This window comes from Schistocerca gregaria, chromosome 6 (assembly GCF_023897955.1).
Source record: "Schistocerca gregaria isolate iqSchGreg1 chromosome 6, iqSchGreg1.2, whole genome shotgun sequence".
In the NCBI taxonomy this organism is placed as follows: domain Eukaryota; kingdom Metazoa; phylum Arthropoda; class Insecta; order Orthoptera; family Acrididae; genus Schistocerca; species Schistocerca gregaria.
Window position 1 is genome coordinate 398,209,971 of NC_064925.1, and position 72,089 is coordinate 398,282,059.

At 43.7% G+C, this 72,089-nt stretch overlaps 1 non-coding gene across 1 annotated transcript; it reads left to right on the forward strand.

Annotated features, from left to right (window-relative positions):
• Nucleotides 1-18,454: 18,454 nt before the first annotated feature.
• Nucleotides 18,455-18,529, forward strand: Trnas-cga (transfer RNA serine (anticodon CGA)). The gene has a single exon. It is a non-coding gene; the product is annotated as a tRNA-Ser (tRNA).
• Nucleotides 18,530-72,089: the final 53,560 nt, after the last annotated feature.

Consider the following 72,089-nt stretch of genomic DNA (forward strand, 5'->3'; position numbering starts at 1 on the left):
GAGAAATCGGTTGGAAACTTTCCTCATGTCAGCACGTTGTAGGTGTCGCCACCAGCACCAATTTTGTGTGAATGGTCTAAAAAGCTAATCATTTGTATATCATAGCATCTTCTTCGTGTCGGTTAAATTTCGCGACTGTAGCACGTCATCTTCGTGGTGTAGCAATTTTAATGACCAGCAGTACATTTTTCCTCATCTCTCCTAAAGTCATTCATGGGACATGAAGTAGGAAAATTTAAATTTTCAACAAATTTTTTTCGCTTTCCAAGAATATACAAATCTTGTGTACACGGGTTACTACTATTGAAGTATTTAAAGTAAATTTTAATAACAGAAGCAAGATACTGTAACTCCAAGTTGAAGTTTATGAGAATAGGGTTTTTGTATAAGAACATCACAAACATCTTGAAGTTGTGTTTGACTGAAATATTTCAAATAATTGATGTTTACCTGAAAAGGAGTTCATTAAAAGATAACAGAAAAATCAGTTAAACCTGATCGATATGAAACCACTACATATTGAGCAACGTTTTCAGAACGAACGGAGCCGAAATCGATTAGGGCAGCAACGATACACCGCTACCACACTCCTTTCGTAAGCTACCAGTGGGAACACGTCCCAAGGCACAAACATACTTTGATAGCCTGATGAACAGAGAAGCAATTTTTAAGCAAAACTATTAAAACTTAAGTCACTAATTTACATGCTGGCAGCATGGAACGTTTATGAAAAACCTCTAAAAGGTAATAAGACAACTGACCAAGGCAACAACTTCCATTTGCACCTGATAGCTCCAAACCACCCCACGAGGAGGAAACGGTGAATACATAACCGTCGCTGGGGGCTGAAAACATAGGTAAAATAAAGACCCGAACAGTTAACTCATGAACCTCACCCACCAAAATACGAGCAACAAGGTATGCCCCAGTGAAGTACATAAGCTTGCAGGCTCCAAATAACTACAGAAAGCGACTTGGCTATTTAGTACACAAGGTACTTGGCAAGAAAACTGTTTTCGACGGCACAATCAATGAAATTGAACATACAGGGAATTTGCAATATTCCAATAGTTTAAAACATACTATCAAATTATATTTCTGTGACAATTACGAAATTGATGACATTATGTTTTGATACGAGAAACACGGTCCTCATATGGTCTGGCCGGGGAAAGGAGCAAGGGCAACAACAACAGGAGACTGAACTGGGTCCAATATAGAAACAGCAGGACAAAAACATGCGCAGGAAGCAAACCAGTCGCAATTATCTCTCTCACATCGGTTTGGAATTTCAGTCTGTACCAATGCCGCGTGGTCTCGGCATTGAAGTAACGAAATAAAATAGCTCACCGAGCATACAAAGCCGATGTGGGATGCGAAAAGTGGAAAAATTCAAATCCGCCCATAGACTTGTAAATGACGACAACCCACCCCTTACATCCAGATCTAGTCTGCAAAGGAATACTATGTCCGTTCCCGTTTCCGGTGCACGTCCATCGTTTTCGAAAGACGCTCACTCAGATAAACATGGAAGGTAGAACAAACAGCCGGCCCGTTACTCTGTAGACATGATCTGCCCGTGCTGCTTCAATGACTGCCTCTCCCCGGAAACCAGCCTCAACGGCTCCCGCAGCAAACGTGCCAAAGATTGCGTTCCAGGAGACGAGACTCGAGCTATCGATCGCGCAACGGTTCACAAGTTCTTGAGGAAATCAGACTGTAATATATCAAACACTGCCCTGATGACTTGCAGGTTGTCGCTAACTTCCTCAATTACTTTTTATCTTTTGTCTTTGTTGTTACATCGCAAGGAGTTATATGTTTCTTAGCATGGTAGTAAAAAAGACAGGTTGCCAATGAGCTACATTACTTCCACACATATCTGAAGCACCTGAGTAATGTTTGTGAGCTCGACCAGCTAAAATAATAATTGTTAATTACGCAGGCACTTGAAACAGATTTATATCCACCGCTCCCTTTCACGTTTTCTTCTTTTTTTCTTACGGATCAGTTGCATTCCATATAGACCTTACTGTTTTATTCCCTCTTCGTTTCGTGGTCATAATGGACCTCTGCTTCTGGTGAAATAACAAGACTGACTCAGTTGTTGTTCTGAATATTTTCTCAAAATTCCTGGACCAAAAATTCTTGTTGTGCAGCAGGCGTCAAGCAACTCTTCAGTTACCTATAATTTTCTGATATTTCATATTCAACTTCTTCTAGTGATGTGAAATGGCTTTGGTCGAAAGTTTCCATACATTCTATCAATTAATTGTCAATGTCTGACTCATTTTCAATGTCACTAACATCAGGGTGGTCTACAACTTCCAGTATCTCCTTTCTAGATATTCTTTGGGCATCCTTACTTACAGTTGATATCTGAACTCTTCTTCTTTCAGTTCAACACTGAACGTTTAATTCAATTTACAAAAGTATCAAAATACAATTGAGAGCAGTATGTGTTATTTGAGCTGAATATTGGTCGTGAGTCTAAAATCAACAAAGCAAAATTTAAATAACGTATATAAATGAGAGAAATATTTTGTAAAATCTTTACTTCTGTCAAAAAAGACGAAACAAAGCCCCCTGAGAGTGGACAACTTTTTTTTAGAACTACTGACCTTAAGGTTACCGAACTATTGGTTTAATAAGTCGCAGTGACAAAATTCTAACACGAATTGCTTACAGAAGAATGGAAAGCTGGAGGTTGCCGATCTCGAGTAAGATCAGTTCGGATTCCTTCTCATACAAGAACGGTTAAGGAAAGACAAACCTTCTTTTATAGCAGTTGTAGACTTAGAGAAACGTCTGCCATTGTTTACTGGAATACACTCTTTCAGATTCTAAAGATGACAGTGATAATAGTAGAGGGGCTAACAATGATTGAGAAGGGGGTGAAACAGGGTGTAGCATATCCCAGGTGCTATTCAATCTGTGTACTGAGTAAGCAGTAACGAAAACAAAGAAAATGTTGTTGTAGGAATTAACGCCCAAAGAGGGGAAATAAAACTTTGTGGTTTGCCGATGACATTATAATTTTGTCAGGGACAGCAAAAGACTTGAAGAGCAGCTGAACGGAATGGATATTGTTTTGAAAAGAAGGACACAAGATGAACATCGACAAATGCAAAACGAGGATTATGAATTGTAGTCAAATTAAATCAGGTGATGCTGGGGGGATTTACATTAGGAAATGAGACACAGTAGAAGAAGAGTTTCGCTCTGTGCGTGCAAAATAACTGACGATGGTTGAATTAGAGAGGATGTAAAATATAGACTGGCAATGGCAAGAAAGGCGTTTCTAAAGGAGAGAAATTTGTTGACATCAAGTACAGATGTGTCAGAAAGCTTTTTCTGGTTGTATTTATATGCAATTTGGCCATGTATGGAAGTGAAACAAAGACGATAAAACCTTTAGGCAAGAAGAGAATCGAAGCTTTTGAATTGTGGTGCTACAGAAGAATGCTGAATATTAGATGGGTAGATCACGTAACTAATGAGAACGTACTGAAAAGGCTTCGGAAGAAAGATTTTGTGACACAACCTGGCTAGAAGAGGGGTCGGTTGGTAGGATACAGTCTGAGACATGAAGGGACCACCAATTTGGTACTGGAGGAAAGAAAGTGTTTGTGTGTGTGTGTGTGTGTGTGTGTGTGTGTAGGGGGGGGGGGGGGTCAAAATTTTAAGGTAGACCAAGAGATGAAAATAGTAAAGAGAATCAGAAGGGTGTAGGCTGTAGTACTTACAAGGACAGCGTAGCATGGAGAGCTGTACCAAAAAAGTCTTCGGAATGAAGACCACAACAGCACAACAAGAAAATATTTCGTGCCAATTTCGATAGTCTCACATCCGCTGCAACGTATCTCGTTAATAATTACAATATAATCAAGGAAAATGGGCCGTTCAAGAGTATGAATACAATTTCTGGACAAAATAAAGAAAAGCAATAAGTATGTATCCCTTCAGATAAAATTGCTGTAGGGAGAAAATGAACCAGTCTTAGTCAGAGTACCCAGTATGGTAATGGGAGGATTAAAGGTGTAAAATACTTTCACGTGTTATCTTGAGAATGCTTTTTGTACGCACTCTGTTTCTATTTTACAGCTGTTTTATGTTACACATTTGCAGTAGAAATGTTCATCTGCTTATTTTTCTCTTCTTTCTTCATGCTTTTTACTTCCTTGCTTGTTTTTACGTAGCTACGCAAACAGCCAAGACTATGCATTCTTTGGTGCAGTTGATTAGTCACCTACAAGTAGAAAAAAGCGAATTTAACATAGCAGTATGTCCGCATAATAAGTACATCCCATTTGAATGAAAAGTGGTTTTACGAGCAGCGGAATGAATGCTAACGTCAGAAAAGGAATGAATCATAATGACATTCATCACCAACGGCACAGATTTCAATTGCGTTTTTATTTTCAGAAACGTCGTTTCCGCCGGAGACAATAAGATTATCGCGCTATAGAGTGGTTATTGCTGGACGCGGTAATGTGCGCAGCTGCCGCCGGCGTTATTGTGCCTTGCAAAGTGCAGAGGGGTCTTCTGCAGCGCTTTATCTTGCAGCTCCGGGTGCGAGATGTATATTCCGGCCGCAGTCCACGCCAACTTTGCGAGATCAGGCCGCGACTTAATGGACTTGAGTGCAGTATTGGAATTAATTATCGCTAAGTGCAGCTAAGGGCCAGTCCGCCGCGGTGCGCCAGGAATATATATAGCGCGCATGAATCGTGGGGACCGCCTCCGAGGGAGACAGAAGATGGCGGCCCCGCAGTATGGACGACTCTGCAGAGGGACCTCTGCTCTGAAGAGCTGTGTGGCTCCTGGCTTTGCGAGGCAGCGGTATCTCTTACAATTACGACAAAGGTCAGGGCTTACCAGGATTTAACTGTTTTATTGTGGAATTAGATTACCGTCAACTTTTCCTCTCTCCCTCTTTCACCTTCTCGCCCCCCCCCCCCAAAAAAAAAAATTAAGCTCACGATCTTCCACAAACACAAGAACAGTGTTGCGCAAATCTTATTTTTGGTGGCAGTCCTTTCGTAACTGCCCTATTTTCTGCACTTATATTTGACGTAGACGCTGTTGAAAGGTAGTGGTTTTCTGAGTGGACGTTGAGATAGTTTAGTGCAATATGGGGTCACTGTCTTGTGTATTGGGCGACACAGTATCCCTTTTCGGGCTTTTATCCTATCGTGCAAGGTTCGCTGCTTTCATTGTTAGCCGAATTTATTACCTCACTGGGCCTGCCTAAATGGCCGTGCGGTTCTAGGTGCTGCAGTCTGGAACCGCGAGACCGCTACGGTCGCAGGTTCCAATCCTGCCTCGGGCATGGCTGTGTGTGATGTCCTTAGGTTAGTTAGGTTTAACTAGCTCTAAGTTCTAGGGGAACTATTCCACTCCGTAATTGAAAACGGAAACCACGTGTGTACGTGTACCTCACCCCTCATGGTAATTTACATGTGCGTCAGTGAAAAAAGCCAATAGAAAGGTGTTAGCATGTGGACGTAACGTACTGTTCCAGTCTCTTCTGTACCTAAGGTCCATCACCGCTCCCTTTCGGTGCTCTTGGATACACACAATCGAACAGTTGAGGAGTGGTACTCAAACGTCAACTTTAGGTTACAATATCTCCGGATGTAATTAACATTTTACAATGCAACAAACGGAACTGATTAAATATTTGTTTATATGTTCACATGTGCTAACAAAACTAATGGGTTTCCATTTTAAAAAAAACATAGGTTTGTGTTAAAAATCATACTTACGTGCATTTTTTTATGGTTTGTATTAACCAATTACGACTAGCCCCTCTCCTCACGTTCGGTCTGTGGAATCGATTCGTCAGTATTTGATGTGGTTTACGAAATATATCCAGCGGTAATGTTAGGTGACTCACCCTTTATTATGCCATCGGCTGGACTCCTGCGACCACAGAAATGATTTCGGATCCGTCGACAGTTCGTTTCGTTGCCAGGACAACGGAAACGGCATCCTCCGGTGAGATTTTCCTCCATCCCGATTTTTCTTTCCCACAACGAAGAACTATACAGCTATGTTCTTTGTCGGGTACTATGTTTATTAATCAATGACCAGCGCGTATAACTCGGATGCTTTTGCATTTTAGCAGAGTGTGGTTAAAGCCTATTTGACAGGGCAAAGGATGCCACGCTGTCGTGGGCTTTTTGAGAATATCCTGTATCTCGTACTTAATCTTCAAGGAGTTCTATGACGTGTAGAATACGTTGTTTTGTCGAAAGATTCATTCTTGTTACTTCACTTCTGGTAAAACTGCAAAGAAAGATGATTAGGGCATGGTCTTTAGTGCAGAAGGTCGTGGATACCACTCTCGTCGCGTACTAGAAATTTCTTTTTTTTCCTATAAAAATTTATCGCAATAACTTTCATGATTTGGTTCAGATGAAAAATGGAGAAAGAAGCGGTAGAACATGTCGCTGGAAAAAAGAAAAAAAAGCGTGAGTACAATGTTACAAAAGATTAGGCCCAGTGCATTGATATACTATTCGTCAACTTGGGTTCGATCTCCGCTTTTACCATTGCTTTTCTCTCTTTATTCCTCACAATGTTATACTATTAATTATGAAATTGAAACATATTGAAACAGTTCAATTTTTACCTGTAAAATTAATGAAAATGGTGTAGGCGATGTAAAGCCGCTTCCTTTGGACGCAAAATTGAAAATAGAAAATAGTACCCAACACCCAATAAAAGTCCAAAATGCAAGATCCTAATTTAAAGTGCCACTGGAATAACATCACTTGAATAGTAGCAAGTATATACAGAAAAGAAATCCAGTATAAAGTGACTTAATGTTCTGAAATGGGAAAGAAAATTAACAGAATCCAGTAGTTACATATTAATATAATAGTAGATCGCAAAGTAGATCACAGAATAGAACGAGTGAGTTCAAAGACTACTCCTTGCGAGTACTTTTTGAGGACACAGCGGATTACAGAAGAAAAAAGTCATACATAGTTAATGTCCTGCTAGCACTTGCTGTATCAGGTCGTATCTCAACATATACTCTTGTACGTAGGCGCGACAAGATTGTTTTTGAGCATTTTTGAAAATTTTGCGATCTGCTAAGAATCATTAAACTTGAAATAGGTAGATCAGCAACCTTGATTATATCACTACGTAAAGCCAAGAGAGGGAAAAATCCGGACTTTTTTTAAATTGATTATCATACAGGGTAGACTGTTAGCAATTTATCGACATAGGAAGTGAAGATTGGTATTTAATTGTGAAAATGTACTTAAGTTTCTTTAAAGTAGCATGTGAAATCTGGATCTTGTTACAACCCCTTTGACTGAAACGTACGTAACCAATTCCCCCACAGCTTAGGGAAAAGTTACTTCGTTAATACAATGATAGGACGTGAATAGTATAGAATAAACCGGCACAAAGTGGATTCATTGTGTGATATTTATTTCAAACCATTTCATATTGTGTTTTTATGAAATATTTATTTGGGCGACATCATAGATTAATAGCAGAGAGCAGAATGCATGAATATTCTTTGCAGCGTTAGACAGTTATTGTACCAATTCGAACTATTAAGCTTTCATAAACTGAAGACTTTAGGGAAGAAACTATTGCCGTACATGGACTGTAGCCATAATTGGTACAAGGACAGCCATTGGTGTGCAACTACGTGTAGCTGCGCTCGTACGCGTCGGGTAGTATATAATTATTTGAACTGATCGGTAACGCTGATACGCACTCGGCGTGAATACAGTGCAGCAGGACAGATTTTTTTAAATTTAATGTTCCTCATAAGACTATATTCCCGCTAGTTAATAGGAGCAATATATATATATATATATATATATATATATATATATATATATATATATATATATATAAAATCAGTTCACAACATCCAATCTTACCAATTTCCTTTTTTCTGACGGACATACGTCCAGATCGTCCGCTCTCAAAACTCTGGCATTTGTATCCCCACATACACCACTGCTGGCGGCTCATCTCCAACTGCCGAACGCTATGCGCTGTTCACGTCCAACTGCCCAACACTACAATAGCTAATACTCCAAGAGTGCCATCCAGCCACAGACTGCCCACAGCACAGTCAGTGATTTTCATACAGAGCGCTACGCGTCCTTACCAACATAAAAACCTAAATAGCCTACTTACAACGGTAACAACCTTCAGTATTCACCTCCCCTTAGGCAGACCGCCACAGTTTCATGGCTGTTTTCACATATCACCCCTCGAATTAACAATATGTGAATTTTGTAAACAGTCGCTTGAAGAAAAAAAGTGTGAAAGTGGACATGTACTGGTCATCTTGCTTGTACGCCTGTTTGTAACATATCATCTGCAAAGGAATCGGAAGAATTTGCTTCGAGAGTCGTGAATTTTGGAATACTTTTTCGAGGGTAGTTGTGGTGTATGAACTGTAATAAGTTAGTGCATAAGATCGTAGCGTTTCTCCAGCAATTTCATAAACGTAACTGGTGAACATAACAGAGACTTTAGTCATCAATAACGTGTACTCCCTTATTATTTAAAACAGTCTGACAACCCTGGGCTAACTTTAAAATTCTGCGACTGTAGGAATAGCGTGGTTTTACGGCGAAGAGCTCGTCGAAGAAGGTTCCGTGAAGGTTGTCTGATAGGGAGCGGGAAAAGTGAAAATCTGAGGGCGCAAGATCAAGTGAATGAGGTGCGGGGGGAATGAATTCCCAAAATAACACCTCTATAGTGTTCTTTGCCAGTCCAGCAGAATGATCATAGTTGGATTGCGTCCACAAGATATCTCAGTTGCTGACAATAAGTATGAGCACCTTGGGAGGAATTCGTAGTACAGAACACCGTCGCTGTTCCACCAGATGCATAACATTATCTTTTGTGAATGGGGGCAGGTCTTTGTATGGAGAGCTGTTGTTACGGTTCAGCCACTACTTTCTTTCCCTTATGTTAGCGTAAAGACACCGTTTCTCGTCACCAGTAACCGTACACGATAGGAATGGTCGGTGTTTTCCAAGAGCCAATTGATGATGAGGAAGCAGAGATGCACATATCGCCAACCACTGATGTTTTTGATTTTGACTTACAGTACATGGTGCCCATACACCCGGTTTTTCAATATTCAACATTGCAAGCAAATCTCTCACTACGCCGGAATGACCACAATACTTCACATTTGCCAGTTGTCGAGTACACTGCCGAGAAAACCATTTTCTTGCCGTGCTCTGTCCAACGGTATTATTATCCTCAAACACGACGCAAACGTTTCTGATTGCCTCCGCTGTCGCCCCCCCCCCCTTACACACTCACACACAATTGAACCCAAAGTGAAGAATATGCCGGAAATGTTGGTCCTTCACTTGGCACTCCATTTTCTACAGCTCCACTCTAGGTGACTAAATCGCAATATCTAAATTCAAATAGCAATAATGAACTACAAATAAAAATTTATAATCGCTAAATAAACCTATAGCAACCTGAATACCAACATGCAATCCAAAAAGGCTACGAATTTACTCACTAACCTAATACTTGAGACTTCCGTCCCATTGTACAATTTTGATGTATATTTTTGTTGTAATTACGTCCACCATTTTGAACTCCTATTACAGTTCACTCTCGCGTTGCATCATACGTTTTCATCCACAAAACAGACATCTGAGAGAAAATTTATGTCACCATATACACCAGGACACGCTATTTTGTTGCCACAGCTCATTTCTTCATCGTTATTTTTTCTCCAGGTCGACGCATACTTTGAATGTCTCGTATGAAGTTTTGAGATGCCCCTGTCGGAGAGGGACATGTTTGATTTGTGTATGTAGCTGTAAGAGAGACGAAAAGGGGATGGATGTGGGGTGGGAGGAAGGGGAGACTGCGAGAAGGTGGAAGGAGTTCAGAAGAACGTGTTGCCTTCCTGTCAACACTGGAAAATAAGTACATTAAGGAAAATTTGTGCTTTATTAATTTGCAGAATTCCGAGTGAATGTAAATTTCATAGTAATTTATTTTAGCTTCGTCGCCTGATGCTCCTCAGGTCGCTAGACAATTATCAATAACCCTATCAGAAGGGAGGTCTGAGAGCCATCTGTCTGTTTATTTGAGTACACTTTGTTCTGTGTGTTAACGTATTTCCACCGTCTGCGTCTCTTATTTTTGAGGAGGAAACTGGGGACCAGGTTATCATTTGCGTTTGGATTATCTTCTAAAAACGACATTCACGTTGGGTGGTGTACCAGAGATAGGGCTGTCAGTCTCTGGATTTCGCGTAGTTTTTAGGCCTAGCGTGGGCATCCAGGTCAGTGCTTAATTTCTAAAATTATAAGTGTTGTACCGTACAACCCCCATACCCATTCCTGCCATCCACAAAAATTGAAAATTTCGGTTTTTGAAGACATGTGATAAAACTTACTGTCAGAAATCATTTTTTAAGAGCAGTGTTCTGAAATTCAAATTTTTAAAACAGTTTACAGTTACAACAAGGAAATCACAAGATTTAATATAAGCTACAGATGCTTCCGTCTGTATTCCCATTGCAGCGTCACTATGCTCCACGGTTTTGCTCGACTCACGTAGGAACAAAACGGTAGTCATCGTGACACAAAAACACACACACACACACACACACACACACACACACATATGCGGGCGGGTGCTGTCACACACAGTACCTCGCTTCACGCCGCTGCTTAACGAATCCCCTTGGTCGGCCACTGCCGCATTCACTGGTGCTGGCGCAGCGGCAAATTAGTTACGTTGCGATTTAACACACGTGTACTATTTTAAACCTCCCGTGCCGAATTGCTTTACTGAGTTAAAAAATTCTTTGAGAGGTGCCGGAATACTACTCCGGTGCGTTCCTGCCGTAATTAAGCCCTTGTCGTCGGGGGTTTATACAATAATTCGGAGAAATCACGCTTAGACGCTTTCCTATACACGTATTTCCATATTTCTTTATGGAGACGATGGAGATTCTGCCGACCCTCGACGATCACATGCACCACACTGCCGCTCCGCACGCTAAACAGTTGGCAGTTGTGCGCAGGCAAGCCAACTGTGCAAGTGTAGGTTTCACTCCAAACGTCGGTGCCTGGACACGCATTCGGGAGGACGACGGTTCAATCTCATCTGCGACCATCCTGATTTAGGTTTTCCGTCATTTCCCTAAATCGCATCAGGCAAATGCCGGGATGGTTCCTTTGAAAGGTCACGGCCGATTTCCTTCCCCATCCTTCCCTCACCCGAGCTTGCGCTCCGTCTCTAATGACCTCGTTGTTGACGGGACGTTAAACACTAATCTCCTCCTCCTCCTTCTCAAATATGATACTTTGACACTGCAGTACACTCACTTAAGTCAGTTTTGTATCATTCATATTCGCTGTGATATTTAACTTGTTACGGTTTCATCTTTAACGCAGATAGATTGTATATGTCTGGGAAAATAATCTATTTGACCCAAATGTGTGTGGTTTTCAAAGGTTTTCCCGGGGGTGTGCAGTTTACCTACAGTCGTTGATCTCGCGGTTTCGACCAGGGACTGGTTCTGTGCCCCCCATAGAATACTAGCGGTCGACACGTGGAGACAGAGTTGTTGCCGATATACATACACAGATTTATAGAAAATGTAGTAAGTTGTATTATTAAAACAAAGTATGTATTAAGCGCAAAATGAGATTTACACTACTGGACATTAAAATTGTTACACCACGAAGATGACGTGCTACAGACGTGAAATTAAAGCGTCAGGAAGAAGATGCTGTGATATGCAAATGATTAGCTTTACAGAGCATTCACACAAGTTTGGCGCTGGTGGCGACACCTACAACGTGTTGAAATGAGGAAAATTTCCAACCGATTTCTCATACACAAATAGCAGTTGACCGGCTTTTCCTAGTAAAAGGTTGTTGTGATGGCTCGTGTAAGGAGGAGAAGTGCGTACCATCACATTTCTGGCTTTGATAAAAGTCGGATTGTAGCCTATCGCGTTTATGGTTTATCGTATCGCGACATTGCCGCACGCGTCGGTCGATATCAAATGAACGTTAGTATAATATGGAATCGGCGTGTTCAGGAGGGTAATACGGAACGTCGTGCTGGATCCCAAAGGCCACGTATCACTAGCAGTCGAGATGACAGGCATCTTATCTACATGGCTGTAACAGGTCATGCAGCCACGTCTCGATCCTGAAGTCAACATATGGGGACGTATGCAAGGCAAACCATCTGCACGATCAGTTAGACGACGTTTGCAGCAGCATGGACTATCAGGTCGGAGACCTAGGCTGCGGTTACCCTCGACGCTGTATCACAGACAGGAGCGCCAGTGATGTTGTGCTCAACGACGAATCTGTGTGCACGAATGGCAAAACGTTATTTTTTGGATGAATCCAACTTTTGTTTACAGTATCATGGTCGCATCCGTGTTTGGCGACATCGCGGTGAACTTATATGTCTCGGTCACCTCTTGTTCGCATTGACGGCACTTTGAACAGAAGAGGTTACATTTCAGATGTGTTATGACCCATGGCTCAACCCTTCATTCGAACCCTGCGAAATACTACATTTCAGCAGGATAATTCACGACCGCATGTTTCAGGTCCAGTAAAGGCCTTTCTGGATACAGAAAATGTTCGACTGCTGCCTGGCCAGCACGTTCTCCGGATCTCTCACCAACAGAAGACGTCTGGTCAATGGTGACCGAGTAACTGGCTCGTCACAATGCGCCAGTCACTACTCTTGATGAAATGTGGTATCATGTCGAAGCTGCATGGGCAGCTGTACCTGTACACGCCATCCAAGATCTGTATGAGTCAATACCCAGGCGTATCAAGGCCGTTATTACGGCCAGAGTTGGTTGTTCTCGGTACTGATTTATCAGCATCTATGCACCCAAATTACGTGAAAATGTAATCACATGTCAGTTCTAGTATAATATATTTTATTCCAATGAATACCCGTTTATCATCTGCATTTCTTCTTGATGTAGAAATTTTAATGGCCAGTAGCGTATTACGAGATTTTCTGTAACAAAGACAAGAGCGAACGATGCAGCCACTATATTTAAGATGTGAGCTTTGAATATGAAAACCACTGCCTATGGCATTATAAAATATAAATGCAGCATCTGTAGTTCAGTCTATATTGCCAAATTGTACGTTTTTATTTTGAAAAATAACTAATACTTATTTCTGAGAACATTTCTAGTGGAAAACAGCGGTCTGACAAAAGGTAGTTTAAAACTAAACACAAGAAGTTTCGACTGTTGTGGTGTCACCGCCAGACGCCACACTTGCTTGGTGGTAGCCTTTAAACCGGCCGCGGTCAGGTAGTTGACGTCGGACCCGCGTGTTGCCACTATCAGTGATTGCAAACCGAGCACCACCACACGCAGGTCTAGAGAGACTTCCTAGCACTCGCCCCAGTTGTACAGCCGACTTTGCTAGCGATAGTTCACTGACAAATTACTCTCTCATTTGCCGAGACGATAGTTAGCATAGCCTTCACCTACGTTATTTGCTACGACCTAGCAAGGCACCATTATCTGTACTATTGATATTGTGAGATATGTACCGTCCAGACCGACGTTAATCATTAATAGATTAAAGTTAAGTATTCCACCAGCTACGTCCGTTTTTCTCAATTCTAATTCCCTTATCATGTTCCAGACCTCATGCCAGCCTGCGTGAGCTGAGACCCGTGCATTTCGGCCTCCTTTAGCAACACTGTATTGGCTCTCCTGCCAACCACAACAACTGTGCCAACAATTATTTTCATGGTAACCGCTGTCTGTTAGCTTTTGACCATCCTCAGGTCCTCATAATATCATGGTTGGTGCTGGTGGGGAATAAAGAGGATGTTACAACTCAACGGAAGTCAACACACTGTCCAATCACGGCCATCGCCTACCTTCACGATATGAGGGTCTGAGGATGGTCCAAAACTGACCCATTTCGGTTACCATGAAAATAATTCTTTTTGCAGTCGACACTGCTTGTGTCCATTTAGATAACATACAATTGAAAGAAAAAGATGACCGAATGTTTTTTTCTGTTATGAGTATTCTATTTGAAATTTCCTATTGTATTAGCTTTAATTTTTAGTTACATCAAGTATTCGAGAGCGTTGCAAAGTCACAGGTAGTCACAGGCGAGCATTCAACGTGTGCAAACACTGTGTGTTGCTTAGTTTAAGCGGTCGACGTCCAGCAGTCGTTCCGTAATGTTTCGAGTCAGTGAGAATGCTCGTACAGTCAATTCGCCACTGTACTTAAGTGCGACAGTTATTACTGTGAAAAGTATCAACAGTTTGTGACTGGCCTCTTGTTAGCTTTCTCCTAGGCTGGCCTAAGTAAGCTGCTGACCTGTTTATAATATCGAATGCTCTACCTAAAAGTTGATCAACGTGTGTTTTAAAGCAACAGATTTCAAGGAACTGAGAAATAAATTCCACAATATTTGCTTCCAGTCTGTCACAAACACAGACAAAGGTCGGGAGAACGTTGTCCTCACCGCGTGCTAACCATTTTCCGCATCCGGTAACGCCTAAGCGCAGAGGATGCCACCGCGGGGCCTTCAAGGTCTGTTCGGACGATATTTTTCATTTTTCTCTTTTTTTTTACTTAAATCACCTAATAAATATCAGAAGAAGATTGATGGACAAAATGTACAAGACACAAAACAGGTCGGTAAGCATACAATGAGACTTAAAAGTGCTGCAATGTCAGAAACAGGGGACGTTCATCACGAGTTCTGTTTAACCCCCTTCTCCGCAGCGTCGAGTAACTCATAAATCGTCTACTAATGCTTTATTCGTCAGTCTCGTTGTTTCACCAGACTGTGAATTGTCATACCTGTGTACCTTTGACGTACTCGACAACTCCTCAACATACATATCACAAATGTGACTGTGATTGGTAGCTCGTGACATATTTCAGAAACAATACGCAAAAAGGAATATCGATTTTCGTGAACATCATAGATCACGGTTAAGTATCAGTGTAACGGTACAGCTAATAATGAGATCCCTTTCCTATGGACGTCACGTGGACACTCCTGCACGCCGGCCGAAGTGGCCGTGCGGTTATAGGCGCTGCAGTCTGAAACCGCGAGACCGCTACGGTCGCAGGTTCGAATCCTGCCTCGGGCATGGATGTGTGTGATGTCCTTAGTTTAGTTAGGTTTAAGTAGTTCTAAGTTCTAGGGGACTAATGACCACAGCAGTTGAGTCCCATAGTGCTCAGAGCCATTTGAACCATTTTTTTCCATTTCTTCCAAGCTCCCTCTTCTGCGTTTCCCGCAAGATGTCTGACGTACTTCTATATCTACACTGAAGAATTTGGATCCACTGCCCGTTTAAAACAATCAATTATATGAATTCGTGGTGCCTGTCCTTTCAGAGATGTCTGGGAGAGCAGACAGCACTCATTCATACAACATATTTTTGAAATGACTTGTAGTTTTTTTGAAACAAGAAAACTGCACATAATAACCAACAGAGATCTCTTCACATGCCAAAAAAGCATAAACTATCCTAACAGTTATTTTTTTAGCAAAAACATTCTTCTTTATAATGGATGCTCAACATGTCGGCCGTCAATCATAAAAAATGCCTGTGGGCTAGTGGAAATGTTGTGAATAGCGCTGAGCGGCTTACCAGTAGGCATGGTGAAAAGTTGCCATTGGACGCTGTCTTTTAACATCCCTAATGAAGTCGGTCGATAATGGCAGACTTGTGACCTGGCGTGTGCCCACAATGAATAATGAATTGAGGTCCGAGGACCTGAGAGACCATGTAAGATTGAAGTGGCACCTCAGCACACAGTCCCAACCAAATGATGTGCCCAAGAGATCTTTCACATGTACAACAATATGGTGGTGAAGTACCGTCCTGCATAAAAGTCGTACCTTCTAGGAAGAATTTATCAGCAAAGCTGTGGGTGGTCTGCCTCCCTCTCGAACTCGTTTTACATACGATTCTTATGTGGCGTTATTGACATGTTGCTGTCCAGCTCCATCTGCTGGCTCAGTATTTGCATTCGGTTTAGGTTTCAATAAAACCTCATGTCATTTCAGGCAAGTGTGTCAAGTGTTACCTGTCTACCTACATTATTTCATGTGTTATTGTATTTTCAAATGTTAGATACTTTTGGGTCAATCTGTATTGTCTCTATGAAGTCACTGTGGAGACTGGTTCCTGACGCTTCGCAATCAAACCGGCTACCTGATTCAGAGTAACCCATCGGCACAGTGCACGCAGGATACTGTTGCTGCTTGATGTGCAGACCGCAGGGCACGCGTGGGTGAACAGTAGTAGTGGGGGATGTAGGCGGGCGTTTTAGGGGATTTGCCGGGTGCTGGAGGGAAAGTGCCACTCTAAACTGAAGACTACACTCACATTTTTTGTAAATATTAAGCGGGGACCCTTCACGCCCACCCTTGCATAGTCACTGTTCATCAAGGTCTATCATCTCCTCTTTGGTTAGCATCTAAAAAGAATTGTGTCCACAAAATGCTGAGATTCATTTACACCTTGTTTGTTAATCATTTTCAGCTTTGTGAAAAGTCTCATGAGAGAGGAATATTGAGTAAACCTTACACGTTTCCCAAGTTACCATGTTAAAATCTGCATCATTTGCCAGAAATCAGCAATGTTTACACATATACACTCCTGGAAATGGAAAAAAGAACACATTGACACCGGTGTGTCAGACCCACCATACTTGCTCCGGACACTGCGAGAGGGCTGTACAAGCAATGATCACACGCACGGCACAGCGGTCACACCAGGAACCGCGGTGTTGGCCGTCGAATGGCGCTAGCTGCGCAGCATTTGTGCACCGTCGCCGTCAGTGTCAGCCAGTTTGCCGTGGCATACGGAGCTCCATCGCAGTCTTTAACACTGGTAGCATGCCGCGACAGCGTGGACGTGAACCGTATGTGCGGTTGACGGACTTTGAGCGAGGGCGTATAGTGGGCATGCGGGAGGCCGGGTGGACGTACCGCCGAATTGCTCAACACGTGGGGCGTGAGGTCTCCACAGTACATCGATGTTGACGCCAGTGGTTGGCGGAAGGTGCACATGCCCGTCGACCTGGGACCGGACCGCAGCGACGCACGGATGCACGCCAAGACCGTAGGATCCTACTCAGTGCCGTAGGGGACCGCACCGCCACTTCCCAGATAATTAGGGACACTGTTGCTCCTAGGGTATCGGCGAGGACCATTCGCAACCGTCTCCATGAAGCTGGGCTACGGTCCCGCACACCGTTAGGCCGTCTTCCGCTCACGCCCCAACATCGTGCAGCCCGCCTCCAGTGGTGTCGCGACAGGCGTCAATGGAGGGACGAATGGAGACGTGTCGTCTTCAGCGATGAGAGTCGCTTCTGCCTTGGTGCCAATGATGGTCGTATGCGTGTTTGGCGCCGTGCAGGTGAGCGCCACAATCAGGACTGCATACGACCGAGGCACACAGGGCCAACACCCGGCATCATGGTGTGGGGAGCGATCTACTAAATTGGCCGTACACCTCTGGTGATCGTCGAGGGGACACTTAATAGTGCACGGTACATCGAAACCGTCATCGAACCCATCGTTCTACCATTCCTAGAGCGGCAAGGGAACTTGCTGTTCCAACAGGACAATGCACGTCCGCATGTATCCCGTGCCACCCAACGTACTCTAGAAGGTGTAAGTCAACTACTCAGGCCAGCAAGATCTCCGGATCTGTCCCCCATTGAGCATGTTAGGGACTGGATGAAGCGTCGTCTCACGCGGTCTACACGTTCAGCACGAACGCTGGTCCAACTGAGGCGCCAGGTGGAAATGGCATGGCAAGCCGTTCCACAGGACTACATCCAGCACCTCTACGACCGTCTCCATGGGAGAATAGCAGCCTGCATTGCTGCGAAATGTGGATATACACTGTACTAGTGCCGACATTGTGCATGCTCTGTTGCCTGTGTCTATATGACTGTGGTTCTGTCAGTGTGATCATGTGATGTATCTGACCCCAGGAATGTGTCAATAAAGTTTCCCCTTCCTGGGACAATGAATTCACGGTGTTCTTATTTCAATTTCCATTAGTGCATATACTAAGATGGTATCTGTTATTTCGGACATGTCACCATCGGTGTTCATGCAGCTCGTTAGAATGAAATTACCATCAAATGAACACCCTTAGCTGCTGACAGGCATTGGCATACGTCAACGGGGAGAAATTAAGATGTGTGCCACGACCGGGACACCAACTCCGGATCTCCTGCTTACGTGGCAGACGCTCTATCGATCTGAGCAACCGAGGACACAGAGGATTGCGCAACTGCAGGGATTTATCTCTGGCACGCCTCCCGTGAAACCCACATTCTCAACGTCCCACATTCAGAGCGTCCGCAATGTGAGGAGGAGATCCCGGGTTCCAATCCCGGTCGGGGCACACATTTTCATTGTGCTTGGGTAGCTCAGTTGGTAGAGCACTTGCCCGCGAAAGGCAAAGGTCCCGAGTTCGAGTCTCGGCCAGGCACACAGTTTTACTCTGCCATGAAGTTTCTGTAGCTAGTTGGGAGCGCCGTGGTCTCGTGGTTACCGTGAGCAGCTGCGGAACGAGAGGTCCTTGGTTCAACTCTTCCCTCTAGTGAAATTTTTACTTTCTTTATAGCGGGAATGGTAGCTCAGCGTGTTCGGTCAGGGGGTTAGCAGCGATCTGTAATAAAAAAAAAAAACTGAGTGAATGGATAAACGACGAACTGTAACGGGTGTCTTGAGACGTCCGCACCGAGCAGATGCAACGAACTACAGCGAAAAAATTTTTTTTTTTTTTAAAAAAAAAAAAAAAGACGGATAGAGCATCTGCCATGGAAGCAGGAGATTCCGGATTCAAGTCACGGTCGGGGCACACATTTTCATCTGTCCCCGTTCACGTATGTCAACGCCTGTAAGCAGCTAAGGGTGTTTATTTCATTGTAATTTCAAAGTTTACACAGTCTCACCTCACTAACATGTTGCACAATCGTGCTGCGAGAGATTTCTGAAAGTATGATTTATCAATTGTATTAAGCGAGGAACTGAAGAAAAGTAACGGCAGCATCTTATGAAACAGCACATCCTTGCTACAAAATAAATGTATAATGACCTCACCTGTGTTGTTCCAAAACCGATAGCATTTCTTATATCATCAGCTGCCTATGGCCCTTAAAAATTACATTCTTTTATCGGAAAAGTCTGTAGTTAGTGGAATAACACGGTAGGTAATGGAGTTTTACATAAAACCATATGGCAAAATACTCCACTCATTGTGTGCTATTATTTACCCAAATCTCATTTCGATATCTCAATCCGTTTAGGATATGTAAAGAATGTTGTGGATATATCACTCTGGACTTATCGCTGGTGCGGTCGCAAATGAGTGCGCAACGTCACTTGAATTATCTCTAGATTGGCGACAGAAAGAGACCTCCAACCAGGTCTGAAGAAAAATTCATTATCTTAGTTAATTTTCACATGCAGGAACATATCGTGTAACATACACCAAACGCTAAATCATAGCGACCACTGTTTCCCATTGCAAACTTTTTCCAGTTTCCAGCAGAGTCCTACTTCCATGTAGATATCACAGTAACTACGACAAGCAATAAAATAGTGGGCACATCATAACGAACCTGAAATGTAAAGCTATATGAAAAGCAAAAATGAAATTTTATTACCTAATAGTTTCTATAAAATCGTTTGAGAAAAATAGCTGGGCGTTCGCGTCGTTTCTGTCCTCCCGACTGGCCCCAAACGTTTCAAAAGCCAGTTAACCATCACTTCTGAACAAACTATTGAACTCCCTCAGAGCTTAGGACGGAAACTGGCCACTGCACATCGACGATTGTATCCTGCGAGACCCATAGCATCGTACGGTTCTGCGGAAGCAACGTAACGACCTTCCTTCAAACACTTGTGGTGTCCTCTGCTGCGGTTTACTGGTGTTGAAACATTGTCTTTACGTTACTGGAGATCTACCCTCGATACTGCTGACACCGTAAATCCGAATTCTTGTGTAGTCTCCGATATTCTGTAATCCTTACGGCTTCTAGTCATTATCACCCCTTTTCAGACGCGGTTAAACCACGACGTACTGCTACAGTAAATACGCACCTGTCTTTAGCAGACTGCTCGGATATCATCTCTATACTTCAGTCACACATGGAACATCTTAATATTGGGCAACCCGCCCCGTGGATTCTGGCCACCCAGGTTAGATCTGTTGCCTATAACTGTCATACTGGTCAGGAACAAAACATTGATCCTTAAAGGGTAGAATAAATTTCTTTCCCTTTCGTCTTTGGTCACAAAATTGTTATCTCCTTAGATTACCGGTTTTGGTCATCAATAACCATCTTCAGATCTGTTTTATCATGAACGCAAATAAAAGGAGCGACCTTTATCACTAAACCGACATCCTGGAACCCAATACCAGTCGCCGTTTGTCCGTCCAACGGCTTCCAGGGGCAAGAAACATTTGATTTTCAATGTTTTGCTTGTGTATTGATCGATTTTAAAAATTTCGAGTGCTGTCACTAATACAGGTAGATACTAATATAATCCTTGTTCAAAAGTTCAACAAAATAAGATAGTTATCACCGTTAGAAACTTTGAGCTTGTCTTTAAGTAGTGTAACTGACGTCGACCAAACAGCCTTACTATATAAAGCGAGAATTGGAGATTCAGAGTACTTAGCAGCTGGTACCAAACTTTACATATAATTTCGAAATTATACGAAATATTTTCCCGTAGACACCACCCACGAAATGATGAAAGGAAAAGTACGAGGGTTGGAACTTAAATAGTGGCAACTATTTATTCAAAACGGATACAAAATAGTTACATATTTGTACCTGTTACTGTCCTTCAAAGCAGTCACCATCGTTGTGTAGACAACGTTGCCAGCGATGTGGAAGGCGTAGATACCGTTAGCAGAGTCTGTTCTGTTGATAGTGCGAATGGAGCGGTCTACTGCCTGTCGAATCTCTGGAACAGTTCTGAAGGGACTGCCACGAAGTTCAACGGCCTTTGTGGTCGATCGGTTCTAGGGGCTTAAGTCCGGAACCGCGCTGCTGCTACGGTCGCAGGTTCGAATCCTGCCTCGGACATGGATGTGTGTGATGTCCTTAGGTTAGTTAGGCTTACGTAGTTCTAAGTCTAGGCGACTGATGATCTCAGATGTTAAGTCCCATAGTGCTCACTGCCATTTGAACATATTTGAGCTACGAAGTGCTTCCTTCATCTTTTGAACCAAACGAAAGTCACAAGGACTTCTTAGTCCCATCGACCAAACAGAGCAGCCACAGCTAGCACTGTATGAGTCCGTTCATTGTCTTGTTAAATGATGGGTGGGTTGCGCCGAAAGTGTCGCCTATGTTCCAAAGACGAACAGTGGCGGTTGCATTCGCTTCAGAACTGTTCCAGAGTTTCGACACGCAGTATACCGCTCCATTCTCATCATCAACAGAACAGGCTCCAGTAACAGGTGCGATTATGTAACTATTTTGTATCGGTTGCGAATAAATAGTTGCCACTATTTAAGTCCAAACCCTCATACTTATCGCTTATTACCTTCTCGTTATTTAGTCAGTGTACGATCGTGTTACCACGATGAATCTATAGAGGGCAAAGATATTCTAAAGATGGGTTGTACAGAAGCCAAAACCGGCCAATAAAGAAATATTTTGCTATCTCGACTGTTCACTCTGACGCAAAGTCTATCTAACTTTACCATTATTCAAGGCGTTTTAATTTACTACTTCTTTACTAACGATACTGGATGTGAAAAGTTTGCAGATATTTTTCACCTATATCACAGAATGTGAGTAAAAATTACTTCACTGTACACACAAATCTCAGGAGATATAACGTGATAAAAAATTACATGGCGAATAATTAGCTTTTGTTTACAGTGGTGCGCAATAAACCTGCAACATCAAGCATGATGTCTTCCTTTGTTACTTCTTTGATACTTCCTCTACAGGATAATCCCATGATGATGATACAAGCTTTCTCGGGTGAGCGATAGGGGACCCTGACCCGGAAACTAATGAATTGGAAGTTACAAGCGAAAACCTTCCTGATGCCTCCTAAGATATACATTTTAGAGCAAAAGTCGACAAGAAATTTTTCTTCGTCTCGTCCGTACCACCACATTTGGAAGTCGACTATCCTACAGTCTCACCGACAACAGTAACAGTACTTGTACTTCACCGTCACATATATCTGAACGGTTTTCACTTTCTCGCTCGTTTATGGGCATGGGAGACTTACCTCAGATTGATGCATTTACCCTTCGCTGTCATCCTTGGATGTTTGCAACATCGCCATAAAATCTTTCAGTGTTTGCTACAACCTTTCTAGACAGTATCTACATTCATCACTGAAAGCATTGCAAAATTATGTAATTATTCTTCACACATTCAAGAGACACGTCATAAACATTGACATGCGTGAACAAGTGGCTTTCGATAATAATGCAGTGCGAATTACTCAGATTGTATTCCTCAAATCTTTTATAATGGGAGCCCTTCAGAACTTCCAGCAAACTTGAAATACAAATTTAAACCTTTTCTAAGCTTTGTCTCATGTTGTTGTTGTGGTCTTCAGTCCTGAGACTGGTTTGATGCAGCTCTCTATGCTACTCTATCCTGTGCAAGCTTCTTCATCTCCCAGTACCTACTGCAACCTAGATCCTTCTGAATCTGCTTAGTGTATTCATCTCCTGGCCTCCCTCTACGATTTTTACCCTCCACACTGCCATCCAATACTAAGTTGGTGATCCGTTGATGCCTTTGAACATGTCCTACCAACCGATCCCTTCTTCTTGTAAAGTTGTGCCACAAACTCCTCTTCTCCCCAAACCTATTCAATACCTCCTCATTAGTTATATGATCCACCCATCTAATCTTCAGCATTCTTCTGTAGCACCACATTTCAAAAGCTTCTGTTCTCTTCTTCTGTAAACTATTTACCGTCCATGTTTCACTTCCATTCATGGTTACACTCCATACAAATACTTTCAGAAACGAATTCCTGACACTTAAATCTATACTCGATGTTAACAAATTTCAGAAACTCTTTCTTTGCCATTGTCAATCTACATTTTATATCCTCTCTACTTCGACCATCATCAGTTAATTTGCTCCCCAAATAGCAAAACTCCTTTACTATTTTAAGTGTCTCATTTCCTAATCTAATTCCCTCAGCATCACGTGACTTAATCGACTACATTCGATAATCCTCGTTTTGCTTTTGTTGATGTTCACCTTATATCCTCCCTTCAAGACAGTGTCCATTCCGTTCAACTGCTCTTCCTAGTCCTTTGCTGTCTCTGACAGAACTACAATGTCTTCGGCGATCCTCAAAGTTCTTTGTCTCATATACATGCTTAAGTCAAATGTTTAATGCATTATATCATTCGTAAAGTAATCAGACTTTGAATCGGCATTGAGTTAGACCCTTTAAAGAACTGGGGTTTATTGATGAACGAGAAACATACGTAAGGAGAAGAGGAGTCTTCGCTACACAATGTGGGTCAGACAACCACGTTCGACGTCAATCTTATACTTATGAACTACGTCAATAAAACGTCTTCCTCTAATTGGTCGTCAGACTTCAAACAAGCAAAGTTACACTGCATTACATATGCACAGTAGCGCATGCGCGCACACGCAAACACACAGTCACACAAGACACAGTCACAAATGCACGGAAGACACCAGCGCGGTTCGCTTAGCACCAACTTGGTTCTACTTTCTGGCGGCTGCAGGGCACTGCCGAGTGCGACAAGTAGTTTGACATGACGGCTGCAGCATGAATATGCAAATATGCAAGAGCACTGCTTGCACAACCGCGCCTGTCCGCCACAAACTCCACTGAAATACGGGAAGCGGGCGCCTCTGCTTCGTTATCTGTGTGAACCGAAAACATTTGGACGGTTTCTAAGTTAGAGAGGGCGTGTTCAAGTTTAATTAAAATTTTCAAATTAATTATGCAAGCCCCTGACTCCGCACAGGTAGCTCGCTTAAATGCTAATATAGCTATATCTTTTATCGCGTGTTGTTTTATATCGCGGCGTAAAAGTGCTAATCCTAATAGAGGAAGGTGGTCTTGTCGGGGACTTCCCACAGATTCCGAAAACTGGTCACAACATGTGCCTTCGAGAGAGCAAACACAACAGAAATGGTTTGCGTCACACCAAGATTGTGACGATAAAGAAGTAAAATTATTGACTACCATGAAAAGTATGCAATGTCAACTATAGTTCGTTATGAGCAAGCAATTTAATTTTTCTTTGTTTCTATTTTAATTTTGTATCTTAAGCTTCATAAGACTGTAACGTTTTGCGTACGGTATTTTCCGCAGATGAAGCAGTCGTTTATCGACCAATAAAATCATCAGAAGACCAAAGCTGTAACGTCCCCTTAGAAAAATCAATGAATGACTGTGCTGATAAACCTCGCACATTATTTGCTTTTCAAACAGCTGAGCAAAACTGAACTTACTCAGACATTTCGCTCTTTACCTATTCTGATCAACACTAAACTGACGCACAATATTTTTTAGCACAACGCAATCTGATTTTCAATAATCCCTACAAAACAATGGCCCTGACTAACATTTCACAAATCACTTACCTCATAAAAATCTTCGTTACTCGAACTACTGCAATAAAGAGAGCGCCACTACTGCCAGCTAAATAAAAGATTCAATCTACTGAAGGCACTAACTAGTGATAGACATAGTTAGGAAATGAAAGATTTTGATAGATAACAAACAATGTATTTACATTAATAGTGTTCAAAAGTCGTAATATATATAGCAGTTCATGACATCCATGTACTGTTTCTGATGGACACACGTCCAGATCATCCGCTCTCAAATATCCGCCATCTCACTTCCCCACACCCACCACTGCTGGCGGCTCACCTCCAACTGCGCAACGCTACGCGCTGTTAATAGCCAAAAGCCCAACACTACAATAGCAAACAACAATGCAAACCACCCACAGACTGCACACAGCACAGCCAGTGATTTTCATACAGAGCGCCATGTGGCGTTACCAATTAAAAAACCTAAACAGCCTACTTACAAAGCAAATCCAAAACTGATTTAGAAAAGATATCTGTATGGTGTGAAAATTGGCAAGTGACCCTAAATAAAGACAAGTGTGAGGTTATTCGCATGAGTGCTAAAAGGAATCCCTTAAACTTCGGTTACACTATAAATCAGACAAATCTAAGGGCAGTAAGTTCAACTAAATACCAACGAATTACAATTCCGAACAACGTAAAATGGAAGGAACACATAGAAAATTTTGTGGGGAAGGTTATCCAAAGACGGCGTTTTATTGGCAGGACACCTAGAAAATGTAACAGATGTACTAAGGAGACTGCCTACACCAAGCTTATCTGTCCTCTTTTAGAATATTGTTGAGCGGTATGGGATCCTTATCATGTTGGAATGACAGGGTACATCGAAAAAGTTCAAAGAAGGGCAGCACTTTTTGTATTATCGCAAAGTAAGGGGGAGAGTGTCACTGAAACGATACAATATTTGGGGTGGACATCATTAAAACAAAGGCGTTTTTCGTTGCGACGGAATCTTCTCACGAAATTCCAATCACCAACATTCTCCTCCGAATGCGAAAGTACACTCCTGGAAATGGAAAAAAGAACACATTGACACCGGTGTGTCAGACCCACCATACTTGCTCCGGACACTGCGAGAGGGCTGTACAAGCAATGATCACACGCACGGCACAGCGGACACACCAGGAACCGCGGTGTTGGCCGTCGAATGGCGCTAGCTGCGCAGCATTTGTGCACCGCCGCCGTCAGTGACAGCCAGTTTGCCGTGGCGTACGGAGCTCCTTCGCAGCATGCGGGAGGCCGGGTGGACGTACCGCCGAATTGCTCAACACGTGGGGCGTGAGGTCTCCACAGTACATCGATGTTGTCGCTAACGGTCGGCGGAAGGTGCACGTGCCCGTCGACCTGGGACCGGACCACAGCGACGCACGGATGCACGCCAAGACCGTAGGATCCTACGCAGTGCCGTAGGGGACCGCACCGCCACTTCCCAGCAAATTAGGGACACTGTTGCTCCTGGGGTATCGGCGAGGACCATTCGCAACGGTCTCCATGAAGCTGGGCTACGGTCCCGCACACCGTTAGGCCGTCTTCCGCTCACGCCCCAACATCGTGCAGCCCGCCTCCAGTGGTGTCGCGACAGGCGTGAATGGAGGGACGAATGGAGACGTGTCGTCTTCAGCGATGAGAGTCGCTTCTGCCTTGGTGCCAATGATGGTCGTATGCGTGTTTGGCGCCGTGCAGGTGAGCGCCACAATCAGGACTGCATACGACCGAGGCACACAGGGCCAACACCCGGCATCATGGTGTGGGGAGCGATCTCCTACACTGGCCGTACACCTCTGGTGATCGTCGAGGGGACACTGAATAGTGCACGGTACATCCAAACCGTCATCGAACCCATCGTTCTACCAATCCTAGACCGGCAAGGGAACTTGCAGTTCCAACAGGACAATGCACGTCCGAATGTATCCCGTGCCACCCAACGTGCTCTAGAAAGTGTAAGTCAACTACCCTGGCCAGCAAGATCTCCGGATCTGTCCCCCATTGAGCATGTTAGGGACTGGATGAAGCGTCGTCTGGAAATGGCATGGCAAGCCGTTCCACAGGACTACATCCAGCATCTCAACGATCGTCTCCATGGGAGAATAGCAGCCTGCATTGCTGCGAAAGGTGGATATACACTGTACTAGTGCCGACATTGTGCATGCTCTGTTGCCTGTGTCTGTGTGCCTGTGGTTCTGTCAGTGTGATCATGTGATGTATCTGACCCCAGGCAGGAATGTGTCAATAAAGTTTCCCCTTCCTGGGACAATGAATTCACGGTGTTCTTATTTCAATTTCCAGGAGTGTATTTTGTTGACACCGGCCTATATAGGGGGAAACGATCGCCATGATAAAATAAGGAAATCAGAGCTCGTACTAAAAGGTATAGGTTTTAGTTCTTTCCGCGCGCTATACGAGATTGGAATGATAGAGGATTGTGAAGGTGGTTCGATGAACTCTCTTCCAATAACTTAAATGAGATTTGGTGAGTAACACGTAGATATAGATGTAGATGACAACTGATGCTGTTCTGATACCGTATCTCACTCCGCTACTTCTTTAATGACACTGGTAGCGGACAGTCAAAGAAGCTACTTTCCCAATCGAAATTCGAAATTGTCCTTCGCGGATGGGGACGAAACGCTGCGTTAAAATATGCAGTCCATTCGACCACGTCATATGAGACCAGAACATTTTATTAATTGTGAATGGTTATAAAAACATCGTAAATTACTCTACTGATAAACTACACTGCTACATTTGTAACCAGTATGTCGAAACATAGCTGAAGTGTGCTGCGAAAGCATACTAATGGAGACTATAATTTAAAGATGTAAAGAATAGTGAGTGGAACAACTGAGTAAAATTAACCAAAACAAAAAGTACCCCACAGTTACCTGTATTACGACATTAGACTGTGATATCCTGCACCCCCAACTCTTACCTCATATAAATATCTACTGTATTAAGAAAAAACAGGACACAGGCGAGTAGGAGTCGCGCTCTGAGAATTCCGTAAAAATTAATTATGTAAGTAGGCAGAATATCTATAGATTCTGATGAGTAAGAAGATTTCAAAATATGTGACGTAATAGTTCGTAATTTTTCATTCCACTGACGTAGACGCTTACATTTATTACACCACCGAGGCACCATAGACATTAGTATTTGACATAAATTCATCTTGAGACCACTCACCATTTTTGAGAAAAAGGGATTTTAACAGAACTACAGGCAGATGGACAACAAACGGCACTTTTTCTCATATAATGTAGAAGCAGCAGTTTTCGGATTTTTTTGTTTACTTGTGCTGTGAAACTTTTCTTCATGCTGAATTTCGTCATTCTATGTCAACGGGAAGTACCTAATAGCTTCTGAAGAATTAGTTTGCGAGTATCAAAATATGTGCCATGAATGGTAGTATCTTTTGATTGTAATAACGTAGACGTTTACATCTGCTACACCACCAATGGACTGTAGACTGTACTATTGGATATAATTTCCAACTGTATACCTCTGCCCGTTCCTGAGGAAAAGGTGTTTGAACAGACCGACAGACAAACGGACAACAAAGTGGTGCTATAAACGTTCCGTTTTTACTAGCTGAGGTACGGAGCCCTTAAGACTATATAGTTTAAGTGATGTTCATTTTAACGTATATTGGCAAGAAATTTTTAAAATGGCTGACATAGCATGCTTTTTTACTGTGGCGTTTTGAAAGCTAGTGCAGCACGCTATAGCTGGTGAGCCTGTCCCGTGAGCAGTTTGTAGTTTTCGGCAGGAATAAAGCTTGGGTGGTAAGTCAAGTCAAACACAACATTTCACCTACGTTGGACTCCGTTCGAAGCGACTGTGGTACATTAAAAAAAAATGGAAAGGCATTAAGCAATCGTAAATCTAGACTGTGCTTTATTGTAAGTTTAGATCTCAGCTATTGAATATCTATCCTCAGTGCACTGAAACTGAGTCACATAGACTAGCGAAGCTTTCTACAACACATGTTACTTTACGATTTAAACACGTTCTTAGATTGTCTCTGTTAAAAGAAATCTGCCTCTGTACGTGTTAAAGTCGTAAAGTCCTATTGTGCCATGTGTTGTCACATGCTTGACGAGTTTGCAACCTATGGATCGGTTTAAACGAGCTGAGGATAGCTGTTCGACAGCTTGAATGAAGACCTGCAGTCAAATACACACCGGATCTGCGGCTGACTGCTGAATTCATTTCGCCTTTTTTGCAACGTTTCAAGTCGTAACAAGTTTGTGAGACATGGTATTTTTAGCAACGTTTGATGCGCTACATATTTTCTTACTGCTTTCAACTGTAAACTGTCGTAACTGAAGGATTTTGAATTTGCGCAAGTGATATTTTGTGAAGATCTTCTGAGAATAGGGAACCAGCAAAGCTGATGAATTAAAAATTAATGTGTAGCTGAGGCTTGAATATCGGTAGCGATTTCACAGCAGTTTGGGAAACTAGCCAAAGTTTATTCGCTGTTCACACAGTCTTCACTGCAGTCAGTCACAGTTTTATTTTTTTAACTGTAATGTTGACACATGCACGCTTCTAATTACCTGATGTTAGACCATCATATCTTTGTTACTTGAGATGAAACAATGTATAGAATTATACGTTTTCACCCCTGCCTTTGTTTCCATCAGTTGTCGTTAATTTTGTTTCATTTATATCTTATCTTTGCAACAACGTCTAATTGTGTGTGTGTTCGGTGTTGAATCTAATAAAACACATTTTCGACAGTTGGCCTTGTTATTAGAGTATATTCTAGCGATGGGCGACGCACAAGACAGTAGAGCCATCGTTTTTCTTCATGGTTGTTTACCAGCTCAATCGGAAGTTCTCTTAAAAACGTGATGACTGACACAATATTTCTTCATACATGTCTCAAGAGAGGAGGAAGGTATCCACTATGACCTACCGTCAGATTCATTGAAAATAGGCAATCCTACGTTTGTTATATAAGAACCTTAAGATTAAGCTTTTGATAATGTTTCCAGGAAAACACTCCTTTGAAGTGCTGCTGATAGCAGGGATAAAATATAGGATGCGAGAGGTTATCTCCAATTTTTACATAAAACAGACTACACTTAAAAGCATAAATAGATGAAATGGAAGCAGTAGTTGAGAATGGAGTGAGACGGGGTTGTAGCCTATTCCTGGTGTTATTCAACATATTCACTGAGCAAGCAGTAGAAGAAACTAAGGAAAAATTTCGTAAGGGGTTCAAAATTGAAGACGAATAAATAAGAATCTTAATTCCTTTTCCCTATTTTAAGGCCAATAAATAAGAACTGCAGGGTTATTCTGATTACATCGTAAGTCTCTTAGAGATGGTACAAACTTACAACAAGAGTCGAACTGAATGGATTGTGTCTCGAAAAATCTTTATACGTTAAGTATCAACGAAATTTAAACAATTGTATTGGAATATTGTCTAATTAAATTAGACTATGTTCAGAAAATGAAATGTGACACTAAAACTTGTCGACGAGTTTTTCTATTTCTGTACTGATGATTCCGGAGCTAGGGAGGATTTAAAATGCACACTGATAGTACCAAAGAAGGAATAACTACAAAAGACAAATCAATTAATACCGAAAATAAAATAAAGTTTTGTAGCTATTTTCTGAATGTACCTGTCTAGAGCTTACCGTTGTACACAATCATGGGCGAAAACTAGTTCAGACAAAGTAGCATAAAGGCTTTTGGAATCTCGTGCCCCAGAATAATGCTGAATATTTAATAATGAGAATTTACTAAGTCAAACTGGGGATAAGGAAACTCATGACACGGCCTAACTGAAAGGAGGAATCAGCTAATCGGACACACCTTAAGTTTCAGGAGTCTCAGTGCGATGATTAAACAAAGTATGGAGAGCCAAAGTTGTCTCAAATACTGTAAGCAGGTTCAAATGAATGAAGGTTGGAGTAAGAATACCCGCACGACGAGGCTTGCTATATAGCTAAATAACTTGCTATACATCTATGTAGCTGAAAAATATATAGCTCTGTAGCTGAAAAATAATACAGTACATAATTTAGTGTTTATTTTTCTGCGTTGTTGATAATTTAATGCAACTTTAGAATAATATAAAATATAGTTACTCAGATCTTTGTTAGAAACATATGAAAGTATATAATATTCGTGATGTTGCATATTCTTCGAGCTGTAATAGTATATCATATCTTATAGCTTTAATACAGCTAATCGTCTACCCTGGGCGCTAGTAAATAAATACATGGTGATTCCGTAATGACTTCACAAATTACAGAGGTTATAAAGGACGGTAAATGTATCAATTTGAGGAAATAAACCTGCTACAGATACAATGGAGTCGAAAGTTATAAGCCTAAATGGTTCGTGCTACTATTATAGGATTGGCAGCCTTCAGAGATGGTAGTATCGATCAAAACAAGAAAAAAAGTCAAGCAAATATGGGTTTTGAAACGCAGACCTCTAGAGGTATGAGCACTAGTTCATCTAGTATATGAAGAATTGTGTAAATTGTAAATGGATAATTTGAATGAAGCACTTTGGGAAAACATGCATGAATGCTGTAACTTCTCTGAACGGCATTTAGCGCATTTACCAATCGGTAATGTAGTAAAACTGTAGGTGTAGCGTACTTTAAGAACGCTGCAAATCACTTTAACTTTGTTCGAGTGACATTCCATCCTCTTCGAAGTTTGGAAGCCCGCACACTGTATTTGTAATTCAGACACGAGAGGATTAGGTGCTCACTCCACCTGCCTGAAACGGTTTACTATCGTACCATCAATTACAGAAAACCATTAACGGCACTGATTTATAGGCCATTAGGGCGATTACAAGTTCTATTGATAGTCGGTATCATTTCTGAGAAAGAGCTAAGCCGGAAGCCTGTAGAGTCCTATCTGGTGTTTTCCACTGCTTTCCAGAGTAGCGTATCGGATTAAAGTCGGTTCAGTTCTCAAGCGTCTCATTCTGGGAAGTGATTTGTCCACCATAGAGCTCGGATGCAGACGGGTATTTCCATGTACTCATATTAAATGTTTAAATTTCGCAGCGAAACTGTTGCACTAGTAGATGAAATACCTCGTCACCATAGCTTCTGATGTTAACGGTAATCTTTCGCACGCTACCTTTCTTGGTAATGTACCAGCATACAAAAGAGCGAAGAGACTTAATCCGCAAACTGCAGCGAGATCCATGAGTGAAAAATACATTTCTTTATACGTTCAACTACGTCGCAAACACCGTTCTCTTCGCAGAGGCGTTATGGCTCTTTGTCTTACAAGGGCCACCTTTGACATAGAACTCTCGGAACCGCTCGAAACCATGCTTAGACTGACACTCGGTCGTAAGAATAGCACCTGTCTGCTGGCGCTATCAGATTAGCTGCACTAACAAATGCTCGAGCTGCGTGAATGGTACAGCTGCAGTAGGAATGTGTCTTATAGTGTTGGGATGCGGGTTACTGTGTAAGCTGTGTACAGTGACATCATGATGAGAATTAATCCTACGAATGGGGTCCAGGTATTAGGGATAAAGTTACAACGTGCTGAATATGAAAATAAAATCAGGATCGAGATGGTGAGTTCACGGAATGTATAAATCAGAAATATAAAGCGAATGGCACAGAAATAGGTGATGTTAAGGTGGACAGATATACTGGTTTTGAAGGACAGGAAGAACCTGTATCTGAGGATGGGTGTTCAACCAGTATTCAGCGTTCATCTGCAGGGCAACGGAAACATTCCTGTCAAAGTGAGTACTAACTATCTCCACCCGATCAGTGGAGGCCCATTATAGTAGACGATATTGTTGACAGCGTACTGGAGAACATGTAAGTAGGCTGTTTAGTTTTCTTATTGGTAACGCCACATAGCACTCTGTATGAAAAATCACTGGCTGTGCAGTGCGCAGTCTGTGGCTAGTTTGCATTGTTGTCTTCCATTGTAGTGTCGGGCAGCTGCAGCTGGATGTTAACAGCGCGTAGCGTTGCGCAATTGGAGGTGAGCCGCCAGCGGTGGTGGACGTTGGGAGAGATATGGCGGAGTTTTGAAATTTGTAAGAATTGGTGTCATGAATTTGATATATATATATATATATATATATATATATATATATATATATATATATATATATATATATAAAATGACTATTAAGGTAAATACATTGTCTGTTCTCTATTAAAATCTTTCATTTGCTAACTGTGCCTCAGTAGTTAGCGACTTCCGTAGTTTGAATCTTTTATTTAGCTCGCAGTAGTGGCGCTCGCTGTATTGCAGTAGCTTGAGTAACGAAGATTTTTGTGAGGTAAGTGATTTGTGAAACGTATAGGTTAATGTTAGTCAGGGCCACTCTTTCGTAGGGATTTTTGAAAGTCAGATTACGTTGCGCTAAAAAATATTGTGTGTCAGTTCAAGCACATTCGCGTATAATTGTTCTAAGGGGACGTTTCAAACATCTGTGAAGACTATGACAATCGTGGCTTCAATTCCTATAGCAAAATAATGAAGCGCTACAACTACAGTAAAAGGAAATCACATTGCAGATTAATTCTAAATAACCTGTATTACAAAATGCGACCAGATACTCGTTTCATAGGAAGAAGACTCTAACGATTACAGACTATAAAACACCATGCAATATCGCAGTTTGCTACAGTAAGGTCATATGATCTACAGTTCACTATTGGACTCTGAAAATGTAGGGTTGGCCCTTTCCAAGCTTCGATTTTTTTAATCGGCAATCTTAAGGCTGAATATGACATATTACTACATTTGTTACACTCAATGATATAGAAACGATAATAGTACATGGCAGAAGGCACAACAATTAGTGGAGGAAGTGAACATTTCTTATGACAGAGCTGGCTGTGGGGAAAGGATATATTTGGAACGGTGAGCAGAGTCAATTCGAACGTGAGATGTCTTCATCACCGCACTCTCTCACACAGGAGAGAAAACTACACCTAGTGTGTTGCAGTGTGTACATAGCTCTATCAACAGCCATACAATTGATGTTGCATTGACAATGACGGGCAGGCTACCAAATAAGTTGTACTTGCAACAGGCACAAGGCAGTTTTGGGTCCAAATATTTCAAAGTAACTTGACACAACCTGCCCACGAAGCATCATGAGGATACAAGAAAAAATGAAAAAAAAGTAATTAAAGAGCACATGAGACTTTTTCTAACTTTGATCCTTAGAGTGCATGTAAGACGTGAAAAGAGCCTGTTGTTGTGTGTGTCCTGGTAATGTCATACCTTCTAGCTGAAAATTTCCAAAGATGCTATGCTGTAGATATGGCCACAGAAATAAATATTGCCTACCCCTCGAACTTTACTTCTTTCGGCGATATAAGCTTTGTGCCAGAGGGGTTACTGATATTATAAGATTACAATGTGCCAAAACGCAACTGAAGATACATTATCGTTATTTCATCCTCAAACTTCACTCTGTGATCAATTTTCTGCAACGACGTATATGGCTGTGTTGCAATATCTTTGGCGAAGTGTAGATTGTGGCCCTGACCTACCAGTATCATCATCTGAAAACGTAATTAACTGCTTGAGTGGGGAAGTGATTTAGAATGTAAAAACGTGGCTTTAGTAAGGTTTGCACACTGTTCTGTTCAACTTCGTTTTAATCACTTCGTCGAAACACCACTCCTGCATTATGAGGACCAATTGAAGCATTATCAGGGAATTAGGATATGTGTGTTTCGTTCTATTATAGTTAATTTAAGCGGAGGGTTTTGGCACTATTGATTGAAAACGTAATAATACATTGAGGTCGTTGAACTACTTATAATTTCCCTCCTTCGATGTCGCCTTACGTTGTTTCTCTCTATTAAACTGTCACTAGTGGTGGAATGAAACGTTTCGCATGAAAATGACAGAGACCACTGTTTCGTTTTGCAATCTAGAGTTTTTTTCTAAGCTTTGTTTTATGCGGGTCCAAGCGTTCGAGATCAAAGATGTCCCTGCAAGTGTGGGATGATTGGACTTGTTCTATACCCGTCACACTGCATTAGTCCCAACATTCTGTCGCACCACAAAACAGCACACAAATGGAATCCTTGAAGTTTCATACTTCCAGTTTCACTAAGAGACTACATGTTTCCCACAACGATAAAGTGAAAGAAAACTTTTTTACTTTTCCCCCTTACATCTCCCTTCACGCCCTATCAAAATGCACAATTTTAGATGCTGTGGTTGTGGCCGTTACATCACTGATGCAAGAGACATCCGCGACTGTAAAGAGATATTTGGATATTGCACTTCCGGGAAATTAGCGAAATGGACAGCATGTTAGTTCAATGGCTATGACTGCAGGAGCAGTGGACTGATTCGCGTTATTTATTTTCTTTTTTCGTTTTGCCCGTATTTCAAAATAATTTTGGTGCAGTCGAATTTGTTAGATAAAACAGATATTACGTGCTCACAGTGACTATGGCAGATTGTACACACAGCGTGTCACATTCAGTAAATAGTAGTAGCACTTAGCTGACGACTAGGCCAGCACCAATGGCTCCGACTCGGTTATGCTAGGGTTGGTTGTTTTGGGGAAGAAGACCAAACAGCAAGGTCGTCGGTTCCATCGAATTAGAGAAGAAAGTCGGCCGTGCCCTTTCCAAGGAACCATTCATGCACTTTTCGGAAGCGATTTAGGGATATCACGGAAAACTTGAATCAGGATGGCCGGACTGGGGTTTGAACCGTCATCCTCCCAAATGCGAGTGTAATGTGCTAACCACACCGCCACCTCACTCTTTGTAAATGCTAAGGGGAATTTCCTGCTCTCCAAAAGCTTAGGAATGAAGGACTGAACCGTTTAAGTGTTCATGCCTCCAGTAGGGCCTGGGGAAATCGAAGAACGAAGAGAGATATGGTCTCTGAAGACACCAGCCCCCTGTATTTTGATGTACGTCACTTGAGACACATAGGTGGAACGATCTTTCCAGCCGAATTTATGGACAAGTGTTTCCATTGGTCGGTGGAAGACCACTGTAGAAGTTTCGAGATCTTTGGTGAGAGTGTGTCTGCTAGGAAGGAAGAAAAAGGAACGCTTCTGACGTCGTGTTGCGCGCGGAAACTCGAGCTGTGAGTGACCGACAGGTGGCCAAAAAGCTGGTTCTCTTCTTCGTGCAGTATAGTGAACGTAGCTGTTGAAGACGGGACGAACTGTAATGGAAATGAGCGTACATCGTCAGTGGCCGATAATTCCCTGGTGGGAAGTTCGGCCACCAAGTGCAAGTCTTATTGAGGGCGAAGCCACATTAGGCGACTTGCTCGTCGACAATGGGGATGATATGATAGTGAGGACAGCACAACACCCAGTCCCTGAGGGGAGAAAAACTCCCGCCCCAGCCTGGAATCGAACCTGGGGGCTTGTGCGTGGCATTCGAACGCGCTGACCATTCGGGACGAGGTGTAGGCTGGACGCGTTGGAGATGCTGTTGATCGGTGGGGTTACGCTGTCAACTGTCTGCACGTGTCAACTCTCTTACAACTGGTCATCTGGTCCACGTGAGTTAAGGCTGCGGTGACAGGCTCAAGACACAATTCAAGATAATGAAATTCACGAGACCAAATTAGAAGTACACGAAAAGTGTAAAATACCTGACATTGAGCTGAATTTGCTACTTTTACATTCTAATACGGTGATGCGTTACAGCTGCACAGCATACTTTTTATTACTTTCGAACCTGATATCTACTCTATCCAGCAAATTCATTTTTTCCTGGGTAGCACATTGTGATTTTTAGAACTATAATTTTGGCGAATTACACTGATTGCTCAAGTTCTTGTTTGACGCCTTCAAACCGTACTGAAGTTTCATAGCAGAAGTGCTTCTACAGCCGTGTAATTCTAATTACTTTTATGTCCCTAATATGCGAAATAAATTTCTTCTAATTCTTGGTATTGCAGTTTCTACACTCATTCACCCACCTTCCGATTCAACCATTTTGAGGTAAAATATGCACAGAGCAGCGTTTATGGATAAAAAGGAGGAATCTGAATCTCTGCGATATGTGTCATGTGTGCCAGTGATCTCACAGGGAATCAGTTACCTCCACGCAACACCATGTCTTGTGGCCGTTGTTAATGTTAATGTTTAAAATTATAAATCCAAGTGGTGAACATGTCTCCAAGTCAGGTGTCTGACAATTCATATTAAATGAAACATTATGGACCCAGCAGAAAGTCTGTTTTCAGTTTCTTAGAAAACATTTACCGTACTATTACCCGCAATGAAATCGGATGTCAGCCAGACAGGTCTTGCTTGTTTACCACGTTGCACAGGATTTGTATATTTGTTCTTTCTGCTGTTTCAAGTGACTGTCGCGACTTTTTTAGTGCAACAATAAGAACGATTTCTACATTTCCAGTAACGATGAAGTACAGGTGGACCCAAGATAAACGGTACGTTTTCAGAGATTTTACAAGAACGTTCATTCGAAGCAAAGAAGTCCAGTAAGCATGAGCTTTAAATACATACCGTCAGAGATATGAGCAGTCGAGTAACAAATATGAACAAGTGCTCGTAATTCCTAAGGTATATACTGTAGAACCCATGTTTACTGGAATTTTTTGTCCGTATTACGTGCTCTCAAAATATGGAAGGCAAAGAGCATGCTGTGGAAGAGTATCAAAGATGAAAAACTGGCAACAGGCCTTAAGGTATGCACTTCAGATCCCACATTCAGTTGACTTTTTTCTGTCATATCACTGATTTTTAACTATTCCTTCTAGGGCACTCAGTAAATGATATGAAAATTAAAAATGGGTAATAACTCGTATGCAAGAATAATTGTACGTTAGAGTTACAGGTATGTTACACGGTTTATTCAGCGTAGGAACCATTGAGTTACATCACAACGCCGGACTTTACCAATGAGAACGTTTAGGAACACTCGCCGTGCTGATGGACAATGGTCCTTCTCTCGTAACCCGCAAACTGGCACCGTCGTTTCCGTGTTAAATCCCAACATTGAATTTAGAAAGAGACCTGGAAATGCGGTGGCAGATTTGGTCGTGAGAATAGCTTCCTAAATTTTCCTCAATGAAAACCAGTATATGTTGCTGAACAAATTCTCATCTAGAGGAAAGTTACCTGTTTCTACACTCATCTGATTAACGCACAAGATGCCTCCCGAAGATGTTGTTTCGAAGCCAACATCACTATAGGACATATACGTAATCGAAGGCGCGCTTCAGGTATGCAGCAATATGTTTACTGTCTATCCAGAGTAAATAGAACGTCAAGATGCTTTCGCGATACTAATACATCCATAATATTTCGAGAACGCAGTCGCATAAATTTTATTTCTTCGAGTCACTCAGCACATGGAAGGAAGACGCACAGTCGAAATCTTAGAAGAGATAAAACTTATGCACGGTCGAATTCTTAGAAGACATAAAGCTTATGCTGCTTCATTTCGGAAATTTTATGAATGATTCAGGGCGACATCTGTTTTTGTTAGACGTTGTGACCCTGCCACACAGACGAATCATACTGTATTAATTTCCATCCATGAATGCCAGCGTTCATATGAAAGAACGTCGCGTACATGGTAAATTTTCTTACATACTGTCTCTCTAATCCCCCGTAACGTTTTACGTTCACCTTTGATGTGTCATCCCACGCTTTTTATATATTCGTAAAATTTTCTTCGCGTATGTAGTGCTTCAATAATTTTTTTCGTTTGATTTTGATTATATTGGTCCTCTGTGGGCCATGTAGTAATATTAATGATTTGTGAACTCTTCCGCTTTGCTAAATTGGATTCTTTTATTAATTTAGAAAAAAAATAGCGGGTGTCGATTCTCTCGAAACTTCCACACTAGCACTACTGTAAGTCATTTTTAAATATGTTGAAGTCAAATGTCTGTATTTTACAAATCACTGCGTACGGCCGCTGGTGGCCGAGCGCTTCTAGGCACTTCAGTCTGGAACCGCGCGAACGCTACGATCGCAGGTTCGAATCCTGCCTCGGGCATAGATATGTGTGATGTCCTTAGGTTAGTTAGGTTTAAATAGGTCTAAGTTCTAGGGGACTTATGACCTCAGATGTTAATTCCCATAGTGCTCAGAGCCATTTCAACCATTTTGAACGGCGTACGAAAGACTGTGGTCCCTGTGTAGTTAACGTTGTGTGGTTATTGAGAAGATGTGTGCTATAGTATATGTGAGTGCAGCACGCTGTGTGTAACCGGAAAAGTTCAACCATAGCAAAAACAAATGACATCAAATTAAATTTGTGAAGTGTGCCGTTTCTTGGTATGTGCAATTGACAAGACGTTCAGGACTAGATCTACAGCTGTAGATGTAGAACGCTAATCAACACTAGAATGTGGTGCTACAGCTACTCAAAAATTCTATTGTATTTCACACCTCTATTATAATACGAGTAGCACTGAATAAGCTATACAAAACATTTTTTTCTGAAAGTACTTTGGTTTTATTCAGAATGACAATTCACAAAATTTTGCCACTCCTTTTGCCAAAAAAACCCCTTTTTAACATAACCACCGTGGAATGCCACAGTCTCAAGCGGCCTTCCTGGGCATAGTACAGCTCTACGGTCATCGTCGAAGACAATGTCTGCATCAATGATTCTCCTTCATTCATGTACTGTTTTACATGGAGTGCATGCTTTAGTGAGAGAAACAGGTGAAAGTCGGAAAGGTCGGAACCGGGCTGTAGGGTGGAGGGAAATAACAATCCAACGAAGTTTGGGAGCTCCTCTGGGATGCGCTGACTTATGTGACTTCCAGTTGAGGAACGAGGTCTTTGATTGTGATTCGTCGGTCACCTCGAATGATTGTGTACCCACGTTCCAACATAGCAGGTATGTCACCAGCCACCCAATTAATCATCGAGGTCGCCGTAGATACTGTGTACCCTTTTACAAATATGATGGTCTCGTTTTCCGCCAAAAGAACCTCAACAGCAGCTCTTGCTAGGAACGCGCCTCCGCTACAGACGCTATTTTGAAGGCTACTTACAGCGCCGCCATCAATGGGAACTTCATGAAGCTATTGGGGCTAAAGCGGGAATATTTCACGAAGTCTCACAACTAATTTCTCATTTTTTTTCAACCGAAACTGACAGAGCAAAAAATGTGTTGCATTACTTGCTGAACGTCATTGTAGATTATTGACTATGTAGTATGTACCCTACAGCACACCACAAATTTGTAATTAAGTTGACACTTTTCGCACCCAGGTAGCTGAGTGGTCAGCGCGACGGAATGTCGTACCTACCGGCCCACGTTCGATTCCCGGCTGGGCCCGAGATTTTCTCCGCTCAGTGACTGGTTGTTGTGTTGTCTTTATCATCATCATTTAATCCCTATCGACACGCAAGACGCCGAAATGGCGTCAACTCGAAAGACTTGCACCAGGCGAACGGTCTACCCGACGGGAGACACTAGCCACACGACATTTCCATTTCTATTAAGTGTCTGATGATTTAATTTGTAAAAGTATGATATTTCAAGTTATTTCAAACATCTACGCAGAGAGACAGGATAATTCGCTTGTAAGCTACGAGTGATATGTCAGGAAGTAACTGGGGCGAAGGAATTCGCAATTATTTAGTTTCCTATACCGGCTTCATATTGAAAAAGAAGAATTTCATCGACATAAAATGTTAATGACCAACATATTGTTGGAGAGTACTACAATATTTGCATAATATAAAAGCCTCGTTATATCAATAAATACGTCCACTACTCACTTGCCCCCACAAAATTATTCATGTACGTTTGTAACGATTTTTATGGATAGGACGAATACCAGAATAATTTCAAAGAAGTTCATTGTCTATCTTGCCATTGTACCAGCCGAAGTACACAGAGGGAAATAATCGCAACACCAAAAGATAATTAATATGCGGTAACGATATTTCGGGAATACATTTGTCTAGGTAACATAAGTGACTCACATTGCAAGATCATAGGTTAATGCAGGCGTGAAATAAGGAGTTGCAAATGCGCAATGCTGGTATATTAATGATCACTATAACAGCCAGAATGTTAAATGCAAGCACGTACAGGTGCCGGATGTCAATTTGTGGGATGGAGTTCCATCCCTGTTGCACTTGATCCGTCAACACAGGCGCGGTTAATGCTGTTTATGGATAACGCTGGAGGTGTCTTCCCATGTTATTTAATGTGTGTTCGACTGGAAACAGATCTGGTGTACTATCAGGCCAAGGCAACATGTAGATAGCGTACAGTGCTTGTTGTGTGACAACAGCGGTAAGTGGCAGGCGTCCTGTTGGAAAACACCCCCTGGAGTAGTGTTCACGAATGGCAGCTTAACAGGTCAAATCACTACATTGTCGTAAGAATAAAAGAGCCTGAGATAACACTAAAGTGCTCTTACTGTCATACGAAATCGCACGCAGGACTGTAATCCAGATGTACATCCAGTGTGTCTAGCACCCGGACAGGTTGGTGGCCTCGTTTTAACCAACACCTGGCCATCACTGGTACCCAAGAATAACAAGTTTTCATCTGAAAAACACAATATATCTCCATCATGCCTTCTGTTGCGCTCTCCCTTGACACCACTAAAGACGCAAGCAGCCGTGATCTGCGGTGACTAGACTGCCCGCTAAAGGCCGTCTGGCTCGGAGCTCTCTTTGAAGTAACCGATTTGTAACAGGTCGCTGTGTCACTGTGGTGCCAATTGCTGCTCAAATTACTGCTGCAGGTGCACTACGACGCGCTGGAGCGACGCGCCGAACACAATAGTCTTCCCTCTTAGTAGTGCCACACGGCTGTCCAGAGCCCGGTCTTCTTTCGACCCTACATTCTCGTGATCACCGCTTTACAGCCTTGTACAGCATGGCTACATTCTTTCCAAGTCATTCTGCAGTACCGCAGAAGGAACATCCAGCTCCTCGTTGACCTATTACACCACCTCATTCAAACTCAGCGGGATACTGCTGTCTTTGACGGCTTACAGGCGTTCGTGACTAACTCACCACGTCCAATCTCCCAGGTAACAAACGCTCATGTTAAGGAATGTACATAAAGCAAACGTGACTTAACATTCTCACAGTAGCGCTGCTACGCCACTCTTATGACAATAGAGCAAAATGTGAATAGACATCATCTTTCAGTCGCAGAAACATAGCTACCAAATTTAATTTATGTCGTATAACACCTTTTAGGTGCTGCAATTTTTTTTATCGTTCAGTGTAATATAGTGATATATTGGCATATGGTGCATTCAAGCCATTCTGAATAAATTTGATCTGGGCCATGGTGCAGATCAAAACGGATCGTCTTACACAGTTCATGAAGGCCCTCATGATTAATCTTCCTTTAAATAGGAACAAGCTACATCTGATTTGTGACAGGGTTCAGTTATTATAGGATCACACCTATTCCTTTTATAAATAAATAACTTTAATCTTAGAATGATAAAGCGGAAATAGCGCTCTTTGTTGGTGATGCAAGCATTATTCTATGCCCAAGGAGCAACAGATAAAATATTCTAAGGTATTTTTGGTTGGTTGTCGGTGGCTGGCCTATAGCTTAACTTCGAAGAAAATGTATTTCTCTTTAATATCTGATTGATGCTCGTCGTTTATTACGAAGTTTTCATTGTTACTCGTTGAAGAAAATAAATTTATTGTTGGGAATTTGACATTTTACTATGATCTATGTCCTATTAGAAGGGTTTCCAGCTACTCGAATGTATCTAGTGTTTCCTTTTTTTCACATTTAAGCTTGAGACTTTTTTTTGTTTCGTGTGCAAAATTAACATCGCAATTCCTTGTCTACCTCCTGTAGTAATTGACGGAAAGTCGTCGAGTAAAATATAAATGATTTCTGGCGTTCCCCAAGGTAGTGTTATGGGCCCTTTGCTGTACCTTAACCATATAAATGGTTTGGGAGACAATCTGAGCAACCGTCTTTGGTTGTTTGCAGATGACGCTGTCGTTTATCAACTAATAAATTCATCAGAAGATTAAAACAAACTAGAAAACGATTTAGAAAAGATATCTGAATGGTGCGAAAAATGGCAGTTGACCCTAAATAATGAAAAGTGTGAGCTCATCCACATGAGTGCTAAAAGGGACTCGTTAAACTTCGGTTACATGATAAATCAGTCTAACCTAAAAGACGTAAATTCAACTAAATACTTAGGTATTCCAATTACGAACAACTCAAATTGGAATGTTCAAATGGTTCAAATGGCTCTGAGCACTATGGGACTTAACTTCTGAGGTTATCAGTCCCCTAGAACTTAGAACTACTTAAACCTAACTAACCTAGGGACATAACACACATCCCTTCCCGAGGCAGGATTCGAACCTGCGACCATAGCGGTCCCGCGGTTCCAGACTGTGGCGCCTAGAACCGTACGGCCACCCTGGCCGGCTAAATTGGAAGGAACACACACAAAATGTTGTGGGGAAGGCTAACCAAGGACTGCGTTTTATTGTCAGGACACTTAGAGAAAATTTAACTGACATACCAAGGGGCCTGCCTGCACTACGCTTGCCCGTCCTCTTTTAGAATACTTCTGATCGCTGTGTGATCCTTACCAGATAGGACTGACGGAGTACATCGAAAAAGTTCAACGAAAGGCAGCATGTTTTGTATTATCGCGAAATATGGGAGAGGGTGTCACAGATATGATACAGTATTTGGGCTGGACATTATTAAAAGACAGGCTTTTTTCGTTTCGACGTAACCTTCTCACGAAATTCCAATAACCAAATTTCTTCTCGGAATGCGAAAATATTTTGTTGACACTGACCTACATAGGGAGGAACGATCACCGCGATAAAATAAGGGAAATCAGAGCTCATGCGGAAAGCTATAGGTGTTCAGTCTTTCCGCGTGATATACGAGATTGGAATCACACAGAATTGTGAATGTGGTTCGATGAACCTTCTGCCAGGGACTTAAATGTGATTTGCAGGGTATCCATGTAGATGTAGATGATGTAGATGTAGGCCCTCGTTCTCGAGAAACAACGTATCAGCAAACACATATACAATTTTTCAAAGCTATGTTCCTTGCGACTACACATCTCGTGCAAGAACACCAGAAGGTCACTTTACCCTCCTCTTTCCGACCATGTCCTGCAGGCACCATCTATAGCAGCTCACTTTACTCTCCAACTGTGGAGTCCGTAGCTTACCAATACTACATATATCTCTTCCTGCTTCCTTTATTTGGAAGTCATTATCATGCAGTAGGCTAATATGATGACCGTCTCCACTCTTTGCCCTCTGTCTACACGTGGTCTTTTGTTGATATATGTGCCATGTGCTTTCAAATGTCATGTGCCAGCCACAGCCGCATGCGAATTCTCGTACTGCACAGTATAGTAGGATCTTAAAGTTTTGAGTACTACCTGGAAACTCGATATATTCTTTCCTTCCTACCATTCAATTTTAATAGTGTTGTGATATAATTATTTTGCCAATTTTCTAGGATATTAAATAAAGCGTATTTTTATTTAGTTTATCTTACACTAATGTTTGATTTTGGACTTTACTTTTAACTCAACAGCTGTTACGCTTTTTTAGGGCCGTCTGTTTTACAGTGTTTGTACACTGAAGACCCAAAGAAACTGGTGCACCTACTTAGTATTGCGTAGGGCCCGAGCGAGTACGCACAAATACAGCAACAAGACGTGGCATGGATTCTAATAATGTCTGAAGAAGTGATGGAGGGAACTGACTCCAGTAACCCTTCAGGGTGTCCATGAATCGTAAGACTACCAGGGGGTTGAGATCTCTTCTGAACAGCACGTTGGAAGACATCCCACATATGCACAATAATGTTCATCTCTTTGGCGTTTGGTGGCCAGCGCAAGTGTTCAAACACAGAAGTGTGTTCCTGGAACCACTCTGTAGCAATTCTGGACGTGTGGAGTGTCACAATGTTCTGCTGGAATTGCACAAGTCCGTCGGAATGTATAATACATGTGAATGTATGCAAGTGAACAGACAGGATGATTTCGTACGTGTCACCTGTCTGAATCCCTTCAATCATGGGTCCAGTTCTTGGAAGATTTCTCTCCGGCCGCAGCGATGTCGGAGATTTAAATGTTTTACGGGATTTCGGATATTCACGGTACACTCGTGTTATGGTCGTACGAGAAAATCCGAACTTCATTGGTACCTCGGAAATGCTGTGTCCTATAGCTTGGTTGCCGGCTATTACACCAGTTCGAACTCACTTTAATATTGATGACCTGCCAATGTAGCAGCAGGAGCCGATCTAGCAAATGCTTTAGACACTTATTGTGTTATACAGACGTTGCCAACCGCAGTGCCCTATACTGCCTGTTTTCATATCTTTCTGTTTGAATACGCATGCATGTACCATTTTCTCTTGCGCTTCAGTGTATTTTGCCACGTGAAGTGGAATGAAATGTTTTATGTCCTGTGCCGTATTGCACTTGCCGCGAGTGTATCTCCCGGGTCGGATCGGCTAGAGGTTTAATTTAAAAGATCCGCTGGTTCGATTAGTCGCGTATAATAGGTAGGCAATGATCTCTTCCGTAGGGCAGGTGACTTGCGGATCTTCAGCGCCGTCCCATAAGCGGAAGTTGGTTGGCGAGTATGTTTCGGCTGGATTGTGGCGTGGGTTGCCTCGAGGTTTTGTGCTAGCTTTTCTGTTCCTTGAAGGGAATCCTTCGCCAGTACTCTTGAATGGCTGTGGTTTTAAGAGTTGCAAGGATCTGCTGGGCAGTTATTCAATTCGTTTGGGTTGTTCTAGTTGTGATTAATTTTCATATGATTTAAGCTCTGCACTGATTTGCTGGCCAGCCATTGTGTTCGTTAGCTGTGTAGCAGTTTATTGTCCAAATTTACCAGTGGTTTAGTTGCTGCGTACGTCAGCTGTCTGGGTCTTTAGTTCATTTAAACTGTAGATATATACTGAGGTTTCGTTGGTCTTAAGTGCTGCATAGATTACCCAGGCAGCGGTTTATATGGCTGACGTTAATGCAGATTTTACCTTTTATGTATTGATGTAGATTTATTTGCTGCGCAGTCAGGGTAGCAGATTTCGAGCTGATTATCGATTCTACAGGTTGACGTTGGAGGTTCCCATGGCAGTTGTGGACTGAGCGGAGCTACCGCCGATTTTTACCATTTCTGTTAAGGCCTCAGTAGTAGACTTCGGTTTCCACGATGATTACGAAATTTTCTGTTACTAGTGAACTGAAACAAGTTTACGTAGGAAGGCATGGATGATAATAGTTTCAGAACGCTGTTGAACAAGTAAATCATTCAGCCTTGCATATCTGCTATTAGTGTGTGTCCTAGTACCCCAAGCTTGGGTGGCCGGTTCTGTCCGTTCGTTTGGTTGTTGAAACAAGTGCTTGTTAAGGCATTGTAATTAGGATAATTCCATAGCCCGCAAATAAAAAAGCCCTCGTTGAATCGAGAACGGGCTATAGTGCCACGGAATTTTAGATTTACTATTCAATGTTTAGACAAATATTTCTGTTCATTATGTGCATTTTTACGCTATCTTATACCAAGACCTATGATGTGAGTTAAGAGTGATTAACTGCTTTTTGTGTGGATATAATTGTTCCCTGGCATAGGGAAAGAAGACAGATGAATATTTTTAGTTCTTTAACGGCAAATGAAGGTTTGTGCTTTCTGCTATGAACACCGCTACAGTTCATGCTTTGCGCTTCACAGTTTCAGAGGTCCTATTATTTGTTATTTATCGTAGTATGACGTGGCTGTTATTATTTAGCATTTTGATAGGCATTAAATGACAGAACTTAATCTACACATTGTTTTTGGCATTCGTCTCACAGATTGTAAATGCTTATTTATTTTTAATATTTTTCCCTAAGACCTCATCTCACACTAGTTTTCAGAGTGTTTCAGATACGATTCAGTAGGAGTCCACTGTCCTTTTGTTTGATGTGTGTTGGAAGCAGTGTGGATCGATCTGCATCTGTCACTACAGTCGGTTCTCACATGATTAACTCGTGGTTATTTCAATCTTTTAAGATGGAGAAAGCAATTCGAACGCGATAATAGTTTGGAACAAAGAAATTGACATTCATAATCCCCGCGAAGTGGAATCGGGCATTATGGACCAGCAACTAACTGCCACCAGCATCGAACTGGAATGAGACTACGTGATGATCACCGTCGTAATGTGAATACCATTATCAGAACTATTGTGTTCACTAGGAATCAAGTCTAGAGCGCACATACATCGAAACGTCACTGCAACACAATAAAAATGACGAAGGTGGGCAGTCACAGCACAGTTCGACAAACTGGCAATAGTTTCGGATGAGACTTGTTCAGAAATTCGCTAACTGTAAAGTGAGTGACATGACACCATACCCAAGGTGATGCCAGATGATCCTGATTGTAAGGCCAAAAAAGATTTATAGTGTGAAAACAAGAGAACAAGGAATGAAAATTTCATTCATACATTAGATATCGACTCATATATATTTCATTTTGGCTCATTAGTTCATTCATTTACATAATTGAAATATGTTTATTGAGCTGGTAGAATGAGAAGTGTTGTCGGTTCTTCCTGTCAACAATAGCCATGTGGTCACTGCTGTAGGAAAACAGAGAAAACCAAATTTGACACAAGTACAGTTAAAATCTTTAAATGTGAGACTGTTATTGTATACTGATTGGCCGACACAGCTTATGTGTAAATACGATTTTGATCGCCAGATAATGATAAGATTTATTTTATAAGACACGTGAGAAAGTTTCGCACGTTTATAATGACAGTATTCATAATAATGGTTGTCGTTGTGGTAAGGATAGTTGGGTTGGGGTTGGGTTGTTTGGGGGAAGAGACGAAACAGCGAGATCATCGGTCTCATCGGATTAGGGAAGGACGGGGAAGGAAGTCGGCCGTGCCCTTTCAATGGAACCATCCAGGCATTTGCCTGGAGTGATTTAGGGAAATAACGGAAAACTTAAATCAGGATGGCCGGACACGGGACTGAACCGTCGTCCTCCCGAATACGAGTCCAGTGTGCTAACCACTGCGCCACCTGGCTCGGTCAAAGGGTAGTTGCGGGAACTAAAAGAAAACATCCGAAGTAAAATGAACGACGCGAAATAATAATAATAAATTTACGATACATCCTTGTAAATACATGTCCATGTGCTTTGCATTCGATGTGTTGGCCCCGGCTTCTACGACAAGCACAGGTCAGGGACTGTCATTAGGGCCACGTAACCTACAACTTTAACTAATGCAGACATTTTCAATCACACTACGTTCGTTAGGCCGTAACAGCAGTAGGTGAATCACAGTTCAAGACGACAATTTCAGATATTTTTGTCGCTAGGCAAATTATATTGGTTTAGAGGAGTGAACTAGTCCGACGGGCAACAGCAGTTAATCACATTATACTGTCGCGACGCTACCGTTAGAAAGCAGCTCTAATTGCGTTCGGAGAGCAGAAAGTGCAGCAGATCCTTTTACTGTGAAAAACGTTATCGACTGAAGAAGATATCTTTCAGAATACATATTTAAATAAATTGCTTGCGTTAGAAAATACTCAACATCATCCTAAATAGTTCATTGTAAACCCCATCGCAGTATGCAATGTATTTAAAAAAAGGTGCCGAATACCTTGAGTGGTTCAAATGGCTCTGAGCGCTATAGGACTTAACATCTGAGGTCATCAGTCCCCTACAACATAGAAGTACTTAAACCTAACTAACCTAAGGATATCACACCCATCATACCCGGGGCAAGATCGAACCTGAGACCGTAGCGGTCGTGCAGTGCCAGACTGAATCACCTAGAACCGCTCGGCCACACCGGCCGGCTACTTTGAGAGGTGGTAGTACTAATCGACACAAGAAAAATAGGTCCAAAAAAACATGGGTCCGTTAGCGCATAATTTCCGAGATAATCACGTGTTTATAGAAAGGGTTGTGTGACGCTTAGTTGCGGATATTATCATAGTATTTGCATTGGCGACCCGTCAGATATGTCGACGGAGTATTGTGACGTCGTACTCACAGTACTGTCCCCGCCGTTAGGTAGCCTGCATTCAACTGTGTGGTTCGAGTCGTGTACATTAGGTTTCGTCGTATTTGCGTGTCTTGCTGTACAGTAATATGAACCCTGGGTACGTATGATGGTGCTTTACTTCCTTCCAAACGCAGATTCACTTCCGTGTCTGCTATTATTGCTCTGTTTCTACGTACAAATGGTGTAGTACATTTACATTTTCTCTCTTCCACAACTTGGTAGCAATGAAGCCCACTACTCGATAAGTGAAATGGTGGATATGATATTCTGCTATGGTTTAGCAAATGGACGTAGCCTGTGAGACTGTAGCCTCTACGCCGCAAAATATCCACAACGCAGAGCGCCGTCTGATAAGCTGTTTCGGCACACTTTTCCAGGTCTCAGGGACACAGGTAGTCTTGCACCTTGAAAGACTGGCAGAAGAAGGCTCCGCAAAGTGTGTACGCCCTACATGGTAAGCGCTCTTCCTGTCTCCTGAGACAAGTGTGCGACGGTTAGCGGCAGCAGAAGGAGTGTCTCATACTCTTATCTTTGGGGTACTTCACGAACAAGTGCTGTATTCACAGCATCTATAGCGCGTTCGGAGCCACAGGCCATAATGTCAGACAGCGATTGTGTCAATGGCTTTTGCAGAAGTACGCTCCAGGTCCACTGTTCGCATTCAAGATTTTATTTACCAATGACGCAGGATTCACAAGAGATGGTGTAGCGAATTTCCATAACCAGCGTTTATGAGCCGATGTGAATCCCCAAGCAATTCAGGAAAGAGGGTATCAACAGAAATTCTCAACCAGTGTATTGATGGCGTACTTGGTAATAGACACGTGTTACGGCAAAGGTTAACTGGGGCACATTGTTTGGACTTTGTCAGTAATGTATTCCTTACTTTGCTATATTCTGTGCCGTTACAGCAAAAACTACACTTGTGGTTCATTCATGATGCCCCAAGAGCACACATTCATCACAATGTGTCGAAACATCTGACGCAGACATTTTAGGAGTGTTGGATTTGTTCAGGAGCCCCATACCTTTGCCTGCTCGTTCCCCAGACCTGAATCCCCTAGAATTTTGGTTATGGGGACTCTTGAAGTAATTGGTCTACGCCATATCAATCAAAAATGTGCGGACACTACAGGGTGGCGTCTTCAAATCGTAACAACAGGTACAACAACAAAGAGGTATACTTAAAAGGATGGGGCATTCCTTACCGTCGAAGGCAGAGGGGTGCATTGTCATAAATGGACGCCACGATGGAAACCTTCTGTCAGCGCGAGTTTTTCGCAAAGAATATGTATTTCTGAACCCATGTTTATCGGACTTATCTCAGGAAGTATGCATTTAAAGATAAGTACTACTGCATCTCCAGTATTCCACACTTTTATTTGAACACACTTCGCTGCTTCACACTTTGTACTGAGCTATTGTAAAGACAAGGAAGTCTCACTTACTGCAATGCAGTAAGAGTTTTGTAGTAGAGAATAGCGAATACACTTAGTTGGACTTCAGCGCAGCAGACAGAGGGCAGCCGTACGTCGGTAGGGCGTTGACCTGACCTTTGCCACCCTGCACCGCACCGCACCGCGCCGCGCCGCTACTTGCAGCCTACCGCTCCCCCACCGCCTCGGCCACTCCACGGCTAGGCACTCTGGCCGTGGCGTTCCTGCCTCGCGCACTCAAAGCGGCGACCCACGCTTACGGAGGTTGCCGGCTGCGGCTGTTACTGGGCACGGCACGAAAAGTGGCAGGCGGCGAGCTGCGAACGGCGTGTGCCCCACTGACTCGCAGGCGCTCTCCACGCCGCCTCTCTGCAGCTGCGTTCATTACTCATTGACGCTTCTATATCCGGGTGGTGAAGCCACTAGAGTAACAGCTATTTCTTACGTCTCTGCATGTCCCTCTTCTCACAGATGATGGCGGAACCTTAGGTATTGGCTGAAGACTGCCATATCAAACACCTTTCAGCCATCTAAATTTCCATGTTGTTATTTTATTATGGTTCAAATGGCTATGAGCACTATGGGACTTAACATCTGTGGTCATCAGTCCTCTAGAACTTAAAACTACTTAAACCTAACTAAGCTAATGTCATCACACACATCCATGCCCGAGGCAGGATTCGAACCTGCGATCGTAGCGGTCGCGTGGTTCCAGACTGAAGCGCCTAGAACCGCACGGCCACACCGGACGGCCTATTTTATTACGCTACCATTTTCGCCGATACAATAACGCCATGGTGAGGCCCCTGGCAGACTTTTAGGGTATTCCCACCTTTCGTCTACGCGAAATAACGGCCGGCATTCAACGACTGGTGTCCGGAGACTTTTGAGACCACGATTATTTCAGACATCACCTGCTGACTCAGCTGGTGTTTGAAGTGATAGTGTCTCCAATATCTACGGATGCTCTAATGCATATGTGCACTCACTTCACGTGTTTAAGACAAGTATTATGCATATCTGTGCTATCGGGCGATGGTGCGGGAATTAGATTAGGAAATGAGACACTTAAAGTAGTAAAGGAGTTTTGCTATTTGGGGAGCAAAATAACTGATGATGGCTGAAGTAGAGAAGATATGAAATGTAGACTGGCAATGGCAAGGAAAGCATTTCTGAAGAAGAGCTATTTGTTAACATCGAGTATAGATTTTAGTGTCAGGAAGTCGTTTCTGAAAGTATTTGTATGGAGTGTAGCCATGAATGGAAGTGAAACATGGACGATAAATATAGTTTGGAGAAGAAGAAAATAGAAGCTTTCGAAATGTGGTGCTACAGATGAATGTTGAAGATTAGATGGGTAGATCACATAACTAATGAGGAGGTGTTGAATAAAACTGGGGAGAAGAGGAGTTTATGGTACCACTTGACAAGAAGATGGGTCCGGTTGGTAGGAAATGTTCTGAGGCACAAAGGGATCACAAATTTAGCATTGGAGGACAGCGTGGAGAGTAAAAATCGTAGAGGGAGACCAAGAGATGAGTACACTAAGCAGATTCAGAAGGATGTAGGTTGCAGTAAGTACTGGGAGATGAAGAAGCTTGCACAGGATAGAGCAGCATGCAGAGCTGCATCAAACGAGTCTCAGGTCTGAAGACAACAACAACAACATGCAATCGGGAATGCTGAGTAGTAGCCAGGATACATGTACATTTAACAATTAAGTGTCAGCAAGAGCATTGGTGATCTACATCTACATCTACATCCATACTCCGCAAGCCACCTGACGGTGTGTGGCGGAGGGTACCCTGAGTACCTCTATCGGTTCTCCCTCCTATTCCAGTCTCGTATTGTAGGTGGAAAGAAGGAGTGTCGGTATGCTTCTGTGTGGGCTCTAATCTCTCTTATTTTATCCTCATGGTCTCTTCGCGAGATATACGTAGGAGGTAGCAATATACTGCTTGACTCTTCGGTGAAGGTATGTTCTCGAAACTTTAACAAAAGCCCGTACCGAGCTACTGAGCGTCTCTCCTGCAGAGTCTTCCACTGGAGTTTATCTATCATTACTAAATGATCCTGTAACGAAGAGCGCTGCTCTCCGTTGGATCTCTATCTCTTCTGTCAACCCTATCTGGGCAATCATAGGAGGCAATGTTGTGCAACCTCAGTAGGGACTATTCAGGAGTAGGATCTTACAGTCTGAGACAGTGTTTCGAGACAAACTTTCTTCACAATGTCCGCAAACGTGTCGTCAGATCCGCCTAGCAACAGCGTTCTGAACGCTCATTGGCTTAAGGTCGCGACTGCATATTTCACATGTTAAGCAGGATATAAACTGAAGTTATTTGTTATAAGAATGCTACGTGTCATGGGCGGTGCTATCATTATGTAAAGTCAGAGAACTGTGTTAATGTGTGTAAAGGGTCGAATATACCGGCGTAGTCCATAGCCGCCATATTGCGAAAACTGGTTCTCTGACGCGTGTGACATAGCAATTTCTGTATTAAAACAAGTATAGTTCAAACGTTGTTGACAATTAATAACTGGCATCCCTAAACACTCAACTTCAGCAGGATCACCAACTACATGGAACCTAGCGACTAAGCGCTACTTCTGTGCTACAAGGGACTTACCGAAGCAGGAAGACACCAGGTTACTGATACCACCCAGAGAAGTACTTCCTTCTCGCTACAATATCAATAAGGGTGTTGTAATACCAGTATTTGTATTCTGGCCCCTATTTCGACTGGACAAAAGGTGGGAATCTTCCTACAGTTCGGTCAGGGGGCCACAAGACGGCGTAATATATGGCCGAAATTGGTAGCCCAATAAAATAATTGGAAATTTAGATGGCTGAATGGTGTTTGATTTAACATTCTTCACTATTTCTCAAGGTTGGGCGTATGAAGGAGGATGCCAAGCAAAACTATTCACTGATTTTTGGGGCCCAAGCAAGGCTATTCACTGATTGTTGTGGTGGTAGGTGGTCGTTGGGGGCGAACACACTGCCTGACAAAAACTGAACCATCCACAATACACGGTCGGATGTCAACTAAACTTCGTTAAAGTATACACCATCAATCAAAGTTAGGATGGCGACCAGTCTGCGTTAGTGCAGTTATTGTTCAGTGCTGCTACCAGGCCCAGTACATACGGGGCGTGAACGGCGTCATAAGTTAAGTGGCAGAGTGATCACCGTGAAGGATGCGCAAATGCCGTTTAGTTGGTTGGAACAGCTTTCTCTGCACCAGAAAGAGTTTGTAAATAACCTCATGGATCTCCACTTGGCCATCTAGTTGAATGATGCGTCCAGATTTGAGGGGCATTCAAATCTGACAATCGCCTGTTGCAAGGACTGCAGTGGAACGTGAGGGCAGGCAAATTAGTGGTATAGGTCCCAGTCAAGCACGCTTGGAAAACACAAGGGAGACTAGCCGTATTGTTGACTAAGGACATTATAATCGCTTTAGATCTACGCCTGCTATTAGAAAACTTCCTGTAACTTTATGTGTCACCTCAGACCACTGGTCAAAGACTAGCAGCAGCTGAACCTTTTTACCCATAGGCTACCGTTACGATCACAAACTAACCGTCGTGTTTGGAGAGCTGTCATGACCAAGAAGCACTGAGCGCTGATCACACTGTGTTCAGTGATTAATCGCGGTTCTACCCTACGCCAGTGATCATCTACGCAAAGAATTAATTCAGTGCTTTGAGGAGGCAAAACAGTGTTACACCTAGTGTCATGGTGTGCGAAACCATTGCGTGTAACTTCAGGTCACGGCTGGTAATGATTGCAGGAACTCTGACGGCACAATGGTACATCGTTGAGAGCCTCCGTCGTCTTGTGTTAGATCAACCCCGACAATATCGTGATGCACTCTTCAACAGTAGAATATTTCTCTAGATATGGCACCTGTCTCAGTGAACTGCCTGCGTGATTTTAAGATGCTACTGGAGCCATCAAGATCTCCATATATACCCCTGATAGAACACACATGGACCAGCTCGGATGACATAGATATGATCATTTCCATGGGACTATAATTATTGTTGAGCTGTACTGTGAGGTCTGTAACTCGTGCCTAGCCAGTTCGAGAATCTTCGGTTTCTCTCTCTGTGGTAGAAACGAAGGAGTGGATCAAGCAACAGGAAAGGAGTCGAAGAGGACGTTTGTTGGTAGTGGTGTCCATCAGAGCATATGTGCTTCTTGTGTATCAGTTGGTTGCTGTTGCTGGTCTACGGATTTTCCAATTCCGGGATCATGGGGCTGTGGCCAGATGGATTGACATTTTCGGCTTACAGTGGCAGCCATCCAAAGTGGACGGGATAGAGTACAAGAATAAAGCTGACCTAACCCTGTCGCTCTTTAGACAGCTGAATAGCTAACTAATACAATGTGTTGGGCAGCCCTAATGATCACATGTGTTCCCTGTGAGAGTTTGATAAGATTCAGTATGGGTGTGGGTTTGCGCTGAGCAGCTATTCCCTACCATGTAAATTTTCTGGTTGTCTGCTTCTATACATTTCCTGTCTTTATTTGGTTGAGAGAACATCGATTGTGGTGTGTGCATTAAAATGGTGAAAAGAGCTGAAAGAGATCTTTGTGGTTCTTAAGACATGACCCACACCTTAGTTGACTCTGTAAAGTAGAAGTAGAGGATTTGGAAACTTTTATATCACTGACATTGGTATTCGTTAAGAAATATGGGACTTTCCTCTTCCTTTCGAGTTTGCACGTAAAGATCTTCGCAGACGAGATAATTTTCTAGCTACTCAGGGGCTTGCAAAACAGTCCACGTCGCTGCACCTCCTTAAGTTTCAGATTTCTAGAGAAGTGATTAACAGTCTTTATTTTCAAAATTATACTACACAAGCGATCGGTGGCATACTGCTGTGTGCTTGCTATGAGGATCTATCGCGTAAATGGTTTGATATTCTAGCAAACCATGCCAAAATACATATGTTTTTGGGATCCCAGTGTAAGCAGTTGGTGCAGAAAGATCGGTAGCAATCAAGCAAGAAAGCAAGCACGTCGTGACTGGAAATAGTGAAATAGGGGGAACCAGCCCAGCCTTTGTACGCCAGTTTGGAGAGTGATCATGGTCCGCTGAGGGCGCTCTAGTAGCATATCAGGGCAGCGTCTGCAGGGGGCAGTTGACCCATGACCGTTGGTCATTGTGGATGACAAACCGACCTTGTAGGACATACCTAGTGCGGCTAGAACTATATTCGCTTATGTGACTATGTGCTTATGGTTTTTTTGGGGGAGGGGGGATCTGCTGTCTTTGCGGTGTATGTACGAGTGTCTGGCAGTCGATATCCTTAGGTTAGTTTTAATTAGTGCTAAGGCTAGGCGACTGATGACCTCAGATGTTAAGTCCCATAGTGCTTAGAGTCATTTGAGACATTCGGTAGATAGCTATATGCAGGATGCCAAAGTGATGACTTTGTATGGTGAAGGATAAAATTTGTGTTTATTACATCGATGTGGTATGTGGTGAAATTTCTCGACAGTAGCAGAGCAGTGTAACCGAGGAGGTGTCTTTGGTGACAGTTTCCGTATTTCGTGATCTGTAGACCACGTTTTCAGGATTTATCTGTCAGTGCAATATGAGTGATGTACCCTCAGATTTCAAGAAGAATAGAATATTTCCAATTCCAAAGAAAGCAGGTGCTGACAGATGTGAAAATTACCGAACTATCAGTTTAATAAGTCACAGCTGCCAAATACTAACACGAATTATTTATAGACGAATGGAAAAACTGGTAGAAGCCGACCTCGGGGAAGATCAGTTTGGATTCCGTAGAAATGTTGAAACACGTGAGGCAGTACTGACCTTACGACTTATCTTAGAAGAAAGATGAAGGAAAGGCAAACCTACGTTTCTAGCATTTGTATACTTAGAGAAAGCTTTTGACCATGTCGTCTGGAATACTCCCTTTCAAATTCTAAAGGTGACAGGGGTAAAATACAGGGAGCGAAAGGCTATTTACAATTTGTACAGAAACCAGATGGCAGTTATAAGAGGCGAGGGGCATAAAAGGGAAGCAGTGGTTTGGAAGGGAGTGAGAGAGGGTTGTAGCCTCTCCCCGATGTTATTCAATCTGTATATTGAGCAAGCAGTAAAGGAAACAAAAGAAAAATTTGGAGTAGGTATTAAAATCCATGGAGAAGAAATAAAAACTTTAAGGTTCGCCGATGACATTGTAATTCTGTCAGAGACAGTAAAGGACTTGGAAGAGCAGTAGACTGGAATGGATAGTATCTTGAAAGGAGGATATAAGATGAACATGAACAAAAGCAAATCGAGGGTAATGGAATGTAGTCGAATTAATTCGGGTGATGCTGAGGGAATTAGATTAGGAAATGAGACACTTGAAGTAGTAAAGGAGTTTTGCTATTTGGGAAGCTAAATAACTGATGATGGTCGAAGTAGAGAGGATATAAAATGTAGACTGGCAATGGCAAGGAAAGCGTTTCTGAAGAAGAGAAATTTGTTAACATCGAGTGTAGATTTAAGTGTCAGGAAGTCGTTTCTGAAAGTATTTGTATGGAGTGTAGCAATGTATGGAAGTGAAACATAGACAATAAATAGTTTGGACAAGAAGAGAATAGAAGCTTTCGAAATTTGGTGCTACAGAAGGATGTTGAAGATCAGGTGCGTAGATCACGTAACTAATGAGGATATATTGAATAGAATTGGGGAAAAGAGACGATTGTGGCACAACTTGACAAGAAGTAGGGTCCGGTTGGTAGGAAATGTTCTGAGGCACCAAGGGATCACAAATTTAGCATTGGAGGAGAGCGTGGAGGGTAAAAATCGTAGAGGGAGACCAAGAGGTGACTACACTAAGCAGATTCAGAAGGATGTGGGTTGCAGTGGGTTCTGGGAGATGAAGAAGCTTTCACAGGATAGATTAGCATGGAGAGCTGCATCAAACCAGTCTCAGGACTGAAGACCACAACAACAGCAACAACGTTTTTTTTCGATCTGTACAAAATAGTTAAGCGTATGAAAGTCTAGTAATTTGTCTGTCTACAGAAAATGGTGGACAGTGATTCCACACCAGCAGCAGCAGCTGTTTCGAGGGGGAATTCAGTACGAACGAATAAGAATGTTCCCTTCACAAGAAGTACCATGACGTCAGAGAGTCACAGGACATCCTTTGTGCGAGGCACAGGTACCTCTACCGACCAACAGCTATAGGATATCGAAAACTCACCGAATCTACCAGCCATTTTTCTCGTGTGTAGGACTGTGCTTCGAACTGTTCTTTCCCATCTGTGCTTGGACATTAGTATGCATATTGAGACGTAATGAACACCACAATAGCAGTAGGACTCAGAAATTTTTCTCTTTCTGGATGTGGTTTCAAACAAGCAGTTGAGCTTCCTATTAGAATTACAGAGCTATTTATTTCAACTTCCAAATGTCATCGTTTCGGTGTGTAAAATCAGGTAATGCAGCTCAAATTAGTTTCTGGAGCTGTTTCACATAAAATCGTGTGGAGTGTCTCAGTGAGGATTCACAAGTGTGCCGCAATTCTTTTAGAATCCCTGTTCCATTGTGGAGTGTGCATCGCAACATTCACGCAAACTAATGTGCAGCGATCTTTTCCGAAAGTGTATTTAGAGATAAATCCAGTTGGGTTTAGTAAATCCTCACGGACAAGGGTATTTCCAATAAAGCGCCCGAAGTGATTTAGGGACAGATTTACAAGTGTGCTGCGATCAATTTTTAGAGCTCTGCGTTCAAGTGTGGCGTTAGACATGGCTAAATTGCTGAAAATTATTGTGCAGAAATTTTTTGAAAGTGTATTTAGAAACGTATTCAATCGGATATAGCAACTCCTGAAGTAGTCCTTGCTCAAAGACAAGGGTGTTTCTCACAAAAGCGCGCGAAATGTCTCAGGGGTGATTTCACAAGTGTGTCGCAATCTTTTTTGTGTCCGTGTTCAAGTGTGGCAGAGGTGATATTCTTCGGCATTAAAAATGTAATTGTTTAAATATTCTTCTGTCATCTGCAAAGCTCTGTCTCTCTACCTCTCTTGGTGCAGTGGCACAATTTAGTTCCTGTAACATCTTCAAGTTACGTTTGTGACAATATTCTGCACACTGCTTAAACACCAGATGTGATAACGTCTGAAGCAACAACATAGGATATCCGTGTGCCGCGGTTGGGAAGGAGGAGAAGGTCGCGAGTATTTCCATGTGGCCGCTCCCGCTGCTACCATGTGGTCATAGCATAAGCAGGTGTGTGGCCTCTGGAGGCAGGGAATGTGTGCACCAGAGTCAATGTCTTGCCTCTTGTGTTTCAGAAGAGTGACTGGACTTCTATCGAATGATGCACATGCATTATCACCGAATAGTAACTTATATCCAACCTGCTTTTTCATTATTTGATTAAACATATTCGTCTTTACCAAATATCATTGCTGTTGACACAGCCCTCAGCTGCATGGTGACAGCTAATAAACTCGTTAAACTCCTCCTTCTCCAGCACAGACATCTCATCCATGGAACACAGCAAACAGTTACAAAAACGTACCTTTAATTAGTGAGAAACTGTGTAGTTCTTTAAGTATCGCTGTTAATATACAGAAACAGTGGGCTGCTACCATTCTATTTATGTCTACGCAGATGGCTTATACCTTAATGATAAGGACAACCCGAAAGAAATACCCCAACTAAGAGTAATAAACTATTCCGCATGCCAAAAAAAGCGAATATTTTCTTTCTGGATGCTACTGATGTATTGGGGATGACTCAATGCTATCTTAGTGAAACAGATGTTGTTGAGTTTCCACTCTTCGAAGCATTGCAGTTCGTCTCCAAATAATGATTAAGTGTTTATCAAAACGCTGGTGCAGGGACTGGCTGTTAAGTGCAAATACTGTAAATACTACACTACTGTAAATACTCACTTTCAGTGAGCGAAAGGGCTAGCTCGAGGTAGATGTGATACATTTCTCCGATATCACATTTCGTCAAATAGCACGGCCCTAACTCCTATTTACTATAGCAAAAAATCCCACAAACAACGCAGCAACATTTATAAATAGAAAACTATACTTTCAATATGACGATATTAAAACCTAAAGGGAGACATAATTTTAACCACGGCATCTACAAGAAAGGAACCTAAAATAATTGAAGAAAATGCACCGTATCAACAATCGTAACTTTTAAATTGTCTGCACCAAGATCTGAATGGTCAGCGCGTTGAAATTCTACACACGGGGGAACAGGTTCGATTCCCGCCTGCGGAGGGAGATTTTCTCCCCCAGGGACTGGGTGTTGTACTGTCCTCATCATCATTTCAGCCCCATTGTTGACGCGCAAGTCAACCAATGTGGCGCCGCATTCAGTAAAACTTGCATTTGCCGGCCGAATTTCCCGACTGGGAACTCCCGGCCATGTTACCTTTATACTAAAACCGTACACACGGAAAAGATAAATGGAGAAATGAGTGGACTTAAACTGTTGAAAATTTCACATACACCAAACAATCATCTGCACTTATCAAACAAGTTATTCCGTACTATATGATCAAGGCGAATAACTTTTGTTCACGAACTTCCATATAACAGCGCCGATTAAATACAGCATACCAACAAATGTAGAACCACCGTGCTCATCCTCTTCGACAATAAATCTTCCTGAATAGAAATCAAGGCATTTCCGAATAATAATTTTAGAAAAAGCACTGTATCAACATTCTTAACGTTTATAATGTCCGCTCCAATAGGTGAATGGTCAGCGCGCTGGAATAACACGCACGGGGGCCCGGGTTCGATTCCCCGCTGGAGGGAGATTTTCTCCCCTCAGTGACAGCGGCTACGCACCACTTATACACATGTAGTGAGGTACACGTGGCTTCACGACCCCAGCAGGGAGCAGGCGTCAGGCGACACAAGTCTAACGCCAAGCTTCTCGGCGCAGTGGCTTCCCGATCCAAATTTTTTTACTCATACCCGATCTCCTGGTTGCAGTGAGATCGGTATGAGTAAAAAGATCTATGCAGCGTCAACTTTGTTCGAGGCAGGTCATTATGCGGCCATAAATTGCCAAGATGGGTTTTTGGTTTAAAAATAAACATCAGAATAGCCGGTACTGTCATGTGAGATTCATGTACGGTGATATTAAGGGCATAATAAAACCACAAAAAGGATCCCTTCGGGTGCGGTCGCTAGGATAGAACGCAAGCAACGTTGCGCCAAAATTGTGATTCACACTTTATGAAAAGGAAGGGCTGGAGAAAGTGGCGTTGTAGAACTGTGAGCCACTTTTACCTCAAAACAAAAATTAGGAAAGGCCGTAGATTTAAATGCAGTAGCGTTATTGTAAATTAGAAGGCGGCTAGGCCTAAACGTTCATAGGTCCTGTAAATTCTTGCATGACACATGTGACGTAACACTGCGAGTATGGAGCACACAACAAACGCATCTCCGCCCACAAAGGTGTAACGGTTACCCTCTGTTGACCATGGAAACAGAGCCATGCATCTGAAAACCATTCTACATAGTCTCAGCAACCATATCAGAAGACAAAGTCCTTTGCCGTGTGTTTAACTCAGGGCTGTTAATACCACAGATTTTATATCCTAACACCACTGACTTAATCGATTTATCAAAAATGGTTCAAATGGCTCTGAGCACTATGGGACTTAACATCTATGGTCATCAGTCCCCTAGAACTTAGAACTACTTAAACCTAACTAACCTAAGGACATCACACACATCCATGGCCGAGGCAGGATTAGAACCTGCGACCGTAGCGGTCACGCGGTTCCAGACTGAAGCGCCCAGAGCCACACGGCCACACCGGCCGGCAATCGCTTTGTCCATCCACTTTCAAACAAAATTCATACATATTTCGGAAATACCCAAATGACCACCATCGGTTTTGCCTGATAATACTAGAATAAACAGACTAGATGAACCGGCAGTATGACCTTATCACCTCGGTTCTTGTGGCCTACACAATACTACGTTTCGCTTCAGACAATAAGGCCCGCTTACACCTTTCCTATCCTGCCTTTAATAGGTTTTAACTCAGGACCTACAGCCTGCCGTATCATAGTACTATTTAAGAGCGCAAGAAACTCACTGCGAATTGCACAACTTCGAATCCTAGTTAAACATACAGCTCAATCCATCAGCCATCACACTATTAGTGTCACGAACATGCCTAACTTTAAACAGAAATTGTTAAAACACCTACGGCCAATCTAACAATTCGCCAAGTTCAAAAATGGTTCAAATGGCTCTGTGCACTATGGGACTTAAGATCTGAGGTCATCAGTCCCCTATAATTTAGAACTACGTAAACCTAACTAACGTAAGGATATCACACACATCCATGTCCGAGGCAGGATTCGAACCTGGGACCGTAGCGGTCGCGTGATTCCAGACTGAAGCGCCTCGAACCGCTCTGTCACAACGGCCGGCATTCGTCAAGGGCACCATAGTTTTCCTACTGAGTGCTTGGTTCTCAGAGAAATGATTTATTGTTCCACATATGTGTATAGCTTAAGTTTCTCAAGGACGAACAAAACTGTCAGCGCCTTCATCTCACTCACGGAATATCTGGCTCTCATTGAAGAAAGGTCATGAGGCATGAGCAATAGCCTTTCTTATAACCAAACCTTCCTGAAATAGTTCTGACATCGCTGTGTCTGAACAATACATTATTTGCCAAACGCAGCCACAGCCAATACAAGTGAGACGCGGCACTCGTGTTGGTATGTGTGGTGTTTGGACTCCGATATCATCGATGGGAAGAGCGACAACCTGCAGATTGCGGTCCTGGACTTCTCGGCAACCCACGTGGTTATTTCCTGCTTCTGAATCTTTTGACACATTTCGTTTGGTAAGTGCATGTTTACGTGTAAATGACAACTTCCTGCCCTTCTTTGAAGTTGTACATGAGCTTATGTACAGGATGTATGCTACTGCTTGAGGGGTAATAAGCAACTACTTACGACAGCCGATGTTCCGAAGCACTTTAATACTCTCTTTCCCTTTCTTTTTTCCGCTTCCGCCTCCATCCCGCATTGTGCACAGGATCGGCAGTGTTAAGTATGGATTTGGCATGGTTAATTGTATGGGGTGGCCGGAACCCCTTCCTGCCGCCACCCCATACCCCGGGGACGGAGTTAGTGTACTCCAGATGTGTGTGTCAAGTGTAAATCGTGAAATAGTGTTAATGTGATTCAAATGTCTGCGAGTCGTGTAACTGAGGCGGGACGTGGCGACCAGCCCGGTATTCACTAGTGGGATGTGGAAAACCGCCTAAAGGCCACATCCAGACTGACCGGCACACCGGCTGTCGTCGTTAATACGCTGGGCGGAATCGATCCGGGATCGGCGAGCCTACCCGAGTTCAGGAAGCAGCGCGTTAGCGCTCTCGGCTACCCTGGTGGGTCTTTCGAAGCACTATAATACGAGGTAGTTAAAATGTTATGTAGTAGTGACTATTAGAGAGTTTGCTGCGCCATTATAAGCCTAACATACTACTTCGTATTGGGTGGCCGTTATTGATGCTCCGTCAACAATATTAACTCAGTGACATGTGGCTGAGCTCCCAGATTCTTATAGCTTAATTTCAAATCCATCGCTAATGTGTATAGACACTGTTTGTGTGAACTAATGTAAGAACGTAACTCTCACTTCCCTTAAGCTGTATAAGTTCGTTCCCATTTGTAACTGCTCATCACCGTGTTTAATAGTTTGTTGATTTAGAATTTTAGTCTGTGGTGATTCAGTCCATCCGTGGGCCTGCGCCGTATCCGCAGTTGACGGGTGAGAGCTCGGGGCAGGTTTCCGCTGCCCTGGTTGGCCACGGGTGTGGCGCCGCTCTCTTAGCGACTGACCAACTGACCGACTGACTTGCCAGGTTAGAAAAGTCCAACCATCTCGTGTCGGTCTGCTGACGGTTCGACGCCAGAGCTGTACAACAGTAATAAATTTATTGTATGTACGAGGGTAATTAAATTATTATCGGAAGTTTAATTAAGTTTTGTTTATTTAGGCAGCACTGTAGTTTTAAGTTGATAACGCATGCTTTGTTTACTTGTTGTTATGTCTTTGCAATATTCAAGCTGTTAGGTTAGTTTCGTTATCGCTGCCGTGCTGATAATCATGGCTGTTCCGCTGTCTACTTGCATAAAAGATGAGCTACGTGCAGTGATCCGTTTTTTGTGGTCCGAAGGCGTATCCGGGGCAGCAATTCATCGAAGACCTTGTGTACAGTACGGGGACAGCGTTTTGCCAAAACGGAGTGTCTACGAATGGACTGAAAAATTCCGAAGTGTTCGCACAAGTGTTACGCACGATGCGGGAGGTGGACGACCGTTTACGGCCACAAACGAAGAAGAGCGTTCACGTGAAATGATTCTCTTAGACAGACGATTAACTATTGACGAACTAGTTCATAGTGTACAAATCAGTTACGGTTCTGCTTACGAAATCATCTTCAACAGACTTGTGTTTCATAAAGTTTGACCGGCCGCGGTGGTCTAGCGGTTCTAGGCGCTCAGTCCGGAACCGCGCGACTGCTACGGTGGCAGGTTCGAATTCTGCCTCGGACATGGATGTGTGTGATGTCGTTAGGTTAGTTAGGTTTAAGTAGTTCTAAGTTCTAGGGGACTGATGACCACAGATGTTAAGTCCCATAGTGCTCAGAGCCATTTGAACCAATCATAAAGTCTGTGCAAGATGAGTCCCAAAACAACACACACAGTTGCATAAGCAAACGCACTTGGACATCTGCAAAAAAACATTTGGGTCGCAATGGTAACCAAGGGGACAACTTCGTAGACACTATCATTACCGGTGAAGACATATTCATCCATCATTACGAACCGGAGCGTAAACGGCAGAGTACGGAATGGCGACATCCAAATTTGCCGTGAAAGGAAAAGTTCAAAGCCCAACCGTCTGCAGGAAAACTGATGCTTACGGTTTTTTGGGACGCACAAGGCCCAGTCCTGGAATATTATGGCGAAAGAGGCACAACAATATACAGTGTACGTTACAGTGGGACACTTACTGCCAGGCTAAAGCCTGCAATTCTAAGGAAACGCCTAGGATTGCTGTCAAAAGGTGTTGTGTTGATGCATGATGATGCCCGTCCGCAAACTGTTGCCCACACTGCTGAAACGCTCCAGAAACTCAAATTTCAAGTACTGGATCATCCTGCATATAATCCCGATCTGGCCTCTTCCGTCTATTACTTGTTTGGTTCACTAAAACAGCGGCAGTCGATTTGCCTCGGAAGAAGCAGTGAAGGACGCGGTGCATTCCTCGCTTGCAGCTCAACCGACATCGTTCTTTTAAGGGGGCATTAGGAAGCTTGAACAACGATGGTTCAAATGGCTCTGAGCACTATGCGACTTAACTTCTAAGGTCATCAGTCACCTTGAACTTAGAACTAATTAAACCTAACTAACCTAAGGACATCACATACATCCATGCCCGAGGCAGGATTCAAACCTGCAACCGTAGCAGCAGCGCGGTTTAGGACGGAAGCGCCTACAACGGCTCGGCCACAGCGACCGGCGAGACTGTTTCGAAAAATGATGTTCTTGTAAGTTTTCTATTTGACTACATTAAAATTTTATAACTACTTTGCGGATAATAATTGGCTTACCCTCGTATCTTAACATTCTTAAACACATATTGCTTTACTCCTATGGGTGTTAACTTTTATGTTCAGAGCTTATTTGGCAATGAGCTGTTGACGTTTAATTAACGATCTGTTGACCACCATGGCTGATTTTGATCTTAAATATCTTGCAACCTCAAGTGCTATGAGTTAAAGGCTTAGTCAACGTGGTGCCATACGTTTCTTAATTTGCAATTGTTATTGGTAAGGTTATTAACAGTTTGGTAAGCACCAGGCGCACATTTTCGTAAAATTGAAAATATTTTTCAGAGTGTTTTAAAAATATAAGTTGTTACTGACTGATGGCTTAGTAAGCGCCGGGTGTGCATTTCACTAATATTGCAAATTTCATTTAAAATGTTTAGAAAAGTAAATGTTTGTCGACAGATAGTTTAGTAAGCGCTAGGCACGTATTTTCATAAATCTAAAATTCGATTAAATTCTTACGAACATCTGCTGTACTAAGTGATGTGGCGTACTTTTCCTAACTACAAATACACTCCTGGAAATTGAAATAACAACACCGTGATTTCATTGTCCCAGGAAGGGGAAACTTTATTGACACATTCCTGTGGTCACATACATCACATGATCACTCTGACAGAACCGCAGGCACATAGACACAGGCAACAGAGCATGCACAATGTCGGCACTAGTACAGTGTATATCAACCTTTCGCAGAAATGCAGGCTGCTATTCTCCCATGGAGACGATCGTAGAGATGCTGGATGTAGTCCTGTGGAACGGCTTGCCATGCCATTTCCACCTGGCGCCTCAGTTGGACCACCGTTCGTGCTGGACGTGCAGACCGCGTGAGATGACGCTTCATCCAGTCCCAGACATGCTCAATGGGGGACAGATCCGGAGATCTTGCTGGCCAGGGTAGTTGACTTACACCTTCTAGAGCACGTTGGGTGGCACGGGATACATGCGGACGTGCATTGTCCTGTTGGAACAGCAAGTTTCCTTGCCGGTCTAGGAATGGTAGAACGATGGGTTCGATGACGGTTTGGATGTACCGTGCACTATTCAATGTCCCCCTCGACGATCACCAGAGGTGTACGGCCAGTGTAAGAGATCGCTCCCCACGCCTTGATGCCGGGTGTTGACCCTGTGTGCCTCGGTCATATGCAGTCCTGATTGTGGCGCTCACCTGCACGGCGCCAAACATGCATACGACCATCATTGGCACCAAGGCAGAAGCGACTCTCATCGCTGAAGACGACACGTCTCCATACGTCCCTCCATTCACGCCTGTCGCGACACCACTGGAGGCGGGCTGCACGATGTTGGGGCGTGAGCGGAAGACGGACTAACGGTGTGCGGGACCGTAGCCCAGCTTCATGGAGACGGTTCCGAATGGTCCTCGCCGATACCCCAGGAGCAACAGTGTCCCTAATTTGCTAGGAAGTGGCGGTGCGGTCCCCTACGGCACTGCGTAGGATAATGCGGTCTTGGCGTGCATCCGTGCGTCGCTGCGGTCCGGTCCCAGGTCGACGGGCACGTGCAACTTCCGCCGACCACTGGCGACAACATCGATGTACTGTGGAGACCTCACGCCCCACGTGTTGAGCAATTCGGCGGTATGACCACCCGGCCTCCCGATTGCCCACTATACGCCCTCGCTCAAAGTCCGTCAACTGCACATACGGTTCACGTCCACGCTGTCGCGGCATGCTACCAGTGTTAAAGACTGCGATGGAGCTCCAGATGCCACGGCAAACTGGCTGACACTGACGGCGGCGGTGCACAAATGCTGCGCAGCTAGCGCCATTCGACGGCCAACACCGCGGTTCCTGGTGTGTCCGCTGTGCCGTGCGTGTGATCATTGCTTGTACAGCCCTCTCGCAGTGTCCGGAGCAAGTATGGTGGGTCTGACACACCGGTGTCAATGTGTTCTTTTTTCCATTTCCAGGAGTGTAGTTTACTATGTAATCAGCATTTTATGCAAGTATTTAATTCACGAAGAAATGTCCTTAGTTGAGTCCACGCACTTATGGTTTAACTTGCACAAAGAAATTGTCATTGTGGAAATAGTGAATGATGTTGCTGTTTATGAGCTAACTCTCCCACTCCACAGCCTTGTGTGTTGATCCTCGTGACCCGTCCCTGCGACCGTCATTTCAACCGGCTCACTCGTTGGGGCAATTTTTTAAAGCTTTAAGGGATTATTGTTGTAATTGGCCACACTCGAAATCTATCCTTTTCTTCCGAAGGTCATTTAGAGGTGTCACTATCTGTGCGAAATTGGAAGTGAATTTACGGAAGAAATTTGTTATTCGAATGAAACGAGCCACCATTTCTACGTTTTCCGGTATGGGACAAGAGTAAGTAGTATATATAGCCTGTCTCACTCTGATCAATTATAGTACCATCATCAGAAACAATATGACCTAAGAATGAGGCTTCAGGCTGCTCTAACTTAATTTATAAAGGTTTAATCTTAAATCTATTCTATACAAACACTGAAGCACCTCCCAAAAGTGGGCTTTATGTACTTTAACGTTGTTACTGAAAATCACCAATTCATCAAGATAATAACAAACACATTCAAAGTGACGGTCAGAAAAAAAAAAACTATACAATACACCACACAGCATTCGTGCTCTTGTAGACAACCCAAACGAAAAGGCCGTGGGTGTTCTAGACACTCAACTGGCAGAACGTGGTTAAAAGGTGTGTTTTAGGTCAAAGAATTAGGAGCGAGTGGTAGTCAACAACGGGTCCCACCACGGCCTGCAGTATGTGTAACATAAATTTAGGGAGAAGTAGACGGATGACTACCCTGTGTATTATTTCATTCACAGTTAACTTCAACTCTTTCATTCTAGGGTGTGACAATCTAAATGGGAATGCCTTTTGGGAAAATTATCTCTTACTTCAGTTTTATATGATACTCCTTTAACTTCGCATAATTCATCGTTAAGCACATCACTACATTCGTCACATCAATCCACAATCCATCCCCAGTTCAGTGGTAAATGCCCTAGATAATGTGTCAGAACACGAGTGTCTGCTGAATTGCTAACCTAGTTTTGACACCCTGTCCTTCCATTCGTCACATGCTTAAAAAACATTAAAACTTTGTGATGTGCAGATTCAAAATAAAACTTTCTCTCTCTCCAATGAGGAAGAAGCCTAACCTTACGGAGAAGTTAGAAGCTAGAACTGCCAACACAGGCAATTAACTTACCGCCTTGGCTAAGAACTCCGAAATAAAATTACCAATACTGATCTTTACCGCAACAGTTCCGAAAAAACAGCACCTGTGCAGAATTGGCAAGCTGACAGAACTCGGTCCCACCCGGTAGTCCCGGAAATTAAAGGCTCTCGTGATTAATGGAAGACCAATCATCATTTGTCAAGAACTTTCTATATTCAGAAGCCTACAAATGGGCTCAGCAGTTAAGTCACACATACAAATTGGATTAGACCATAGAGAGTAGCAACAATCCTTCTGCAAGGGACACCTCTTGATTACTCCTCAATAACGTTCCTTCCTGTGCTACGTAACGACCCCCTTACACTTAAAATAATTTGTTGTTAGTGTTAATATTACCATTTTTTCTGCAACGTAGGACTAAAACACTTCTCCCATTTTTTGTCAGCATGTCGTACGGCTTGCACATGAATAGCCAACTCTTCTAACTGATGGAATCTTACTGCCTGACCGCAAAACACCCTGAAGGGGTCACTAGGAAGCATTCCTTAAAGGTTGATTTCGACTATTTGTCTTTCATTATTATTCAAAAACCGACTTGTGGCACTACCTTCGATTTTCTCAGTATATCTCTCCAGCTGTCCTTTATATCGCTGCACTCCAAAGTGACGCTTGCCGATGAGCTTATTTCGAGGACAGTCGCTCAGATAATTTCGATCAATTAGCTCCCAAAATCTAATGAAGGAGAGCTTCCACCTCATAACACCAGTAAGCGCTTGTTCCAAGCGCCAACCAACCTTGTGGCTCCATAACTCATAACAAAGTCCCCCCACCCAAAAATGACACGCTGACGCTGACGCTGACGCTGGAATTACGAGCCTGTCCTTGGCTCGAGGTGATGCAGTATAGACAAACATATGTCGTTCCTGCAGTTCCTGTAGGGGAGAGAAATATATATTAACAGTCTTGTCGATTGGTCCTGTCTGGTTTTACCTGAAAAAGAGAAAGACACACTCTGTTGAGGGATTAGTAAAAACTTAATCCCTCAGCAGGTCAGGCCAGCGCGTGGTTGGCCTGTGATGTGGTTGTTGGCCCAGTCCACGGATGAGCCGGTTGCGGGAGTGTTCCGTCCTCTCGTAGAACTTCCTGGCGTTGGCGCGGAACCTTTCTCGAAGAGGCAGGATTCCGGTGTCCTCGTGGAGTTGGCGCGTCGACAAGCGCCTCGGAAGATGCATAGCAGTCTTCAGGGCGCGGTTCTGTATCGGTTGCAGAGTCACAATGTGAGCATCTGCGGCTTTCCCCCAGACCACGGCCGCATACTCTAACAGTGGGCGAACCAATGTTAGGTAAAGCGTGATGCCCTGTTGCGGTGCAATGTCGACTGCGGGTTTAGCAGTGGATACAGGGCGCGGAGGCTTCCAATTGCTCTCCCTTTCACATCACGGATGTGATGCTTCCAGGTGAGCCTGCGGTCTAGGGTAACCCCTAGGTAATTCGCCGTCCCACTCCATGGGATGGGTTCTTCCAGGATTTCGAGCGGCGTAAGGCCTAGCGGCAGAAGTCTTCGAGTGAAGACGACAGCCTGGCTATTTGTGGCGTTGAATTTCAACCGCCACTTTGTTGCCCATGAACCCAAGGCGTCGCACCCGCGTTGGAGGCGGTTTCTCAGCACCTGGGCATTCATGCTGCTCGTGAACAGGGCTGTATCATCAGCATACAGCGCCAGTTCGACTTCTGCCACTTTCGGCGCGTCTGCAGTGTACAGGGAGTACAGCGAGGGGCCGAGAACCGACCCCTGCGGCACCCCTGTACGTATCTGCCGGTCTGTGGACGTACCGTCGTCAGCCCTCACGTGGAAGGTTCGTTCGGACAGGTACGACCGCAGCAACGTCATGTGAGACGTCGGTATCCCTTGTTCAAAGAGTTTGAACTCGAGACCGTCGTGCCACACCGAGTCAAACGCTCGGGAGACGTCGAGGAACACTGCGCCAAGGAATTCCCTTGTCTCCAGTGCCCTCATGGCCGGTTCTACCACCCGCAACAGCTGGTGGGAAGTGGCATGCTCTTCTCAGAATCCGAACTGCTCGTCCGGGATGATGCCCTCCTGGGTGACGTGTCGCATCAGTCTTCTCGCGTACAGCCTCTCGAAAACTTTCGAGAGGGACGGGAGTAGGCTGATGGGTCGGTAGCTCGTTGCCTGGCGTGGGTCGTTGCCGGATTTCAGGATTGCCACGACCTCCGCGTGTTTCCAAGCAGAGGGGTAGTCACCCGATCGGAGAATCTCGTTGAAAACATCGGCAAGTTGCCGGTGTAGGCCCGGTGGAAGGTTCTTCAGCAGGAGGTTTGTGACGCCATCGCTGCCTCCGGCCTTCTTGGGGTTCAGCGAGCGAAGTTGTACCGCAACTTCCTCCTCCGTTATCGGCTCGATAACGTCGCCTTCCTCCCTTGCGCCGCGGAAGGTTGGCAGTTGCTCGTGGACTCGCCGTATGTGGTCGTTGTCGATGACGTCGGCCACCGGTGTGAAGTTGGCTGCAAAGGCGTCAGCCAGGACGCTGGCTTTCGCGTCGGGGTCGCTGGCGAAGTCGTTCCCGACCTGTAAAGGCGGTATTCGCTGTCGCCGGCGTAGGAAGGACTTTACCACCCTCCATGCACTGCCATCCTCAGGATTGAGGGTAGACACAAGGTCTTCCCATTCCTGGTTCCGGTGATGCTCGAATGCTGCCTTGATTTCCCGTGTCATGCGGTTTAATCGGCGCTTCGTGTCTGGTAGGCGAGTGAGCTGCCATTCACGAAACAGTCGGTTCTTCTCGGTGATCGCGTGCAACATAGGGCGCGGTAGCTGTCGCGAGAAGTCTCGTGTTCCTTGGCGACGTCTCGGCGTGGCTTCCTCAGCTGCTCGGAGTATTCTTCGGGTGAAGAATGCCAGGGCGGCGTCTGCGCCTACCACGGTGGGGTTTGGCGCGTCCTCGAGCATTTCGTGCGCTTTCATCCGAAAGCGCTCGGCGTCGAGCCTCTGATAGCTCGGACGGCTGTCTGGAAGAGAAGTTCCGGCCGCGTCGAGGCCAAAAATGACCGGTACGTGGTCGGAGGAGAGAACGTTCCGCGTCTCGGCGGTCGGGAAGTGCCCGATGCCCTTCAGAAGGGCAATATCGAGCACGTCGGGCTGTCCCCGTGCAGGGAAGATCGTGGGGTCAAACGGCCCCACGGTGATCGCGCCGTTGCGGTGAACAACGCGGGAGAGGCGGCGCCCGCTGCGGCTAACAGTTCGCAAGTTCCATTCGGTGTTTTTCGCAATGAATTCCCGGGCAATGAAAACTCGCCCCTCCAGCGACAGCAGGACGTCGAAGTCGGCTTCGTCTAGCGGTCTGCTAGGCTGCCGATAGACCGACACGAAAAGAATCTTTCCGGCGGTGGTGTTGACGGCGACTCCCGTGGCTTCCATCGCTTTGAGGGCCGGCAGTGGAACTCGGTGGTGGCGCAGTGACTTCTTCACGTAGATGGCAGTGCCGCCCCCATGGGTGGCTCTGTCATCTCGGTAGCAGCAAAAGTTTGCTGCTCGCACGTCGACACCGGGTTTGAGGAAGGTCTCCTGCACAAGGCAGATGCCGACCGCCTCGTCATGTAGGAATTGGCGAAACTCGCCCTGCTGGGGGTGGAGACCCCGAGCGTTGAACGTGCAAATGGTTAACCCATAAATATCGTCGTTATCCATATTAGGGCTGGCTTCTCCCGGCGGTGGCCTGCTCCCACGAGCACCGGTAGCTGATTCATCAGCTGGTTGAGCGACTGCAGAAGCGCGGGCAGCTCAGTGGTGTCACTCCATCGCGACGTTTCCCGTAGTCGGCAGCGGACCGGCGTGCTGAGAACGCCCTGCGCGGGCGGCAACCATCCTAGCAGCCGCGGGCGCCGGCAAGCCGACACCCCCGTCCGCAGGCGGCACCGCCGGCGAGGGCAGCCGCGACGGCTGCGGTGCCGGTGCGGCCTCCCCCGCGAGCGGCCCAGGCTGCTCGGAGGGGGCGGCCGGCTTCCCCTTAGCTGCGTCCGCAAAGCTGCGACCCGGGTTTACGCGGATGGCGCGCTTCCCTCGCTTGAAGGCGACGCACCCTCGGTAGCAC